General features: G+C 37.5%; 3 protein-coding genes and 1 pseudogene across 3 annotated transcripts in view; 3 read left to right on the top strand and 1 right to left on the bottom strand.

The window, feature by feature from the left end:
- LOC141846132 (putative protein phosphatase 2C 3) overlaps positions 1 to 4,815 on the top strand; it is a 5,461-nt gene extending 646 nt beyond the window's left edge. The window contains exons 2-8 of the mRNA XM_074734127.1: positions 2,214 to 2,385; positions 2,481 to 2,634; positions 2,720 to 2,783; positions 2,872 to 2,979; positions 3,218 to 3,343; positions 3,496 to 3,728; positions 4,355 to 4,815. Of these exons, the coding sequence (XP_074590228.1) occupies positions 2,214 to 2,385; positions 2,481 to 2,634; positions 2,720 to 2,783; positions 2,872 to 2,979; positions 3,218 to 3,343; positions 3,496 to 3,728; positions 4,355 to 4,571 (1,074 nt within the window). The 3' untranslated portion in view covers positions 4,572 to 4,815. The remainder of the gene's footprint in view (positions 1 to 2,213; positions 2,386 to 2,480; positions 2,635 to 2,719; positions 2,784 to 2,871; positions 2,980 to 3,217; positions 3,344 to 3,495; positions 3,729 to 4,354) is intronic.
- A 909-nt stretch (positions 4,816 to 5,724) lies between these two features.
- Positions 5,725 to 7,089, bottom strand: LOC141846007 (zinc finger BED domain-containing protein RICESLEEPER 1-like; annotated as a pseudogene).
- A 10,544-nt stretch (positions 7,090 to 17,633) lies between these two features.
- Positions 17,634 to 66,828, top strand: LOC141845950 (uncharacterized; the record flags this gene model as incomplete). The annotated part of the gene is made up of 5 exons (XM_074733940.1): positions 17,634 to 17,792; positions 17,910 to 17,970; positions 18,038 to 18,147; positions 18,433 to 18,485; positions 66,550 to 66,828. Coding segments are annotated over 5 exons (426 nt in total), but the record flags the coding sequence as incomplete, so codon positions are not given.
- Positions 35,912 to 41,562, top strand: LOC141846741 (eukaryotic translation initiation factor 3 subunit C-like). Its single transcript, XM_074734781.1, has 4 exons — positions 35,912 to 36,000; positions 37,146 to 37,204; positions 37,285 to 39,114; positions 40,431 to 41,562. Exons 2-4 carry the CDS (start codon positions 37,181 to 37,183, stop codon positions 41,352 to 41,354), a joined length of 2,778 nt encoding a protein of 925 aa, XP_074590882.1. The 5' UTR covers positions 35,912 to 36,000; positions 37,146 to 37,180; the 3' UTR covers positions 41,355 to 41,562.
- Positions 66,829 to 72,089: the final 5,261 nt, after the last annotated feature.

Genomic DNA, 72,089 nt, shown 5'->3' with positions numbered 1-72,089 from the left:
TTTAAGCTAATAAATTAAACGATATAGGTGTGTTGTCTTAATCAAACAAGATTAAGACCTCGCTCGATCCACAATGACCTTGCTTAAATGTTAGTGAGTGAGAGAAATACAGGTGATCGTGGAGTCTAACTAGTGATAGTATGGCTGAATAAATGATCCTTGATCTTGTGCTAAATCTCAAAATACGGCAAGATTAAGAAATTTAAGAGAGCAACGAAGACTCTCTCTCCTTCCCATGTGAGTTTTCTAGGAATCAAGCTCAATGAAGACTCTCTTTCCTTCCCGTGTGTGTTTTCTGGGAATCAAATTGGATTAAAGGGGAAGTTAAATGGGTCAAGTTTTTAGAGTCATCTCAATTTGATCAAATTTTAGTTCTATTTAATCCACTTACATCTTAATTTGACCATATCAATTTGACCAAATTTTAATGAATTTCATAAATTATATAATGTGATCTAACTAATGTCTTTAAATCTATATTTTCCTAAACTTCTCCTTAATCTTTATGTTACCGATTTCTCAAAAAAAAAAAAAAAGATTGGTCATTGTCAATAGTAATCCGACTCTGGTGATGTATATCGCTATCAGTTGATTTCGCCTACTATGATCAGCCACACGTGATAATGCTCAGAGATTTTTTTTTCCACAGGAACATCCTAAAATGGTTATTTAGAAAGAAAAAAAGAAGCCATCATGAGATAGTTATCACTATTATTCTCAGATAAGTTTAACATGATGATGTATATACGTCTCCTCATTTTCTCTCAAAGAACACCTAATAAGTAACCCAAAGAACAAACTTGATGCAAATATTGTTGATTGGTCTGTATTATGAGTTTATATGAGTACTGAGTACTCTTATGGATTTAGAAAAAGAACTCAAATGTCTAAAATGTGCATTAACTCTGTTCTTTTATCACAGTCACCAGAAAAATCATTTGGAGATGTTATGTATACAAATTTGATTAAGATCTTATTCACAAACACATTATATATGACTTGTGTTATTTATGAATCTCTCATTTTATCATTTGGAGATGTTATGTATACAAATTTGATTAAGATCTTATTCACAAACACATTATATATGACTTGTGTTATTTATGAGTCTCTCATTTTCTCTAGTGTTTTTCCTTTGGTGGAATGAGAAGTTCAGTGAAGATTGAAAAGATAGTTTAAGCATGGAGGCAAAGATCTTTATCTTCATTTTATTGAGTCATGAGACATCTTTCTTTATCAGTTTTTTTTTTTCAAAAGTTTGAAGCTTTAACTATTTGGCCATTTAATCTTTTGATTGTAAGTTTTCAACTAGTTCAATCTGACTTCATGATGATGCCACAGATGTTCCATTAACAAATAGAAAAATATATATTTAAATATATATCAATGCTACATGAAAATCTATGACAATATTATATATACACATATATCGTGTGAGCAACAACCAATATACATACAATCAAACACATGTTTGAATCAAAGCTATGTTCATTGGAGTTTCTTATGGTATCATTTTGCTCAGAACCATTGTAGCCTAAAAGCTAAAATTTCAACTTCAAATAGATTCATTCTCAAAGCATGAGCCAAATTCCTCTAAAAATATTCTAGTGTTGAAGGAAGAACCAATTGAGAAACAAATCACACTAAAGGAGATGTTGAGAGATAAGAGTTTTTTTTCTACCCTTAAGGCAACGTAATTCATCGCATGATGCTGATGACTTTGTCCATTATGCTAGAGCCAGTTTATTAACTTTCTCATCAGATAATCATATGCTTCAGTTGTAAAATCTCAACATTGATCTCATGAAAGTTGCACTATTGTTTTATTTAGAAGGTGAATGATATCAAAAGTTAAAAGGTGATTTGATTCAAAGAGAAAGGAGGTTGTTGATATCTTTAACCTAGGATTTTTCAGTTTCTCTTATTCTTGAGGGCATTGCTGTTTTTGTTTGTTTTAAATTTATTGTATATATGTGTGATATACATATGCATGTGTTGAAGGATTGTTCATTTGGCCACACTTATCGGAACAGGGTTTTTACTAAGTTATTCTCTGCATTATGAAACAGGAAATCAGACAAGGTCAATGAGTATATTTTTTTTGCCAATTATTTGGAAATAAAACTTTTTATATTTTGTATAAGTCAGATGCCTCATGCAGATTAGTCAAACTATATATTTCAATAAACTGATCTATAATCATTTTATTTCAGGTCCTCGATGGGCATAATGGTAATGCTGCAGCAATATATACAAGAGATAACTTGTTGAATCACGTTATGTGTGCAATTCCTCATGGGCTTGGTCGGGAAGAATGGCTTCAAGCTCTACCTCGTGCTTTGGTAGCTGGTTTTGTTAAGACTGATAAAGAATTCCAGAGAAAAGGCCTGCTTCATTTCCCTTTTCTAGAGATTTGCTTTTTTAGGTTCTTCACATACATACGAATTTCTTATTTCTATTTGTTCTTTTTTGTTTTTCAGGACAAACATCTGGAACCACAGTGACATTTGTAATAATTCATGGATGGACAATTACTGTTGCTTCAGTAGGAGACTCTCGATGCATCTTAGATGCACAAGGAGGGGTGATTTCTGCACTTACTGTTGATCATAGGCTTGAAGAAAATGTTGAAGAGTGTGTATTGATGCTGTTTATTTTTTCATAAGCAGCAATTAGATAGTGTTTCCTATATTTCATAGAAAATGATGTTCCTTGACAGGCGGGAACGGGTTACTGCCAGCGGAGGTGAAGTAGGGAGACTCAACATTGTTGGTGGTGCTGAGGTGGGGTTTATTTGATTTTCATGAAAAGAATCACATTGAATGACAAAATTAACATTTCATTTTGCTTTGGTGGCCATGGACACTCTAGATTGGCCCCCTTCGTTGTTGGCCAGGAGGGTTATGCTTATCCAGATCAATAGGAGATATGGATGTCGGGGAATTTATTGTCCCCATTCCTTATGTCAAGCAAGTCAAGGTATTATCTTGCTTCTAGCTTCTTTTTCCATTCATAAAGTTCAAATAGACTGAAGACATCAATGCGTGAAAGATGGTTCCATGGGTTTAAACATTCAACTAAGTTATCATGCCTGAATTCACCGAGCATGCGACCTAGTGGATGCGTGCTATTGCTGCTTCTTTTTGGTTCTTCTGGATTTAGATCCTTAGTCATTTCATTATTTAACTTGACCTAAAGATCTTTAGTTTTATGTCAGCTGACAAATGCCGGAGGAAGACTTATAATTGCTTCAGATGGTATATGGGATGCTCTCACTTCTGAAATGGCTGCAAACTCATGCCGAGGTTTACCTGCAGAGCTTGCTGCCAGACAAGTTGTAAAAGTAACTAGTTGTAAAATTTTGCCATTTGTATCTCAGATTTATTCCATCATTCTCTCAAATTAATTATGATCGATCTTTTTATAATCAATGATTTCTATATAATCTTAATTAACTAATTTTCTACCTGTTTATTTTGGGTGATAACCAAGCAGGAAGCACTTAGGACAAGGGGTTTGAAGGATGATACAACTTGCATTGTCGTCGACATTACTCAACCTGATCATTCAGAGCCACCTCAATCTCCACCAAAAAAGATGAACAAATTCAAGTCTTTCATCTTCAGAAAAAAGTCAAAAGATTCTGCTAATAAGCTACCTAAGAAATTATCTGCTGTTAGTATAGTTGAAGAAATATTTGAAGAAGGATCAGCAATGCTTTCTGAAAGGTAAGTGTTCAATGAACCATATAGAGTAGTTTAATAAGCTTCATGTCCAATGTGAGCTTATTCTATTATCCAGTTAATAATTCTCTTATAATAAAGCTATGTATAAACAAAGGAGGTTAATTGTTTCTAAAATATATCTACCCCTATCATGTCCTTATGTTTAGCGTGTTTAAGATTTAAGAACTTTTTTATATTAAATTTATAGTGTCTAGTAACTGGCTGACTATTGATTATGCACCATGCTATATTGATTCACATATAATAACTTAAATTTGGAGGAAAATATTTGTGTCTCTCTTGGTTGAAAACTCACTTTTTGAAAATCACTCCATTTTTCTTTTTGCAAGTTTCTTTCAAATTGTATAAGGTACTAAATCAGACCTCGTATTACTGTATGGAGACACCAACTTGGTTTCTGAAGCATCCTTTGTCAGTGTATTAGTTCTTTCGACCATTTTGCTGTCGTCCTGAACATATTATTTGATTGTGACAATACTGCAACCTAATACTACTGTTGGACTTCTTGGTCTATAGTTTATACACAATCGTACTGTTGCAGCATGATTTTCTTTTCAAAATTCATCTCCATGCAAGTCTTGATTCCACACTTTAATCGTGCTTTTCAGGCTAGGGAATGACCCATCTGCAGAAAAAACATCCAATATGTTCACATGTGCTATATGCCAGGCAGAACTTGCTCCAAGTGAAGGTGCATCAGCTCACGCTGGCTCCATCTTCTCCACCAGCTCAAAGCCATGGGAAGGACCCTTCCTCTGCACGGATTGCCGCAACAAAAAGGATGCTATGGAAGGCAAACGCCCAAGTGGAGTTAAAGTGTTGTGACTCCCACCTTCATCTCAGTTATTTTTAGTTATTGTGTATTCATTTGCTGCCATTTTTTTCGGCTGGCTGCATCATTATTTCATTCAGGGGGTCGAAGAGGCATCCATGTATCTACAAAGCGATGCGTTGTTTTGATCTATGAAGGTGGCTATTCTGTTTTTAAACTTTTGTCTGTGAACCAGGAGTATTGTAGTGGCTGTTAATGCGTATTGCAATTAATACTGCATATAGTTTGATTTTCTTATTGTCCCCAAAATGTCCGAGAGTTTCAGTAGCCGAAATGCTTTTCAAAAAAATTATTCTTGATGATATCTTCAATTTTTTGTTAATTGGATTGTTCCAATATTGTTGTAACTTGAAGGTAGGAATTGTCAATGCTGCGAGTTATGTACCACTTGGCAATGCAACATGTGGATAATAAAAAAAAAAAAATCACATTTACAATAAAACACGCCCACACGACTTAACGAGTACACTCACCAAACTGAAAATTACTGAGGAAAAAGTCGACTATCTTGGTCCAGCTTTCGTCATTGCCATAGATCTTCTAACGAATGGTTCGATATAAACCAATTCTACATGACCTCTACGGGCAAACACACTCTTTAAATCTTAAAATCACCCTAGGCGTGAAGACCTAAAATATTCCTCCATTTATATTAGAGCTGTCAAATAGGCCGATCCATGGCGGAACGGGTCAATCTATAAAAAATTCAACACCGACGAAGCAGGGCGAGCCGACTCACCATCTCAAGGGATTATAAAATTTCCAACTGAATCCAATTCAAGACAAGTTGTGGGTTAAACGGATCAACCCATGGGCTTAAAAACATATATACATAATAAAATAATTATTTAGTCAGAATCTCTATTTTTTGCAATTTAATTTTGTGACTTACCATTGTAGACCCGTAGAGTTCACAAGTTCATGCATATGAAGGAGAATATAAATATATATAATCAAATATATTTAACTAAGACTTCACAAAGACTCCAAGACTCATATTTAACCAACAGTGCAAATTTAATCAAAAGGAATAACCTAAAACTTCACCACAAAGAGGATCTATCCACACAACACACATCATGCATCATTTACATAATCAAATAGTTCAATAAAGTCTATGAAACTAAACAAATAATATAATATTTTTTAAATTTTATCAATCATGGCATCATTCATATCAAGTTCTTTTAATTCTCCTCCATCTCCTTTCTCTTCATCAATATCCTCTTCTAGAGTATTTGATCCCTATTTGAACAATGTTATCTGATGCTTGCATTGTCTTCATTACCTTTATCTACATATAAAATACACAAAGATAAAATAATTAAAAATAAAATCATAATGAACTAATTATCAACTAAGTCAAGAACATAACTAAAGTAAACAAAATTACCAATAGTATAACTATGTAACCAATTATGAGTGCAAATAAGAACTGACACTTTTTCATGAAGGGTGCAACTTCTATACTTAGTAAGCGCACGAGCACCAATGGAAAAAGTTGATTTTATGCAACCGTAGTTATAGAAATAGCTAAAACATCACATGCCATTAGTGCAAGGGTTGGGTACCGATGCTTTTGATTCTTCCAATGCTCTAAAACATCCAAATATTGATAATATACAAATTCGAGTTTTGGCTCCTCCAAATAGATATCCAATTGAGATTTTCCAGCACTTGTAATTATTTGACTTTCATATGCTATCATTTCCTATATTAGTTGGAATAGTAATAACAAGAAATATAAATCAATTAGAGAATACAAGAAAAAAATATTAAAGTATTTAAATCAAAGATTCTTTTGTTCTTTCCTTTAACTCCTCCACTTTGAGGATGTGTATGTATGGTAGAAGAAGAATGTGGTTGTGAAGAACTTGTTTTGTTAGTATTAGAATACTGGTCAAAATGCTTATATAATTTTGTCTTCACAAGTTCCATCTTCTTTTGGCATTTAAGAAAATCACTTTCAACCTTCGAATAAAAAAACTCCAACATCAAAAGCTTTATTCATGGGTCAAGAATAGCCCCAAATGCAAGCACCATGCTATACTGAGTCCAACACTTATCAAGCTTCTCCATCATTCTTTTACACATATAACTTATCACTTCATTTTCATTCGATAAGTTTTCCCTTAACAGAACTTCAATCTTCCAAACTTACATAAAATATAAATTTGATGTAGGATAAGAAGAACTAGAGATCAAATTGGTAGTGTCATAAAATGGCTCAAGGAACTCACAAAATTTCTCTCCTCTTTTCCACTCTTCACTTGAAGGCCAATATTTATAATTCTTATCATTAAATTAAAGAGAAGCAAAAGCTTTTTTATATTTGATGACATTATCCAGCATTAAATATGTTGAGTTTCAACGAGTAGGCATATCCAATCGTAAGCCAATATTGATATCAATGTTACCAATTGCTTGTACACATTCTCCAAACTTCTTCATCCTAGTCTTTGAACCTTTAACATACTTGATCGACTCTCTAATTTTATTCAAAGCTATAGCAGTAACTTTCAAACCTTCTTGGACAATGAAATTTAATATATGAGCAGAACAACAAATATGAAAAAACTCACCATCACACAATAAGTTATCATACAAAGAGAGTTGCTCTTTCAAATGAACTTGCATGTTGTCATTACTAGATGTATTATTCAATGTCAAAGAGAAAACTTTTTTCTCAACCCCCCATTCCTTCAAAAATTCAAACAATTTTGTAGCTAATTCAACTCCTGAGTGTGGAGGAGACATATGAGAAAAATTAAGTATTTAACTATTCAATTTTCAATCATTATCAACAAAATGAACAGTCAAGCAAATGTAACCCTCACTAGTGCACACCGTCCACAAATCTAAAGTTAAACAAACTTTATTATGTATAGTAGCCAAAACATACTTGAGTTCTCTTTCTCCCTCAAGTAGATTCAGTTAATATCAGAAATAAGACTATTTCTAGAAATACAAACAACATCAGGATTTATGTACTTCATCCATGCTCTAATATCTTCATATTCAACAAATGAAAATGATAAATCATGTCTTATGATTGCACAAGCCAATAACTCATGTGAAATCTTTTGGTCTATTTTCTTAAATCTCATCTTCCCATCCTGATCAAGAATCATTTGCCCTACATCATAGAACTTTAATTTGTTACAAATTTTAAAATGATGCCATAACGTAGAAGTTCCATAATGTTTACCCCCACATTTATACTATTTTTACACCCATTACATTCATCTTGATGTATGTTATCAATCCCTATGATTTTCTTAAAATACACTCAAATATCAGAAGTTTCTCTAGACTTTTTAGGTGACCCCTTATCCTGTTTAGTACTTTCCAATTCATCAACATCTAAACTAATAGTTTGCTTTTGAGAAGTAGAACCCATTTGAAAATCAATCTGTAATAAAAAAAATATAAAATCAATCAAACACAAAAAATGTCAATAGCGGAACAATAAAAACTTATTTTTGTGTTACCCCTCTGTATCTCAATAAAAACAAATCAAAACTTGGCTCTTCTAAAACCATGTCTTCTCAAAGATATGTTGAGTGCCAAAAGAGAGAACTAGATGAAATATTATTGCAGAATAAATGTTAAAACATTCTATATTTTCAGATTGAGAGTATAGTAAATCTTAATTGACATTTAAAAGGCAAAAATCTAATTTGCATAGTTTATACAAATACAAATTCCTATAAAAAAATTCAGACTTCACAGTTCACATAATTACACTCAAAATACCAACAGTTTTAAGCATCAAATCAATTGGTCAAATTCTACAAGCAAACAAGTTTTGCTCATCATTGGGGAAAAGATTGATGCTAATTGCAAGGATTCCAAACTTGATAATCAAGCAAATAGTGAAACAGAAGGAAACCAGAGTTTATGTGTACATGAGGAGAGAAAGAAACAACAAGTACAGTAGTTTGTCTAATGTCTTGCCAGGCTTAGCGCACAGATCATGCAGGACATGGGAAGAAAACGAGGGGCAAAAGGCCATGAGAACCACAAACGTAGAAAAAAATAAGGGAAATAAAAGGAAACTAGTAAAGAAAGTAAAAAAATTTCACCTCAAATAGGAGATCAAGAGCTGCCAGACTGGTGGGATTTGTTATTGGAGATTAAGGGATTGTCGGATTGGGGGGGGGGGGGGGGGGGGGGGGAATGAGATTTGTGCTTGGAGATCAGAGACAGGACTGTCGTTCTCTCAATTTTTGTGATTCACGAGAAGGCACGAAGGGCGTGGAGGCAAGTGAGGACTAGCAAGGTGGATGGGAGGGGATGATTGAATGGGATAGGGATGGTCGGAGCTAGGGCTTTAATGTATTAGTTGGATAGGCGAAGAGAAACAAAGAGTAAGGGTGCGTTTGGTTGGGGGTCATCCATGATTACCTTGGTTATGTGATTACCAAGTAATCACATAACCAAGGTTATAGGGAATAAAACATAAACTAATGTTGTTTGGTTTAATCCTAGGTAATAAGATAAAACCTTGTTTGTTTGAAGGTTTTAACATATTACTTACTTTAACATTTACTATATTACACCTAGTTCAATTATAATCAAATTTTACAACTAAATTAATTTAATATTTAATTATTTTTAAAATTAAATTAAATTATTAATTATAATATTAATTATAATATATATATATATTATATATTACCCCTAGTTTTTTTTGTTTCTTTTCGGTTTTTGAAAGAAAAAAATGGAAAACCAACAACAAATTTTTTAACCCCATTCTTAATTTTGTACTTTTAGTCTAAAGACTCCCCAATTCCTTAATCATTTTCTTCATACTACACACATTATATAGCAAATAGATAAGGCTATTCATGATAAAATTCCAGCAGAGGAACTTGAGTGGTTCCATACATCCATAGCATTGGTTTCATGTTTTACTGATTTATGAGTTTCCTCTGTCGAAAATCGAGCAAGATTCAATTGATCAAACAGAATAGCAAGATTCAATGGTATAAACATCAAATCCAAGTCTGCAATTTTATCTAAACAAGGTGAAGATGAATATAAGCAAGTATCCTTCCTAGCTCAAAAGCCACCAAAAATCAATTTAGATTATCCATACATGACACTCGTGTAAGAACAGTTTGTCACTTCATTGCGGAAGAACAGTTTGTCACTTTTTTTCTCAAACAAAAACAAATCAGATACATACATGACACTCGTGTAAGATTATCTGACGAGAAGAAAAAAGAGAGAAAGAGATTAAAATGAAAAGAGTGAACTTTAATGAAACAAGGCATCATAACTGAAATCAAATGCAAACTTCATTTAATTGTGAATGAAAGAAAAAGAAATCATGAAGTACCTCAAAAAAAAATATTCGAAAGGGCGTAAAAAAAAGGTATCGAAAAATGTCGACGGAATGATGAATATAGAAAGCAAAGAGATGTGGGCAGCATAGCGAGCCCAAAACCCACAAGAAGAGCAGTGGCTTTCTGTGATGCCGCTTTTGATCTGCGATCTTCTACTTTTAACAGGATTTGGAGTGGATACGAGTTGTCTCGTCTCTAGAAACCCCAAAGCAGCGGAAAAACGAAGGCAGAAGAAGAAGAAGAAATCTCCTGGAGCCGCCTCTCAATCTGCCGAGAGAGAAAGATCGGAATCTTTCCAGGGAAGTAGAGGAGGGCGTAGGAGTACATGAGGTTGGAGGCGGAGATGAGCAGGCCGAGGGAGAGGTAGATGAGGGCGAGGTCACGGCGGATGGGAGTCGGGTTTCACTTGCGGAGGATTTCACCATAGGCAAGGGTAATTTTGTAAAGAAAATTACCTTAACCCCGGAATCAAGAAAAACCTAAGTTTTCTTTGGTTTTCCGATTCCGGATTGGATGCCGTCTTTTGCTGACGTGTCGGACATGAAGCATTACTTGGGAATCGCTGATTACCTAAACCAAACAAGGTTTTCGTTGATAACTTTGGATGGATAACCAAGGTAATCATGGATGACCCCCAACCAAACGTACCCTAAGGGTTTTTCAGTTATGTTTATCTTAGCCGTTGGATCTGGGTTTAGGATTTGACTTATAAGCTATAGCCTGTAAGTTGTAATTTATTAGTTATTTTAATTTTTTTATTAATTTTTTCTATGCCCGTGGGCCAACCCGAGCCCTCCATGGGTTGGCCCGCCTGAACCCACGATCCACTTGGGTTGACCCGTTTAGGCCCGCCAGATGATGGGTTGATAAATTTTCAACCCAACCTGCTTAAATTATTTAGCGGGGTGGGTCAACCCAGCGGATCCAACCCAAATTGACGATTATAATTTGTACACATGCTTGTTTAACTCTTTGACTCACTGAAGCACATTTAAAAACTAAAAAAAACAGTCATGTTTTATAGGATTTTGAAATTATCATTTATCTCCTTCTAAAAAATTATCTTAAAAAACTCACAACAGTCTAAATAAGGTGTAGAATCAAAATTCGAGAGCATAGTTATACTCAAGAGAGAGTCCAAATTTAAGAATACATTGGTCTTGGTTTGGATTGAATCTAATAAACCTAAAACCATTGATAAGTTTGGGCCAAAATTCATTGATGTTTGTATAGTATCCAAATTCAGAAATTATGAATCTAGTCAGAGTCGCAAAAGTCCCAGAAATACATATGTGTTATTATTGAGTAAATATGATAAGTCGAGTTCATTAATAACTTTGTAATAAAATTACATAAGAATGGAATTCAAAAACTCATAACATCCTAAATAAAATGTAGAACAAAGGTTGAAGAGTATGATTACACTCAAGAGAGTTCCAATAATGCATAGGTCTTGATTTGGATTGAACCTAATAAGCTAAGTCTATTAGTGAGTTTTGTCCAAAACTCATTAATAGTTATATAATTTTTAGAATCTAAAATTTTTAACATGGTCAAAGTCAGGGAGTTCCAGAAACCTAGTGGTGTTGTTATTAAATAAGTTTGATAGGGCTAAGTCCAACAATGAGCTTATGACAACTTTATTTAAAGTTATATAAATTATAAAAACTTATAGCAACCAATCTAGAGTGTGACACCAAGGTTGGAGGGCATGATTGCACTAAAAGACTCCTAGGAATGCATTAGTTATTGTTTGGACTGAACTTAATAAGCCTAAGTTCATAAGTAAGTTTTGGACAAAACTCATTAATGAAGTATTAGTAAAGTGTGTTCAAAACTCACTAATAAGTCACTCACTGATGATCATATAATATCTAAAATCTAAAATTTTTAACATGGTCAGAGTCAAGAGAGTCCTAGGAACACATTGGTATTGTTACTAATTGAATATAATAGGTTCAAGTCTAATAGTGATTTTGTGAAAAATTTACTTAAAGTTGTATAAATTTTAGAAACTTGCAACAACCCATCTAGAGTATGAAACAAATCTTGGAGGGCATTTTACACTCAATAGATCCTCGTAGGAATGCATTAGTCTTGATTTAGATTGAATTTGATAAATCTAACTTTATTTAGTTTTGGTCAAAACTTACTAATAGACTCAACAATGAGTTTTGGTCAAAACTTACCAATAGTTTCATAAGATTAAAATACAAAAATTAAATATGGTTAGAGTCATAAGAGTCCTAGGAATACATATGTATTGTTGAAGGAGTTTTGGACAAAACTCACTGATGGATTTAGGTTTATAAGATCCAATCTCAACCAAGACCATTGTATTCTTGGGACTCCCTTGAGTGTAAATGTGTTCTCCAATATTGGTTCCATATCCTATTTAGCTTGTTGTGATTTTTGGAAAAAACTTAAACTTTTTTTAGAGAGAAATAGTAGTTTATGTTGGTGCAATAGACCTATGGTCAAGGTTGATCAGGTTGACTAAGTTCATTTTGACTCGAGTTAGATTTCAATATTTGATCAATATGTTAGTTAGACGATAAGTATGTTAAGTTTGACTGGATACTTGATGGCGAGAAGAGTTAAGTAGGTCAAGGTTGATTGAATACTTGACGGTGAAGAAGAGTCAAGTAGGTCACGGTTAACTGAATACTTGACAGTGAAGAAGAGTCAAACAGGTCAAGGTTGACTAGATACTTGACGGTGAAAAAGTCTAAATGGATCATGGTGGACAGGACACTTGATATGAGATCAAAGGTCTAAGTGTGGGTCATTGAGAACCATACACTTTACAAGAGACAAGAAGTCCAAGTGGGTCACATTTGATCAGACACTTAACATGCAAGAGGAAGTCTAAGTGGGTTATGGAGGACCAGATACTTGACACGAGACAGAAAATCCAAGTGGATCATGGAGGACTAGACACTTGACACAAGACATAAAGTTTAAGTGAGTCACAGTTGACCCGATACTTAGCGACGAGAGAAGTCTTAACAAGTCATAACCGGATATTAAGCATAAAATGAGAAGTCCAAATAGGTCAAGGAAGATCGGATATTTGGCATTGGTGAAGTCCCAATAGATCAAGGTTGATCGGATATTGGACAACGGAAAGTCTTGACAAATCAAGGGTGATCAAATGTTGAGCAAAAGGAGTCTTAGTAGAGTGAGGTCAACCGGATGTTGAGCAAAATACGATTTCAGTCTTGAAAAGGTTGAAATTAGGGTTAGCAATCAATTTTCAAGAAGTAGCAATCAATTAATAAACTCTAAACTCCGAAAAAGGGGTTTGTTGCATGATCAATCGATCGATGAAGCTCATAAATCAATTAGTAAACCCTAATTTTAGAATTCAGAATTTAAAGGGGGTTTGCTGTTTGAACAATCAATTGTTATGTGATAGAAATCGATTGGTGCCAAGCAACCAATTAGTGCAATCGATTGGCAGAAGGTGATCAGCGAACAGAATACTATGGAATTGATTGGCCAGTTCGACTAGGGGATGCCAATCGATTGGTTAAGTAAAAAGAGATGTTTTGCAAGTTTAAATGGTAAGATCCGATGTAACAATCAGTTGATGAAGGTAATCAATCGATTGCTAGGCAGAAATCATTCTGATGCAACCCTATAAAAGAGGATTTTGAGGCAAATCGAAGATGTCAGTTCTTGAGAGTTTGGGACGAAGTGATGTTGTATTTCCCACCATCAAGAGGCAATCCAAAGCAATAATAAAGCACTTAAAATAAGATTCATGTAAAATAGTTTACTTTCTTTGTATTTGCTTTTATCTTTTGTATTTGCTTATATTGTTGTGAAAATATAATGTCTCCATCTCTAGAAGGTATTCGAGAAGGATAAAGAAAAGGATAGTGGGATAGTTATTAAGACTAGACCTTGGATGTATCCACCTCGAGAGGTGGTGAACCAAGTAAAATTGTTGTGTTTGTGTCGTGTTGTCGAGTTTGTTTCAATTTTCCACTGCGTATTCAAACGACAAGTACGAAATCAAAACAAAGCGATGGAAACAATTCACCTAACTCACAAGGCCCTAACAAGTGGTATCAGAGAGATGCTAATTTTCATCGGATTAACCTCCATTGGAGCACACAAGCTAGAGGTAGAAGATAAAGTCTCAAATTTTAAAGGGGTCAAATGAAGTTCAAAGACAGACTTGGATACAACATTTAAGTTCCACTGCCTTTCAGTTAGGAGGGTTTGCTCCATGAAAGACAATGATGAAAATTCCTTATGATGGCCATAGAGCAATGATTTGCTCTAAAAGAAGGATTTGAAACTCCTAAAGACAAAAAGAGAAAACTTCTTTGGAAGAGCAACTGGACCAAGGAGCAAGTCAAGAGATCTGAGGCACATGATAAGTGATGAGTGTATGTATTAATATGTTTTATTTATATTTTATTTTCACAGACACCATTCAAAATTTACATTTATTAAGTAACTACAACCCCTAATTTTTACTCAAATAGTATAGTAGAGGTTCAAAAATTAACATTTATTAAGTAACCACAACCCCTAATTTTCACTCAAATAGTATGGTAGAGGTCCGGGTTGTCATCTCTCTCGTGAAATTAATGATAAAGATTTATATTAGACATTATGACAATGGATTTTTATTATTAACCTTACTTAATAACTCATTCTGATTATTCATAATATTATATTATTAACAATTCAAGATTACAATTCACTAAGAAATTTAACATACAAGTATTCAACTATACAAAATTAGTTAATGAACATCAATTATACATAGTTCACAAATCAATACACATCGTACATTCTAATTACAAATTCATGCAAACAACAACCAAATTTACACTCTCATTTCCAATTAACACAATTACAATTAAATCCAAACAATTGACACAATTACATTAAAGTATAACATTTTCACAAATTCATAATTTATTCAACTAACCATTTAAAACTAAATCAAAATTATCCAACCTTCCAATTCACTTAAACCAAATTCACATTCAATTACTACAATTACTAACCAACTAACAAAATTCATTCCAAAGTAGTAACTTCACAGTATTAGGGTTTCACTTCAACTCCAAGCTCACATTCAAACTCAAATTCCCATTGCAAACATTATAGCTCAAACAAACAAAGGTTTGTTCCAATTCTCACAGTTCAATCAACCACAATTCAATTCCATTTCTCCTAGCTTCAAAACAAGAAACAAATATATTCAATTATCAAACAACCTCAAACATCACAACTTCAATTCATTTTCAAACCACTTAGGATATGAACCGGTTCAATTACCAACAATATTCAAAACAAAACACAAATGATGTTCAATTCAACAACATTCTAAACAAACAAACATGTGCAATTACCACAACATCAACCAAACAAACATGTTCAATTCAACAACATTCTAAATAAACAAACATGTTCAGTTACCACAACATCAAGAAATACAGCTTAAATTTCATAATTCAATTCCATGTCTTATAGCTTCAATCCAAACAAGAATCCATTTCATTCTCACAGATGCAAAACAAGAATAACTTCAGTTATCAAAGCTCAAATAAACAAGTTATGTTTAGTTCCAAACAATCTCAAATCAAGAAGCAAAATGCAAGAACATGGGGGTTTTGATTCAATCATTCAATCAGAACAAAAACAATAGAAAATTAGTCTTCAATGCAACTTCCAAAGATTACGGCTACGGCTGCCCAAATCGAGGAATCAGAAGAGTAAACCCGAGCAGAGAACCGATGTTGCTCTGGTGGAATCGCGCAAGGTCAATCCTTCGGTCGAGTGCACGCCAACGGGGATGGAGAACCTTCGCCGAAGCTGGATCACTTCGGCGAGATCTAATCGGAGAAGACGAGAGTCGAACGCCGGTCTTCTGCCCTAATCCACTGTCGCAACCACGGAAAGAAGATCAGAACAAGAAACTGGAAATCCTTACCTAGCGTTCTCCAGTGGCTGAAGGGCGGTCGGAGATGAACAGAGCATCCCTCATGTTCGCAAACCACGTCGGCGAGGTCAGCTGATGCGGAGCTCCGATGGATGCGAGAAAGGAGGAGAGCTCACCGGAGCTGGACCACTCCGGAAGAGTCCCTATTTGGTGAGATACAGCTGGCCACCACTCGCCGGAGCTGAACCACTCTCAGCGGTCGACACACGGCCGGAGGGGGTAAAGAAGTTGTTCGCCGGAATGGACCACTCTGGCGAGAGTTCCTGCGGATGCGTCGGTGTTCGTCAACCTCTGGAAGTCGTCGCTGCTCTGACGTCGATCAAGAAGCCGAGGAACTCAACAATGAGAAAATTGCGAGGAAGAAGGAAGAAAAGAATCGCGATTTGGGAAAACCTAACTCTGGCCGAGTTCCTCGCAAACTGAACCGGAATAAGCTTTTAAACCCCTTGAACCAGATCAGGGTTGAACCAAACCGTAGATTCGATTTTTTTTTTTTTCAAATTAAGCTTTTTCTTGAATTTTTTTGAATTGATTCTTTTGACTTGATTTCAAATCTTTATAATTAGACTTCTCCCATGAAATTGAGTTCTATAATTTATTATCTTTATCCTAATTTTCTATAAAACCAAATATAACAAATTAATAATCAATAATTATCTCAAATCAATAGAAATTAAGATAAAGATCTTAAATAAATCCAAACTAATAAAATATATTAGAAACCCAATTTAGGATTAAAAAAAGATCAAAACACCATGATATAACCTTAAATCAGCCTGTCCTAAATTCAATTATCAATATATAACCAAGATTTTTAATTAATTTGATGTTTAATAATATTTTGTGTAAGTTAGGTAAATACCAAGATGTTAAATAGCTACAAAGCAAGTTGGCCAAATTCTATAAAGATCTATCATCAACACAAAATGAAGATGAATCTAAAGAAGGAGATTCATTGACATTAGAGTATGATGACTCAAAAATTGAGAGATGCTCAACATTCGAGATGAAAGACAAAGAAACATCCGTCTCAAATATTGAGGGGAAGAGCTCATTAACATTTGGACGAGAGGAACCCTCAATATTCGGAGCCAATGAAGATGAAGCATGTGCTACCTTAAATCATGAAAGTATATCAATTTTAATTTCTAAAAATAAAGATCGTATCATATATTTTGAGTTTAAGAAGAAAGAATACTATAAGAGTAAGTATACCAAATTGAAAAAAAAAAGAGACTCCAGTGATACAAAGGTAAAGGAGAAGTTAAAAGACGCTAAAGTTATGATACATGAAGGCAACTAGCATATTATATACTTCCTATGCAATTAAAATAGAAAGATAATTTTAAAATATTAATTACAAAATAATATATAATTTATACTTCTTAATTTATCTTAATTATCAATAGAAAATTTTTATAAAATTATGATCTTCAAAATTAATTTATTCAAAAAATTAGATAATTACTTATTAAAAAAAAGTCTAGCGTTCATTGATTATTGTCGTGCGTTTGTTGGTAGGTATAGTGAAAAGTTATTTCTCGGGCTTGAGAATTTTTTATACCATTTACTTTTTTTTTTTTTTTAGATTTCCATGTGCCATATGATAGCTAAAGATTTTTTTATCAATCATTTTTCAAAAAATAGGAGGCAAATCGTAATCTAGCGAAACTTTGAGGGTCAAAAAGGGAAAAGTGTTTTTTTGTTCCGCTGGATAAAAAGTCGTGTGATGCTTTATCGGCTTTTCCATCTTGTCCGGCGGCATGGCGGGCGGCGAGGATGCATTGGCCGAGGCGGAGGATGCGAGGAGGGAGACCGCCTTAGCATCGACACTTCTCTTCCAACCCAACTTCAAGCCTTCTAAGGTTACCCAAGCACAACTCGACAAGCTCAAGGTATTCTGATCCTCTCATCGTTTGGGTCGGAGGCCCTAATCTTAATCCCATTTAGATCTCTCTCTCTCTCCCCCTCTCTCTGTGTTTCTCTCGAGATTGGAAAATATCGTATGACAGGAACTGCACAGGAAGCGTTTGAAACTCAAAGAAAAAGCAAAGGGGAACCCAAGATCGGAAGGTGCTTTTTCTTCTTTGTTTTTCTTCTAGCATTGTCTGACTGTTGACTTATGCTTTCCTTCCTTCAGAAATCGCACAAAGGAGCGTGAGCACATGCGTGGAGGATAGTGATTTCAAGTATACTACGAGTCCTGCAGCATGTAATTCTGAGGGGAGCTCGAAGATAAACGCATGTTTGGTATGGCCAAATAAGATTTCAAAGAGGCTCTGCTTACTGATTTTATTATACTCATTTCCTTATAATTCAGAGATCAAATTTTAGTTATGACCAGGAAGACATTATGCTTCCTATGTCTTTTCCCATGCATAATTGCAGTGGAATTCTTGAATCAGAATAGAAATGTAGCATATCTTTCTAACTGTAATTACCTTTTTAAAAAAAATGACATCAAGAACTTTGCTTCTCTCTAATAGCTCTCGTTGGAAAACCATTCGAAAGTAAATTTTCTCTCCATGTCATCAGGATCAGAATGCTCCATGTTTAATCCCCAACAAGAGAAGAAAGCTACGCTGGGGGTATCAGTTTCCTACACCCTCCTCCTTTATGTTCCTATGTATAATGTTTATTCATACTTGTCATGTTTGGTAATCTCTCAAATTGGTATAACATTTCATGATTGATAACATCTTTGTGTTGATATACACAATATAGGATTCTATGAACTATGAAGTTCTTTTTTTATTTACTTATCATTTATTTTCTTCATTTGCTGCAGTATCATATCCATGCATTTTACCCTATTCCCAAATGCTTTAGTTTTATCTCTTCATCCTTCAACAAAAGTACTAAACTTTTGTTCCAAAATGCTTCTGCTGTGTTTTTTCCATTCCTTGAGGATAAGTGTGCCACGCCCTACCTGAGCTAGGTCTGCCTAAAAGCAAGCTTCACTCACAGTGCATGCATGATCTGTAATAGTCTTTGAGCAAACTATGACACAAAATCTAATTAAAATATATATCATGAAAGGAAACATGATTGATGGCTTGATTACCATAATGATACTTGCACTTGGAAGCCAAAGACTCTAGAAAATGAGCACAAATTTGCAAAGTGGGCAGTTAAGAGAGATGTGTAGAAAAGATGAGCAAGAATTTCATATCTTAAATTAAGAGATAAAGGGAATACCAACAATCAAAGCTCATATTAAAGTAATTCCATCCCGCTTACACCTTTAGTTAACTCATTATAAGTATTGTCATTCTTTAGGAAACTGCCAATATTTATTAACCCTAAAAAATCAACATCAGCCTCACCTCTCAAACGTGAACTCTTCTCTCGCCTACAACATCAACATCAATCTTCTAGATTTGGCTACACTTTTTGCTTCAAATTTTGGTAGTTTTTCTCCTTTTGTTTCGTCGTGACTGCAGTATGTTTTTTTCCTCACAGATTTAAATTGTAAATTAGTTTAGATTTTTTATTATTGATTCTGTTTTTTTTCTGTCACTAGTTGAAATTGTAAATTAGTTCTGAATTTTTCTTCTAATGGTTTTGTTTTATTTTGCATCACAAATTCAAATTATAAATTAATTTAGAAATTAATTTGAATTATGCGTATAATGTATTTATTTGCTAGTGAATTTATATTTACATTATTGTTTAATATTTTATGGATTATAATTTTGTTAGTGAAATATTTTGGTAGGAATTTCCTATATATATTTGAATTGTAAAAATTTATATCCAGAGTGCCTTACTTCGGTAAGTGGTGCGTCTCACCTTGAGCCGTGCGGCCCCACAACACTTCACTTTTGGGTGCCTCGTGCCTTAAATAACTGTGCCCTCAATAGTCTAGCTCTTTTAGAATCCATTTCGTTAATTTAGTGTTGTTTTAATCCTCTTTTCAAAATAGTTGTAGTAGCATAAATAATTTTTTTACACATTTAATTCATGTATACAAATTAATTAAATGAGTCCAAAGATAAATTTACCCACCTTACAAGGTCCATGTGCTTTCCTTGAATGAGTATCTACAAATACAAAATACATGAACAACTTATAAAGACTTATCATAAATTAAACACAACCATAATGTAACATGTAAGAATTACTTAAGATTCTTACATAAAATTCAAGTTGAATCTACTCTTTGTCCAATTATCCCAATGCAATCTAAACAAAGGAACTCAACTTTCATATCTTATGAACATTTATTAATCTTCCTTTCTAATATAATATATATTAGTATGACTAGTAAAACAACCCCCAACTAAAAATATAATAAGACCAAATTCTTACCTCATAACTCTTCTCAATCAAAGAAGATCAAAGAAGATAGAGTAGGCATTTTGATCATACGAAACACTTGGGTCAATCTAACCTAAATATCAAGTAATGATTTGTTTAAAATAGGTGATCATTCAACAACACTTGTAGGCAAAAGTCATCGAATTCTTAGCCCCCAACTTGATTATGATTGGTGTGTCTCTAATTTCAGATGACTAATGGTTGGCCTAAATCTAGAAATTGTTGTTGGCATGAGAAATGGATAGTGGTGTCGGCTAGTTCCCAACATGCAATGGTTGGTGCTTTATGCGAGGATAGTGGTAGTAGCAACACTCCGCATGAAGGGAGCAGGTGGTGTGGCGACAGAGTTGTAAATTGCACGGTACATGGAGGAGCTAGGGTTGGTAGCAGTAGGTTCTTAAATACACACAAGCAGTGGACCATTAGTGGTGCCGAGGTGTGCATGTTTTCAAGCGTAGGAGGTAGGGTCAACAAAGCCAAGTTGTGTGACGTCTGGCCTAGGAAGCTCGTGGCATGGTGGCCCGCCTTGACTTTAGGCATAAGTGATGCTCTAAAATAGATCCAGAGGGAGGGAGGGAGAGAGGAAGATAGAGAGATTGAGGGAGAGATAGACCACTAAAGATAAGGGAGGAGGGAATCAACGAAGGTGGCTTGCCGGAGGTTGGTATGGTGGTGACCTACCTTGGCTTTGGGCATCGATGGTATGTCAAGATAGATCAAGAGGGAAGGAGGAAGCGAGATTGAGGGAGAGAGAACTACTGAAGATGAAAGAGGGAATCAATGAAGGTGGCTCGACGACTATTGTTAAGGGTGAGTAGGGGACGTACATGAAGGTGAGAGGGGATGGTATCATTGTTAGAAGAAGAGGGTAGAAATTTAGAGAATTGATAAGTACGAGAGTGGAGGCTTATATAGCCTTCTGAAAATTCTACACACCTAACCCAACCCAAAACTCTACAAATGTAACCCAACACAAGTAAATTGCACTATAACCTCTCAGAATCTCCATAAACCGAACCTAACATAGTTAAATTGGACTATCCTATATGAAAAATTACTTTACTCCTAAATTAGCCAAAATGAGCCCCAATCGAGTCCGATTGGAACCTATATGACCCTACTCGCCATGACTAATTGATGGGCTCAATATAATTTAAAATATGAAAATTTAAATACGATATTTTAAATTACTTTGGTATCTAACAAAGTGTCACAACTCAAATCATAGTTCGAAATTTCATACTGTGTTGAGTGAAACAATCAAAATGTATCGTTTTAGTAAATTATCGAAACTTATATCACTCGGAATAGACAATGTCTCCTTCATATGTTTCATTTTCTTCTTCCTTCAACCTCCAATCCATCACTGACACCATACATTGAAACATCATCACGATACAAATTTCAATTAAAGATTGAAACTTTAGCATGACTTGAGATTTTGAACCTTGACTCAAATGATCCTCCTCACCTAAATGGGATTGGACTCATTTATTGCATCAGCATAACCAATATTGATTAGTGGTCAACGTGACAAATGCATTGTCAAACACATTCACATGAACAATCAGTAGCTACTCATCAATATAAAACATATAATAGAACAAATCGACAAGCATATTTATTCAAAAACATTTATATACATGCTGAAATACATCAATTAGTAAAATGCTAAAAAAAATTAAATTGAGAGGTTTTTAAAGATTTGTATGATAAATCTCCTTGAAGTGTAATAGCTAAGTATGTCTTAGGGCAACACCTAATTTCCTTAGTTAACATTGTTGGGGGTGGGGGTGGAATACATCCACTCACGCTTGATAGAATAGGTATACTTTGTTGGTGATGCAACACCAAAATTGAATTAAAACACATAGAGAATTGAGACAAAATCGATGCGACATGAGAGACAACTAGAGAAATAAACAAATTCATATATAGTTGAGACCTGCATACAAAAATATAATTTGGCAAAATATCGATTCACATGGGGGAGAGCAGCACCCTTTTAAAGACATTTCAACCCAACCAACATTAGAAAATAAAATAAATTAATCAAGGAAAGAAATAGCCCTTAGTAAAAAAAAGTTCAATCAAACTTAGAAATAGATAAAATTACAAATTAAGAAACTAACCAAATTAGGTAAAACTTCTAACAACTCTTCCACATAATTCTAACTAGGACAATTATTAATTTGAAGGCTTCCTTTAAAGGATTGTTTCCCTAAAGATAACCTATCAAATATCTTCTTGCAAAAAAAAATTATTTCCTTTCATCCATCCTTCACTAGGGACAGCTCTATTCTAGATGAGTTGTCACTAATTTTTTTGGCTAGATGTTTCCAAAGATAGAGAACAATTTCATCACTAATTCTATTGAATGAATTTTTCATTATCTTTCTTTGGTCATCCCTTCTAATGAGTAAGGAGCTTGTGTTTTTATTTTCTTTTCAATATAATCCCGAGGATAATTTGTAGTTACATAATTGTGATAAAGTTAACTTACAAGGATGGAGACTTGAATCTCTCCTTATCCTCTAACCTGAAAATTCAATCAATATTTATATAAGTTAGTAAGTTAAATAAGCATACATTATAACTAATTTCCTTACAATGTGGCTCATAACCAACAAAATATGCACTTAAGGTCCTCGGGTCCAACTTCCTTTCATGTGGATTATAAATCCTCACCTCGGTCGGGCAACCCCAAACGCGTAGATGTCACAAACTCGGTTTCCAACCTTTAAACAATTCAAAAAATGTCTTTTGGACAACTTTGGTTGGAACTCGATTTAATATGTACGTCGTCGTCTTTAAAGCTTCAGTCCATAAGGACCTAGGAAGTTTGGAGCTAGCAAGCATGCTCCTGACCATGCCCATTAAAGTTCGATTTCTTCTCTCAGCTACACCATTTTGATCTGGAGAACCAGGTAAGGTGTATTGAGTAACAATCCCACAATCTTGAAGAAACTTTGCAAATGGACCGATAGCTTGTCCACTCTCAGTGTATCTACCATAGTACTCTCCTCCTCTATCAGATCTTACGATCTTAATTTGTTTGTCACACTGTTTCTCTACTTCAGCCTTAAAATTTTTAAAAGCATCAAGTGCTTCACTTTTGCTGTTTAATAAGTAGAGATACATGTAACGAGAATAATCATCAATAAAGGAGATGAAGTACTTATCACGGTATGATTCTATATCAGGACTACAAATGTCTGTATGAATTATTTCTAACAATTGAGAACTCCTCATGGCATCTTTCTTTGACTTGTTAGTCTGCTTACCTTTAATGCAGTCTATACAAGTACTAAAGTCGGTCCAATCAAGAGCACTAAGTACTCCATCATGTACCAACCTCTTAATTCTATCAATGGAGATATGACCCAATCTCCTATGCCACAAATTAGAAGGAACTCTCATTAATGACACATCGTTTAACACCAACATGCATAGAGGAATAGTGATTATCATTTTCTAAATTAAGACGAAAAAGACCATCAGACAATGTACCATATCCAATAATTTCAAATCCATTAGAAATATTAAAAGATGAATTTGAAAAATTAAAGGAATATCCAACAGATACAAGTCTTGAAACTGAAATTAAATTCCTAGCAAAACCAGGAATATAAAATGTCTTTTCCAAACTTAAAATAAAATCACTATCTAAAATAAGCTTGCAAATGCCAATGACTTCCACATGTAAGGACATTTTGTTTCCAGAATAAATGTAACACTCACTTTCCACTGATTTTCGTAGGTCTTGCAAGCCCTGCAAAGAGTTGGTAACATGGATTGAAGAACCAGAGTCAATCCACCATGTGTCATGAGTAACATCAATCATGTTAGATTCATAACAGACAAAAGAGAGTTGAGTATCTTTCTTATCAAGCCACTGTTTGAACTTGGTGCAATTTTTCCTTAAATGTCCTTTCTTCTTGTAGAAGAAACATTTGGAACTTTTCTGAATGTCCCCTTTAGTAGGAATCTTGCCCTTGTCCTTGGCTTGAAATGTCTTCTTCTTTCCAGGTGTAGTCAAATTCACCTTCTCACCCTCTTCCACAGCAAGTCTACCCTCCTCTTGAACACACATGGTCATAAGTTCATTAATTGATCATTTCTCTTTATGTGTGTTATAAGAGATTTTAAATGGGGCATATTGCGGTGGTAGAGTGTTGAGAATGTAATGCACTAGGAAAGAGTTGGGCAATTCAACCTCAAGAATGTGAATTTCAAAAAGTTATTATATATTAACGAGCCAAGCTCGAACTAAGCTCGTTTAACTCTTCAATTGAGCCACAATGTCTCTCATCCTCATAAACCTCAAGCCTCTTCAATTGTGGTCACGTATACCACGTATCCCACTTAGCTTCATGGATGAGAACTGGTGATTAGGGTACTAGCTAAAGCCTTGTCTGAAGACATAAATTGATCATCTATTGTTTTCAACAAGTCACGAACATTGTCATAATGCTCAAGGGAACCCCTGATGTCATCTAAGATTTTGGTCTTTATGAACATTATTGAGAGGCGATTAAATCACTCCCATTTTTCATAAAGAGCAATATTTTCAGGAGGCGGTTCATCCTTCTTTATGGCGTAATTAATGTCCTTGCATCCTAGATGAAGAAGAGTTCTCTTCTTCCAAATTTTATAATTGTCCCCTCGGAGCTCAGGAACATCACATATCATATCAGAGAAATTAACAGGCTGACAAACTACAAAAATAAATAACCATACTCATGTTATGAAATTTGAAGTTAATTAAACAACATGACATATCTACCAATGTAAAATATGTCAAAAATTATGAATCTACTGACATAAAACTTGTCTGTGGGTCGAAGCATTAATTCAATTAGATTCATAAAATAATATAATAAAATTATCAAATTATTCTAATCCCTGTGGGTAAATTAGAAAACATAAAGTTGATATTTTATCCAAATTAATCATATAAAATATAATAAATTTTTTCTACAGGAAAAAATTTATTACATCTTATATAATTAATTAATATTTTAATATGATCCTATAATTAAATATAATTTTTAAATTTTCTAAGGATACTACAGCTACTCCTTGAAATTAAAATTATTAGGATCAAAATTTGAAATATTCAATATTATATTAACAAACTTCATCCAATAATTTTAACATCAATAATAATTTTATTAATAATTGACATTTGATAAATAAATATTTAATATTTTGACCAAATCTTTAATAAATTGAACTAATACCTTTATAATTGGACCTATGCCCAATTAATAAGCCTAATTTTAATGCAAATCATCAAATTCACATTCAAAATTAATTTGCATATAAAACCCCAAAACAAAAAGGAGCTTTCGGCAGCCATGTAGCCTTTTTTTTTTTAATCAAATTGTTTTTTTTCTTCGACAATTTTCTTCCTCAACCCATTATCCCCAATCTGCGCTTCCCAAACTCGACCTTGCCACTCGCCTCGTCATAGCCAATCGCTCGCCTCGCCAGAGTGCTGCTGCGCATACTTCTTGGGATGCTCATGGCGTCGTCTCGTGATGGCGGATCCAGACAACGTCGGATTTGTCACCGGTGACGCTCCCACAACTGACTTTGCTCCTCCACGAGCGTCACCAGCACCCCGTGCCAGCAGTGATTGGTTCAACAATCACAAAGTTTTAGGGATTTGTGGCGAGGAATTGATCAAAGAAGAAAACAGGTAAGTTTGTAGAAACGATTTTAATTCCTATGTCTTCTTCGTTTTGTAAGCAAGGATAATTAATTCGTTCTGTAATAATTGACAAAAAGAATCCAAAAATAAAAGGATTCGACCACGAAAATTGGAGGCAGATGCATTTTGTGGCTATGATACCAAATGTTAAATCCAAAACAACATGAGACATCTAATTACAAAGCAAATGCAACGGAAAAGGATCAAGCTTTTACCTCCTGCCATCGAGTTCGTAGAGGATTACAAGGCTACGAAAATCTGATGTTTCTTCTGGCCCTTTGCTCCACAAAAGTTAGATGGTGTAATTTCGCTCTCAATTAATTAAAACAAACATTAATTAAAATAGAAGAAGCCCTTGGAGCATGTACCAGGGATCAAATTTATAACATAAAAAATACTCTCCAAAAATTCTGTCATCGTCAAGTATTTTGGAAGAGATAAGTCATGGATGACATAGAGTCATGGGTGGTGATAGTTTTTGAAACTTCCAAATACATGAACCATTTGGTTGCTCGATGGCCAATGAAATCAAAATAACCAACAGATCGAGCACTCGATGATGGAGGCAGGGGACGATTGATTATATTTTGGCGACTGCGATTTGGGTGGTTAACAAAGATGTGAATAACTTCTAAAGAGTTAGGAGTCAAACTGTCTCCACGAATGAGGGTATTTTAGTGAAGCTAGTTTGTATAATTCAAGCACCTTACTTCAACCAATAAGAATTAATTTCAACTTCCCCTAAAGTAGCTGAAATAATCTTAAAAGCTTGGCAAAATATTAAAGTTAGGAATTTAGATAATGTTGCAATAACAATCAAGTTTTATCCTATTAAACGAGATCAGTTATATGGATTTTTTTTATGTCGTTGAATTTTATATTTTATTTTATTATCATATTATTTATTATTTTTAATTAAATTTTTTTATTTTTTATTTTTTATTTGATATGTATATTTATTATAATTTTATATCATTTAATTAGAATATTTATTATTAATTAATTAAATTTATTATCGATACTTTTTAAATATGATGTGTAAGTCTTGCTTCACTAACAAATGAAATTAGCAGTTCTATTGGTAGTGCATTAACATTATTTTATGCTGTTAAAAAATATATTTCCTAGAAAATCTCACTAGTAAATTAGTTTTCAAAGAGAGAGAGACAGAGAGAGTAGGAAGCATTTCAACATTAGGGTAATGGTCAACTCCTTAAAATTTTATTGGGTATCGAAGGAATATAGATTGGTCCACCTATGATGGGTTAAATTGAATCCTTATGCATTGATTAGAATAACTATTTACAAAATTTAGGAGAGGATATAAATTATACAAGCTAAGATATTAGATAATAATGAATAATCCATGATGCAGTAAAAATCTACCGTCTCATTAGAGATCATTGACAAAAGAGATTGCTAAAGAGGCCCTCTTCTTCTGACATGATAAATTCTACGAGGAATAATACTTGTCAAAGAGTTCACTAGGAGTTATGTTGATGAGACTCTTTCAATACTTTAACAATCATGATACCTTAACTAATAGAATGAAAAGAGAGAAAATAAAGAGAGAGAGACTTGAGAGAGCCAACCACCTTTCACAGAGTATATATCTAATATTTATGGGTGCGAGAGAATAAGATACTTTAAAAAAAAAATAATCTCAGTTAGCCTCATTGACTATCTTTAGGGTGACCGGTCCGGTCCTACGGAAGTTTTTCATCGGCCATCATGATAAATCGGGAAGTACACGCAGCGACCAACTCAGACGCCCAACATCTTTTGATTGCGCTCTCCATTTGGAGGAAAATTTCTGCTAATACGTCATAGCTGGGGATCGAACCGCAGGTGCCTGAGTGACAACCTGAATGTCCTACCGCGGGACCATTGCCTCGGGAACAAATAAGATACCATAAAGATCATAAGAAAGTGAGGAGCACATCATAGTGTGTCTATGTAGCTTGCTAAGTCCTACTAAACAAACTCAGTTGAGCTTGACAATTTTAGCTCGACTCGGACCGACTCAAATCAATTCGGACTAGATCGGCAGCTCGATAGCTTGGATCAACTCAATTGTGCTTGACAACTTTGGCTCAACTCGGACTGACTCGAATCACCCCGGACTAGGCAGCTCAATAGCTCAGATCAACTCAGACTAGGTCTCAACTTTATTTGGCTCAACTCAACTTGGCAGCTTGACCAAGTGTGACTCAGATAATAGTGATTCAACAAGATGACTGGACTAGCTCGGGTTAGCGCCACTTAAGCGCGTTCTGCTGACCTGAAGCAGGTCAGATACAAACGGCATCAATCCATTTATAGAAATATTTATAGAAAATATTTGATCAATTCTACTCATACTAGTCTCAAAAGTGAAATGGAAATCTCAAAACCTTTTAGTAATTATCATAGTCAAATAATTTCACCATATGTGAACAACATAGCACTTAGTCAATACTAAATCCTTTTAACTATAACTTAGAATCTTTATAATAAAATGTTAGGATATGTGTGAATTAGAAAAGGATGAATAGCTCTGATTACTTTTCGTCTTAATTAGGAGTTTAGCGTTTGAATGCGCAGCAGAAATCTTAACTCAAACTTGCGGTCATATGCACAACTTCGATATTTACTTGTTATTCACCTTTTATGTGACTAATCTAAGACCTACAGCTAGTGATCTCCCTCCATTATAAGTTTTTCCTTTTAGGATACTTTTCGAAGACGGAAAAATTTCTTACAGTAAGCTTTTACAAGAAACACAATAAGAACAACAAATACAAATACAAATACAAATGAAATTAAAAATGACTTTACAATGCATAACTTACTTTGGATGTTTTTTTTTCTTAGAATAATATCTGGAAATGCACCAACACTTTACTTCAGAATCTTCAAGAATTGACTCCTTCAATTTGCTTCAAAACCCTCAATTCTAGGGTTGCTTTTGGGTTGATTTTCACATGGCAATTGATTGATAACCATCACCAATGATTGTTGTCGAATTCGATCGTTTAAACTTGCAAAACGGCTCTTTATACTTGACCAATCGATTGATAAGTTACATCAATTGATTGCTTGCTTGCTTCCAGTCTAACCAGCTAGTTGATTTGGGAGTGATCTATTAATTGCTACAGTGCCACCAATCGATTACTAGAACTCACCAATCGATTGACTATTGTAGCAGTTGAATCAGTCAGTTTAACCAGCCAGTTTAACCAGCTAGGTCAAGTAGCTCACCTTCGTTCTCACCACAAATCTCGAATTTGGGGTTTAGGATTAGCAATTGATTGCTACTGCGATGACAATCAATTGCTACCTCTATTTTAGGCTTTTAAAGGCTAAACTCTCACCTCGTCTAATATTCAATTGACCTCAATTTATTAAGGCTTCTTTTACTTAATATCTAGTCACCATTGATCCGTTGAGACTTTTCATTATCCAATATCCAATCAATATTGACCTGTTGGGAGTTCGTCATTACCTAGTATCCAATTGACCTCAACCTACAATAACTTCATCTATATACCATGTGTCTGATCCTTCCCAATCTACTTAGACTTCATCCATTCATATCAAGTGTCTGATCAACATTGATCGACTTGGATTTTGCTTCTCATACTAAATGTTCGGTCCTTCATAACCTACCTAGATTTTCCTCTTGCCAATTCCCTGTTGGACTTCCGATTATCAAGTGTCCGAGCAACAGTGATCCACTTGAATTTTCCTTTTACCAACTCTCTATTAAACTTTCGATCACAAAGTGTCCGGTCAACTGTGATCCACTTAGATTTTTTTTTGACATGTCAAGTGTCCAGTCAACGGTGACTCACTTGAATTTTCCTTATCTCCAATCACTAAGTGTACAATCAACCTTAATCTACTTGGACTTTTCTCTTCGTATTAAGTATTCGATCAACTTGATCTACTTGACCATTTAATATATTAATTAAATATCAAAATTTAACTCGAGTCAATTCAAATTTTAATTAACCTGGTCAACATTCCTCCGAAATCGATTGCACCAATATAAAAGAGTCATGATTGGAGTACGGCAAAGATACCAAATAACGCAATGGGCAATAGTCAAATGTAATAATAAATGAAGGTTAGGGTTAGAGATAAAATTATTTAATAAATTATATACAGTACATGAGCTATGTTTGAACATGTATCGATAAGGTAGACTACATTGCTTACGACACAAAAGATATAGATAGAGTGGATCCATGAAAAGAAGACAAAAGAGCTGAGCGAGTGTAATATAGAAGAAGGGTAGTTTAGAGCTCTATTATAAGAGTGGATCTATGAACATATATAATAGCCAATGGTGAGTTTGGTAGATAGCTATTGGTGTTCAAATGTGGTAATAATTGAGGCATAATAGGCGAATCTTCAATTTGTGAGTCATTAAAAATTAATACAAAAGAAAAGTATATATCAAAATTGGAAAACAATGTTAAGAGTGAGAATTTTAATAAAACAATAGAAGAAGATGAAAATATGTTATAAGAAAAAAAAATTGTGTACCTTCAAAGAAAATTATACTTTTACTCTTTTTGATCAAAGCATTAATACCTTTCTATATCTTAAAGTAATCCAAAAATATACCTCATTTGATTTGGCTTCAACTTTGCCCTCAGAACATAGTTGAGTTGGTTATGACAGAGCAGAATTACTGAAGTAGATAAGAATCGAATCTCGACGAAACCGAGACAATGTCTGTTAGGTGGAAGTGTTGAGGAAGATGAACAAGAACTTGAATAATGTGATTTCAAGGCACGAAATCAATCACTATTTGTAGAGAGATATTCGCCCCCACACGTAGTTGCTATGGGTTGATGACGATACTCCCCCAGGATACAATGAAACCTTTATGAATTTCTTGTCTATCAATAACAAGAAATTCTCACACTCTTGAACATTTAAAGAACTCTTTAGAACTCACACAATACACTAAGTCGAAGATAAATTCATTGTCTTATAATGGAGAATATTTATAGATACAATGGTATGTATCCTTTCATGAAACATGAAGAGTTGTATCTTTTCATTGTTCACCATTTCATTATGCACTCTTTCTATGAAATATGAAGAGTTTATATCTTCATCATGCACCCTTTCCTTATTCAAAAGAAATAAATAAATAATAATATTTATTTATTCAATTTAATATATATTGTAAAATATACTTCAATGCTGTTGGTGCCCCGGTTAGTTTTGATGTGATCAACTAGATTAAGTTAGGTCCTGTGTTGTTCTAATCCCTCTGCTAAGTGTGCAGGAACTTAGGTACGGAGGAAGTCGAGCGTAAGACGTAGCGGACGAGAAGGGTTGCGCGGGGAAGTGAGCCGACGGGCTCGGTGCAATCCGAGGGACGCGGAAGCTACGGAAGAGTACGCCGGTGGAGCGAGAAGGACGTGCGCGAAGTCCGAGGGACGAGAATCCGGGAGGAAGCACGCTCGAGGGGCAAAAGGCCGGAGTCGGGTTCGGGTGAGCCTAACTCCGGTTGGCCAGAAATCACCCAATCGAAGATTCCACAAAAAGTCAACAAAAGTCAAAACTGTTGACTTTGACTTTGACTTTGACTTTGACCGTTGACTTTGCCCAGAGAAGAAGACTTGGACTTGGACCGTTTGGACGTGACGGTTGCAAAAAAAAAAGAAGAAGAAAAAATAATAAGATTTATCTTTTATCATATAAAAGATAAATACTTATTTTTTATTAAAGATAATTCTCTTTATCTTTTATTAAAGATAAAGTTTATCTTTATTTACTCAACGGCTACGATCAAGCCTATCTCTGATCAACGGTTAGGATCGCATCAACGGATCAACGACCAAGAGAAAGTTTATCTACGATCAACGATCTAGATCTATTCTCTTGGGCTATAAATAGACTTAGAGTTTTAGAGTTAAATCATCAATTACTTTTGTCATTCTCTCTAAGTCTCTGTGCTACAAGTGTAAAGGCTTCTCCGCCTAAAGGAGTTTTGTTTGAGCGCCAATTGCCTTGGAAGCAACGACCGAGTTGCAACCAAGTTTTTTTTTAAAGGAGTGTCTATTCTGCGACTTTGCTTAAACCGTCTATTCACCCCCCTCTAGCCGGTCCAACCCGATCCAACAAGTGGTATCAGAGCGAGGTTCGCTTTTGAAGGACTAACCGCCCGATAAAGCAACAGGACGATGGCCGGAGCGCATATCCATCCACCCAAATTCGAAGGGGATTTCACCGTCTGGAAAAAGAAAATGGAGGTATTTTTTCGTACCGATTTTGATATATTATTATCTATTAAATATGGTTTTGCAGTTCCAAAAGATACGAACGGGGATGAAAAAGAAGAATGTTTATGGAATAAGAAGGAGCAATCTGAGTCCGTCGCCAATGGTAAGGCTGAGTTCCATCTACTAACGGTTTTACCTACTCAAGAAGTAAATCGAATCGGCACCTACCACTCCGCGAAAGAACTGTGGGAGAAGTTCTTAGAACTTCATGAGGGTACCTCAGAAGCCAAGTCAGCAAGGAAGGACCTTCTACGGAATCAACTGACAAATCTACGAATGATGGAAGGAGAAACGGTGGCAGAACTTCACGCCAAAATTAAGGAGCTAATCTCCGGACTCACCCAACTCGGCGAATCGGTAAGTAATCGTGATTCTATTCGATACGCCCTCAACGCCTTCCCGAGAACCCAGGAGTGGAGTACAATCGTCGACGCCTATTATATTTCCAAGGATTTAGAGGTAAGTACGCTAGATGAAATGTTTTCTATTTTTGAATTACATGAGTCTCGGTGTGCAGGATCTAGAAAAATAGGCAATATTGCCCTAAACACAAGGAGAACGGAAAAGGGATCAGAATCCTCGACGGACGACGAAGAGACAACACAAATGGTAAGAAACTTTAAAAGTTTTTTTAAAGCTAACAAGTTTTCGAGAATGCAGAAAGCAAGGCGATCTCCGAAGAAACGTACTGTCCGATGCTATAACTGCAACGAAGAGGGACATGTAAAAGACCAGTGCCCCAAACTCAAGAACCAGCCAAAAAAGAAGAAGGCATTGAAAGCCACCTGGGATGAGACCTCGTCTGACGAATCAGAAACTCAGGAGTACGCCGGACTTGCGCTGATGGCAAGTCATCAAGAAGAGAGCACTGATGAAGGGGGAGCAACATCAGAAGAAAGTAACGATGAAGGGGGAGCCTCTCTTTTCGAAAGCGACCCGGTAAGTGAGGTATGTTTTCTCCCTCACGATCAATTATACGCTGGAATAAAAGCAATGCTCAAGGCTAACTGTAAATTAGAAAAAGAAAATTCACAATTAAAAAATGAACTAGCGCTTGCATCTTCGTCTGATAACTCTAATGTTTTGAAGAATGAGAATGATAACTTGAAAAACTTAGTTAAAAAATTAGAACTTGATATTTCATGCTTACGCCAAAAGAAAAATAGTTATCCTGATAATTTGAACTGGTATATTAAAAATCACAGGGGGCAACTTAGAAAAGTGCCCAAAAACTATATTCCTCCAAGATTTTTAATCAATCCAGTAGATAGGAACTTATTTTGGGTTCCCAAATCTGTTTTAAATTGATCTCTTTTGTGTTATTACATATGAATGCACTGATTAATATTTTTTTCTTTTTACTTAATTAACATTATTTTCTTGTTATCTTAGAAAATTCAGTTTGATTAATTTTTTAGTGATAAAAAATTGTGTTTCTATTTTTACTCGATGCATAATTATGTTGTTCATCCACTGAGAATTTTACAAAATTTTTTAAATATTGTTTCAAATTTTCATAATTTTTTAATTCAAAATTCAAATTTAAATTTTAAAAATAGATAAAAATATTATTTTCATAGATCCGATTTTTCAGGATTCAAATACAGTCATTAGAACTCAGTATAATTTATATACGAATTTTTGAAGTGTTTTTGAATTTTAAAATATTATTTTTCTAAAGATTTCTCTCTGTGAGTATTTATTTTATCTTCGGACTTAAAGAATAAATTTAAAGTTGAAAATTTTTGTACAATCTCAAATCTCTATTCTCGATTTCTACAAAAAATTTTAGATTTTTCTAACAGTATTTTAATTTTCCATGAATTTAAAAATAAAATCTTATTTTTAATTTTGAAAATTTGATAACAAAATATTTTGACCAGATCCTGATTTTTTCGGATCTATATATCATATGTTGACTTTGTCAAAAATTATTTTTCAAATTTTTTCAATCAATTTTGAATTTAAAAAAAAAATTCTTAACTTTCACAAAAACTTTCAAAATTTTCTCTTAATGAAATTATTTTTCTATTTTTTAAGTAAAAATGTCATTTTAAATTTTTTTTGAAATCCTTAGCAATGCTAATTTTTGAAGACCAAATTTTTTGTGATCTACTGTGTATTAATTGAACACTTAAAAAAAAAATTTTTGACTTTCTATTGCATTTACACAAATATTTTTTTTCTTTCCTAAATTTTATATACCCCATTTTTGCTGTGATCAAAGGGGGAGAGTAGGCTGAGGTTCAGGGGGAGGTTATAGTTTTAACATGAAATATTTTTTTTGCTTAACCTGTTTATTTTGTTTTATTTATTTTCCTTATTTTTTTGGTTTAACCCTAACTAAACCTGGGTTGATGCACATCAAAAAGGGGGAGATTGTTGGTGCCCCGGTTAGTTTTGATGTGATCAACTAGATTAAGTTAGGTCCTGTGTTGTTCTAATCCCTCTGCTAAGTGTGCAGGAACTTAGGTACGGAGGAAGTCGAGCGTAAGACGTAGCGGACGAGAAGGGTTGCGCGGGGAAGTGAGCCGACGGGCTCGGTGCAATCCGAGGGACGCGGAAGCTACGGAAGAGTACGCCGGTGGAGCGAGAAGGACGTGCGCGAAGTCCGAGGGACGAGAATCCGGGAGGAAGCACGCTCGAGGGGCAAAAGGCCGGAGTCGGGTTCGGGTGAGCCTAACTCCGGTTGGCCAGAAATCACCCAATCGAAGATTCCACAAAAAGTCAACAAAAGTCAAAATTGTTGACTTTGACTTTGACTTTGACTTTGACCGTTGACTTTGCCCAGAGAAAGAAGACTTAGACTTGGACCGTTTGGACGTGGCGGTTGCAAAAAAAAAAAAAGAAGAAAAAATAATAAGATTTATCTTTTATCATATAAAAGATAAATACTTATTTTTTATTAAAGATAATTCTCTTTATCTTTTATTAAAGATAAAGTTTATCTTTATTTACTCAACGGCTACGATCAAGCCTATCTCTGATCAACGGTTAGGATCGCATCAACGGATCAACGACCAAGAGAAAGTTTATCTACGATCAACGATCTAGATCTATTCTCTTGGGCTATAAATAGACTTAGAGTTTTAGAGTTAAATCATCAATTACTTTTGTCATTCTCTCTAAGTCTCTGTGCTACAAGTGTAAAGGCTTCTCCGCCTAAAGGAGTTTTGTTTGAGCGTCAATTGCCTTGGAAGCAACGACCGAGTTGCAACCAAGTTTTTTTTTAAAGGAGTGTCTATTCTGCGACTTTGCTTAAACCGTCTATTCACCCCCCTCTAGCCGGTCCAACCCGATCCAACATAAGTTTGAACCGTATCATGGAAATAATAATAATAATAATTATTATTATTATTATTATGGCCACGAAAATGCATTAATAAAAAAGTTTCTAGTTACCATCGATCACTTAAGGCAATGCAAATTTGTAACTTTTTATTTATTTATTTTTACCCCATATATGAAGTATGATAGTGGCAAAATGAATTACGTGATTAACTAAAATAAAAAAAATTATTTTTATTTTTATTGTTATTTTTGGAATTTATGAAGGTAAATCTCCGCTGTCGGGTCTTCATATCGGATTCGGATTTTGCATAATGGATGTTTTCGGTTTTTCTCGGAAGGTCAAGCGAAGCAAACCCTAATTTAAGGATCCGCCCGCACACCGTTTCGTTATCTACCGGATCGACGCCTCTGCCGTCGACCCCGCCGGAGCACTGCCTCCATAGCTTACGCCGGACCGCAGCCAACACAAGCCATCTGCTTGATTTTATCTTTGTAAGTTTTTCTTGTCGATGTTCTAGTTCCTTTGTTCCGATGATCCTCTACTTTACGGTGTATGTGCAGTGAAAGCGTCTGATTTGTATTTATTTTTCTCTTTTCCTTTTGGATCTTGCCTATTTAGCTAGATTAGTGTTCGGATCAATAATTTGAATTCTTAAACTTGAGTTGCAGTAAACATGATGGTTATACTGCTAAACTACATGTGGAAGGTAAACTATGGTCTTATTTTGTATATGTTGATAGTTCCTTTTTCCCTGTAACTAATTATTCTTTAAATGCTGTATTTGACCCTTATCGTGTTGTTGATCTTTAGGACTACTGTTGGTTGTTATAGTAGAGAAGCTTCATGAAGAACAGAAGGGAGGACGAGAAGCGTTCTAGGGATTTACTATTGTGCTACATGTTTCTGTTTGGATTTTATCATTTTTTTTCACTTTTATATTTTTTAGGTGGTAGAATGTATTAGGAGACTCACAAGTGGACTTGTTAGATTTGAGATTTTTGTTGATGAGTAATTGCCGTGTTAAAATATACAATGCCAAAATTAGTTTTTAACTGGTGTTTTTAGTGGTACTAGATGATCTAGGCACAAAAGGTCTAGGGCTGGGCGCACAGTGCAAGGTGTTCCTATGTTACATCTGGCACACACTTTTAAAATTTGATTATATATTATACATCTCCATTTTATACTAGTGCATAGGCGTGTGCCTTCCTTGCACCTTAATAGAGTTGCCTCACTTTAACTACTAGAGGTACCTAGTTTGTGCCATCTAGTGCTTTTGAGAATATTTCACTATTTTGTTCTAAAATCTTTGATACCGATTACATTTCCTCTTGTACCCTGATGTTCCCTTCTGATACTTTCATGGACAACGGTTGCTTATTTAAATTTTTTTTATCAACATGAGTATTGACCCCAAGTAGTTCAGCCTCAGAAACTTCTGTTGTATATCTTCTGTTTGCTTCACTTTCTTCTAAAGATAGGTAGATATTCTCATAATTTGTTTTTTTAACAGAGATATTGATTTCAAGCATTAATTTATATAATTTAGCATTATATTGGCTTTTTCTAATTTATCTTTCTATGTTTGCTCATTGAATTGGGTAGTGTTCTTATTGCTGAAAAACTTTTTATTTAGAATTTCAAGGTTTTGAGCTAGGAGTCAACAGGAAAATGGCTTCACGTTTCTGGACACAGGTGTGCTTTGTTGCAATATATATATATTTGGTACGAGTTCCTTTTTGAGTTTGATTTGTTATTGAAATTCTGGGCTTCAGGGTGGCGATAGTGATACTGAGGAAGAGGAAGAGGAAAACAGTGAATATGATGGAAGTGATGCAGAACAACCTGCAGGTGATAATACTGGGGCTACAGCCGGGAGTAGGTACCTCCGAGATCAAGCCAGTGATAGTGATGATTCAGATGGCCAACACCGAGTGGTCAAGTCAGCTCGTGACAAAAGATTTGATGAGATGGCTGCTACTGTCGATCAGATGAAGAATGCTATGAAGATAAATGACTGGGTTAGTTTGCAGGAGAGCTTTGAGAAGATAAATAAGCAGCTTGAGAAGATTGTCCGTGTCACAGAGTCTGTGAAGGTCCCAAATCTTTATATTAAAGCCTTGGTGATGCTGGAGGATTTCTTGGCTCAGGCCTTAGCTAATAAAGATGCTAAGAAGAAGATGAGCAGCAGCAATGCTAAGGCCCTTAACTCAATGAAGCAGAAGCTGAAGAAAAATAATAAGCAGTATGAGGAGCTAATAGCAAAGCATCGTGAAATGCCCGAAAGTGAGGATGATGGAACTGCAGATGAAGATGAGGATGAGGATGAGGAATCAGATTCAGAGGTGGAGGAAGATCCATCAAAGATTGTCATGTCTGATGAAGAGAATGAGGATGATGACGACGAGGATGGGCATGATGAGGCAACTGAGGGTGGTGGAGGCTGGGAGAGGAAGATGAGCAAGAAGGATAAACTTATGGACAAGCAGTTCATGAAGGACCCAAGTGAAATCACATGGGATATTGTCAACCAGAAGCTCAAAGAGATTGTAGCCGCTAGAGGCAAAAAAGGAACAGGGAGAGTAGAGCAGGTTGAGCAGCTTACTTTTTTGACTCGTGTTGCCAAAACACCTGCCCAGAAACTTGAGATTCTATTTAGTGTCATATCTTCGCAGTTTGACATCAATCCAAGCTTACTTGGGCATATGCCTATCAATGTCTGGAAGAAGTGTGTTGGTAACATGCTTCTTGCACTTGATATCCTTGAGCAATATCCCAACATTGTGGTTGATGATACAGTTGAGCCTGAGGAGAATGAGACTCAGAAGGGCGCAGATCATAATGGAACTATTCGTGTATGGGGTAATTTGGTTGCATTCCTTGATCGACTTGATTCAGAATTTTTTAAGAGCTTGCAGTGTATTGATCCACATACTCGAGAGTATGTTGAGAGGCTTAGGGATGAGCCCCTATTTTTTGTGATTGCACAGAATGTGCAGGACTATTTGGAGAGGATTGGAGACTTCAAAGCAGCTTCAAAGGTAGCACTGCGCCGACTTGAGCTTATATATTATAAACCTCAGGAAGTTTATGATGCAATGGGGAAGTTGGCAGAGCAGACTGGAACAGAAGATGGTCTGGAGGATGGTGATGAGAGTGATAAAAATCTGTCTATGGAGGAAAACAGGGGACCTCCTGTTTTTGTCTCAATTCCTGAACTTGTGCCCAGGAAGCCCACATTTCCAGAAAGCAGTAGGGCATTAGTGGATGCGTTGGTATCTCTAATCTACAGTTATGGTGATGAAAGAACAAAGGCTAGGGCTATGCTGTGTGACATATACCACCATGCTATTTTTGATGAGTTCCCTATTGCTCGGGATCTCCTATTAATGAGTCATCTGCAGGATGGTATTCAACTCATGGATATATCTTCTCAGATCTTGTTTAATAGAGTAATGGCACAGCTGGGACTCTGTGCCTTCAGGGCAGGGTTGATTCAGGAAGCCCATGGTTGTCTCTTTGAATTGTATCAAGGTGGTAGAGTAAAAGAATTACTGGCTCAAGGCTTATCCCAAAACCGATACCATGAGAAAACTCCTGAGCAGGTAACTATCATTCAACAAAGATCCTTTCATACTGTTGATGTTGCTTATTGATTAAGGAAGTGACTGACTTTATAAGATAGGAACAGTGTCTCCAGTTGCACTGCTGGTCAATTTGAATTATGCACTTTATGTATTTATTTTGGCTATATCTGTATTGTGACTGTATTTATCTAAATTCTGTTTGATTGTGCCTTACTGAATGCAGAAGTGGCTGACTTTATAAGTTAGGATCTTTGAATCCTATGCTGATCAATTTGGATTATGTATTTTATATAACTTAGTAATTTTCTTGCTCATATTACTGAACTCATTCATTCTATTGTCACCTGTTTTGAATCTTCCTCTTTCCATGTTTTAGCCCATTTTAGACTATCTTTAAATTGATAGTTTCAACAAACTGATTATTAGTTGCTCAAACTTTTTAACTAGTTTTTCTCTTGTCACATGAATATTACACCAATATTATCCAGTTTTCCTACTACATGCAAAATTTGTATCATTGAATAGTTAGATAATATTGATATCTTGGCTTAGTGTGTTATATGAAATTTGTCTTTTGACCTAGTATTTTATAAGTCAGCTTGTTTGTTTGTCTTGTACTGCTTAATCCATGTAAAGTTGAACTGGCACTTTGAGTTCCATAATTGTTTTGATGAATAAATCTGCCATGGTTGACCTTATTTTTTAATTAAAAAATCTTTGGAAAGGCTTGATATTTCCATGTAGAATAAATCATGAGCTACTGATTAACCGATCAAATACACTGTCAGAATCTTATTGTGGTTGTAGTTGGATGGTGTAAGTTCTAGTTTGGTTTGGGTTTTTGGTTAGGTCGGTAGGTTTCTTAAGAATATCTTTTTTTGTTTTTCTCTAAACTTTTTTCTGTGCATAAAAATCTGCTATAATGTATATTTTTTTGTTTGCCTCTCTTTACTATCTATTATTATGATATATTATTAGTGCATTTAGATGATCACAGAGAAATCTGGTTTTCTATTGGCATTCTAGGTGAGCAACTGGTGGTTGCATGTACTTGTGTTGTAGATATAATTCTACTTTTACACATTGTACAATATTTCTTGTGCTGTTCCACTACAATGCTTTCCTCTCATTGTACAAATCCTCCACGCAACATTCTTTCGTGGTATTTGGTGACTAAGTGATATGGTCTAACTATTTGCGTTGTGTGTCAGCTCGAAGATTTTCTTTTTCCACTCAAGAAATATAGCTTTCTCTATTATTTGACTTATCCTGTTTGTATTCAACTGCTATGCAATGAAAATAATATATTTATGTATATATTTTTATTTCATCAGGAAAAGGCTGAGAGGAGAAGGCAGATGCCATACCACATGCACATTAATCTTGAGCTCCTTGAAGCTACTCACCTGATCTCTGCAATGCTTCTGGAGGTCCCTAACATAGCAGCTACCGCATATGACCCTAAGCGCAAGCCTATTAGCAAGACATTCAGGAGACTTCTTGAAGTGAGTGAGCGGCAAACGTTCATGGGTCCTCCAGAGAGTGTAAGGGACCATGTCATGGCTGCCACAAGAGCCCTTAGCAAGGGAGACTACCAGAAAGCTTTGGATGTAATCAGTTCTCTTGAGATCTGGAAGCTTCTCAGAAACCGGGATAGTGTGCTGCAGATGGTGAAGTCCAAGATCAAGGAAGAGGCTCTCCGGACTTACCTCTTTGCATTCTCGCCCTGCTATGATTCTCTCAGCTTAGAGCAGCTTACCTCTATGTTTGACCTTTCTAAGGCTCATGCCCACAGCATTGTTAGTAAGATGATTGTTATGGAGGAGCTGCAAGCAAGCTGGGATCAGCCTACAAAGTGCCTTGTCTTCCACAATTTGGAACAAACCAGGCTTCAGAGCCTACTCTTCCAGATGGCAGATAAGCTTGTAATTCTAGCTGAAAACAATGAGAGGGCTTTCGAGGCGAGGACTGGTGGGGGCCTTGAGGGACTTCCGCCAAAGCACAGAGAGGGACAGGACTATGCTGCCTATGGAGCAAACAGGTGGCAGGATAATTCTGCTTCAGGATTCTCACAAGGTAGGCAGGGTGGCGGTTATGGAGGCCGCCTCGGATATAATGGGAGGGCTGGTGGCTCTGCACAAGCCGGTGGAGGTTCACGGGGTGCCGGACGGACATCGTACCGAGCAACAGCTCTGAGAGCCTCACAAGTGGAGGGTTCTGCAGGAATGGTAAACTTAAGCAGGGTTGGTAGAATTTAAGACTCTCATCTTGCTCAACGGCATATCATCCCTTTGCGATTCAGAAGAGCTATTTATTTGTCATTTTTGTTTGTCTCTTGATCTGTTTGCACCAGATTCGAATGAGGACTTAGCACCCTTTTGTTTTCACTTACAAATTTGTTATTCCATATAGTTGAGCGACATTCATAACTTAGTTGTATGGAAATTTTATAAAATATTGAAATCAAGTGGGAATGATGATATGGCATGATTAAGACAGCACACTCAATGATTTAGAGGTTTGATACAGCAGGAAGAAAGTTGCGTGAGGCATTCGAAGGATTGTATGATAAGAAGCTTTAAGATCATATTGGAATAACTCATAAAGCATGGTTTGAAATGACCAAATTGACTGGCACAGTGTCTTGAGTTTTGTGGAGATGGGAGAAGATAAGATATTCAATTTTGCAAAAGATGATTTTGATCGTCTTAAACGTCCTTCATCATTGGCCTCCAATGAGACGAAGGAAAATAAATCAGATATAGAATGGCCCTCTAGTTGGAAGAGCATTCTTCATGGTTGAATTGATCAGTATGGAATAGATTTATTGAAATGGATAAGAGTTGAATCTCGATGAACTTAAGATAATGCCCTTCTCCATATTGATCAACTATATCTTTCTGATTTACCTTCTCATAGATGGTCGTGGGACTGCTGAGGTGGTAAATTTCATCGTTTGCTGAAGAAAAGGAAAATAAATCAGGTATAGAATGACCCTCTAGATGGAAGAGCATTCTTCGTGGCTCTTAACCCCGCGAATCAATTTTTGTCAATTCTATAAATCTGTCATCTGAGTACTAATTCAGCTACGTCTTGAGGCCAATAATATAAGATATTCAAGGGGTTGTAGGACAATGAACATTAAGGTGTAACATTGATGGTAGTTGAAAGAAGGTAAATTATATAGGTGAAAAGTGAAAGATAACACGTGGAATGAGTCGTAAGCTAGGTACATCCAAGAGACTTGAGGATCTAGCAAGAGATGGTTTTAATGGCGAAGTCGAGTTGCAAAAGGCAACTTCAAGCGTGAGTTGTGAGAATTGAGTGACTTATATCCTCAGGAGGATAAAATTCAACTTAGGCAAACACTGAATCACTAGGATGACCATACTTGGAGTTCTAGTTGATCAAAGGTGATTTGAGTTAATTGTTGAGTTGAGTTAATTAAGGATATGACTCAAGCTAGGAGTTGTTGATTTCACAAAGCTGCACTACAATGATTTGATGACATAGGATCTATAAGAGATCAATCAATTAATGGTGGAATTCAATTAACTAAGGTAATTATTTGTAGATTGTAGACTTCATTGGTGTACTGCAACTTGAAACAATTGGTAGTATTGATGATGGATCTAGTCAAGGTGGCGGATTGCAGAAGATGATGGATCTAGTCGATTGATCGGTGATAGAGTAGTAAAATAATAAGTGAAATTGAAGGATATTGAAAGTTATATAAGACCGAGTGTTTTAAGGTTGGCAAAATGCTAATTGTGTGAATCTATTGAACCATAATCTCTTATACTTTTTATCTGTCCTCTTAGCTCATAATGTAAAACTAGTTATGAGAGGTTTCTCTACTTTTGAAGGTTATCCATAAATGAGAAAGATAATAGACTCTGACTCACTGATGAGTTATGTCATGAAGTAAGGAAAAAGTGATGGTTAATTAGAATTGTTTTTGAAGTTTCACCATATTAAAGAGAATTTTGATTATGAAAATGAGGATGCAAATATGGTTCAGGATAAACTTGTAGTGGTTCTTTTTTAGGAAATATGCATTTGAACTCCAAGAGATAGAAAGGAAGGATCCTCAAGAAGAAGAAAAAATGGAGAGAGAAGAAAGGAATAGAACCTACTATTTACAAGATAGGAGAATAAAAGAATGTCAAGGAACATCAATAAAAAATTGTCCATTTTCATGAGAACCCCATACAAGAAGAGGATGCTCAAGTACAAAAGAAAATTAAAGAGGAAGTGGAAGAGGTACAAAAAGAATTGAAACATCTAAAAGATAGAGGAGGAAATTCAAGTTCCAACCATTGAGGAAATCGAAGGACATAAGACCCTCTTTATCAAAATGAGTCAAATAGAGAACTATCCACATCTTTAAGGAATGAGAAAGGATCCAAGTGAATAGAGGAAGAAATGTTGGAAGGTGAATCCTTAAGTGATTCCATTCAAAATCAAATCAAAAGAGTACATCATTTGCTTTGGATGCAATGAGAAGGGACCCTACATGGAACGAGTGTCCACAAGAAAGGAAAGAGATAAAAAAAAAAAGCAAATCTCAAACTTAGTGAATTTAATAAATTTACTAATCTAAGTTGTAGGAGGAAGTAAAGACAAAGGATCGCATCATTCGATTCTCATGCCGTGAGAAGGGTCACTACAACACCAAGTGCTTGAACAAGAAAGTGGTGAAGAGAAAGAAGCCCAAGAGAGAGTGGATGAAAGTTGGAAACTCAAATCAAGGGGGAACTCCAAAGGTAAAAGAGAAGATATCAACTCCTAACTTGAATTTAAATCAAATTTCATGTCTTCCATGTATAATTAAAATGTTCCATTACCTATGCGTAAGGAAACTTTTAGGTATAATATTCTATTGGGCTTAATGCTAAGAGAGTAGATAAAAAGCCAAGAAAACGACTTGAAAAGGATAGACATATGTCTAGATTAAGAATTCTAAAATTGAAAAATCAAGTTGAGGTTAAGGTTTGATTATTTAGAAAATGCCCTAGAAAAGTTTACAGCAAAAGGGTCTAAGACCTTTGATATGGTTGCATAGAAGCAAAGGCCTAAACATGATAGATTGAGTTTGGAATACAAACCTTCATCATCAAAGACCAATGTACCATCTATTGGGATCGGGAGGTGTGCTAGAGAGAGGGGGTCGAATAACAAGGGCACATTCAATTAACACAACAAGAATAAAATAATCATTCAATTAAATATTTATTGTTCCGGTTGAGAACTGCTCCGGGACACGTCACCGGACCTCCTCGTAAGTGACTATGAACAGTGGCTGATGTTGGGGAGTAGAAACAGCTTCCACGTCGCCTGAGGCTCTGCGAGGGACGACGATGACCCGCAGCAGCTTCTGAGAATAGCCTGCGATCACAATGAACGTTAGTAGGAAGGCCAGGGGGTGCCCTGGCATGACCACTCCGACGATCAAGTTAGGGCAAGGGGAGGAGGAAGATGAACAGTAGAAAGTAGAGAAGAGTAGAGAATGTGAGAGTTGCGAGAGAGATACCTGTCGTCGGGAGTGGTCTTTTTAAGAGGAGATGGGCGTGCATACCTGTCACGTCATCATTTAAGGAATGTCTCATCATGATTAATGAAGTGGCAGAAATAATCGAGCTCCTTGTCCCATCGCCGGTAAAGCGTCATGTTGTCACCATCTGAAAATGCAGCGGGGCATGCCGTAGAAGGATATCATTAAATATAGGGGGCGTGGGCTTGTCAGAAAATCATGATGAGGTGGGCCAGGACACTGTGAGGAGTGTGGTCAAACCAGGCTGATGACAAGCTCAAATATAAGCCACGCGAGGTGACTCGACGATGCGGCGAGTGAATAGTAGAGGGGGTATTTGGCCAGTGAGTAGCCGTGGGAAGAGAGTTGACCAGTGCACGTCCGGACGGGAGGAGTCGGCGAGATAACTGCCGAATGGAAGGATCCGGCCAGGCTCCTGCCGAATGGAAGGATTCGGCCAGGCTCCTGCCGGATGGAAGGATCCGGCCAGGCTCCTGCTGGATGGAAGGATCCGGCCAGGCTCCTACAGGATGGAAGGATCAGGCTCCTGCTCCTCCTGCCGAATGGAAGGATTCGGTTAACGGGTGGGGCCCCCTAAGACGGGACCAACTTAAGACTCAAGTCTGATCATGGTTAGTCCCTTGGTTTATCCCCAGAACATAAGCCTCCCCACTAGTCTAGTTGAAGGGAGCGGGAGGCGGACTGACTAGACTGAGTCAGACTTGAGTTTGAGTTGGGCCCGGGGCTTAATTTAGTCAAATGAGAAGAAAAGAGAGAGAGATGCAATCGAGCCAATGCACAGTCCGAAGGAAGGATAATCGACAGAAACACGTGTCAGTGCGGGGTTGGTAGCATTGATGGGAAGAAAGGCGGCGAGCATGCGCAGAGTGGGCGGCTGTCTTGTCCGAGGCAGGCATTTAATGAGACGTGCGAACCGACGGGATTACCGAATCGCTTTTCTGACATCAGCGGATCGCTTCGGGAAGTTGCGATCATCCAACGGTGGCAATCGGATCCCGCCTTTCCTTTATTACTGATCGGACGGTTCCGAAGAACTAGGGTTCCGATATATAGCCGGTGAGAGTCTGCGGAGGGATCATTTCGCTATCTTCGCTCTCGCGCATCCCTACTATCGCTCGTGTTCCTGTTGCGTACTCTGGTGCTCCCCGCTTTTCCTCTTCCGGCGAACTTTCCGGCGTAAGCTTCACTCCCTCTTTCTCGATTTTCATTTGCGTTTTGCTTTGCTTCCTGCTCTAGGTTTAGGAATATGTCTGAGTCAAGTCAGATATGGTATGAGTCCGTAGTTTCAGTGTTTGATAAGGAGTCTAGGTCGGCGGTGAGGGTCCGATTCGGGATCCCCCGTCAATATAAGATTAAGGTTCCTAAGAGCCATCATCGACCGCACCTCCCTCCTCCTGGTTACCAGACCTTTTTCCTTGATCAACTAGAGGGAGGTCTGCGGTTCCCTATCCCCGACTTCTACATTAGGATAGTCGCGTATTTTGGTGTCCCTGTCAACCAGTTTGCTCCTAACACCTTTCGTACGTTAGCCTGTGCATGTATAGTTTTCCAAGTGTATGACATTCCGTTGAACCCCACTGTCTTCCACTACTTCTTCTATCCGAAGAAGGGAGAGGAAGGAGTCTTCTACCTAAACGCCCGTCCCCGTATTAAGTTTTTAGACGAGTGCCCATCCTCTCTTAAATTTTGGAAGACGAAATTCTTCTTCGTCCGTCCCCCGTGTCCTCTTCGCGCCGCTGACTGGCAGGATGATCTGCCGCTTCCTCCGTGGCTAATTGGCTATAAGGCGGATGCCGCCTTCCAATCTGCGTCCCAAGTGATAGACGGCCTGAAGTTCCATGCGGGCCGACTGCTCGGTGAGGAGGGCTTGTTGTTTCGAGCGGGTTTAAGCCCGATTGCTGCGGAGTTATCTCAGCCACTCGGTAAGTACGTATTTCTTCCTTAGTTCGTTGATTTCTAATTTCATACATTTCTTGTCTGTTTGCAGAGGATCTTTGGATGGCGGCTTCGTTGAACAAGTTCATCAAATGGGACCGTGCGTCCTTTAAGAAATTGGCGACTCCAACTCCTTCTGAAGGGAGTCCGGCACTGGTCGCCTCGGCTGGTAGTCAGGCAGCAGCAGCCGGGTCCGAAACGAGGTCCCAGTCGGCGACGCCTTCTGACCGAGTCAGTCAGCGACAGCCTCGAGAGGAGTCTCGGGGGAGGTCGGCTAAGGAAAAGAGACCACGACCAGAGGAGTCAAGGGAAAAGAAGACCAAGTCCAAGAAGCCTCGGGCAGAGAAACTTAGCGGCAAGGCTCCTCAGGGCTCGAAGTCCCGAGCCAAAGAAACATCAGAAAAGGCACCTCCTCAAGCGAAGGCACTGACAATCAACGAGCCGCGTGACGACCAGGCGTCTCGGCCGCGCCCCCTACCTTCGAACCGGGGAAATTGAAGCAGAAGGCTCGGCCAGAACCGCAGGCTAAACCCAAGCCAAAGAAGAAGAAACCAAGTCCGGAGAAAGTTCCAACACCTACTCCCGGGACCGAATCGAGTCGCCAGGCGGAGCAGCGAGTGGAAAGGCTGGACGATTCGGCGGGAGTGGAACCGACAGCGCCGCCTGTGCAGTCGACAGGAGACCCTGCAGAGGAGTCGATGGTTGTATTGCCCGCGGCTTCAGACATGGAGCCGGAGGTTGACGTGGGGGACGACCAAGTTCCTCTCTCCCAGTCCTTAACCCTGGCACCTTCCACCACTCCAGCTTCGGGTGTAGGGGAGGCTGAGGTGAGGGAGACTACGGCGCAGACGGGCCAGCCGCCAGAACCGGCATCCGAAGAGCTTCCTCCGCTGTCAGTGGGGATGTCGGCGGATTTGCCAGTGGAGGGGATGGTGGCATCGCCGACCGAGGCGAATGCAGAGGCTGAGGAACTACCGGCGGCCAAATCAACAAGGGAGCCGGCGGCCGAATCGACAAGGGAGCCGACAGCGGCGATGGTGCCTTTGAGGGAGTTAGCGGCAGCTGCCAAGGCGACTGCGCAGGCTGCTAGGCCAGCTTCCACACAGGAGGTTCAGCCGGGACGTCAAAGTGAGGCGGCCCCGACTGCTACTTCGTCTGCTGCAGGCCCCTCTACCTCGGCGAGACCTCTTCGAGTGCCTCCTTCACGCTTCCCTCCGGGCTCAGCGGGGATATTCCCTGGAGGAGTCTTCCCTCTGCAGAACGCACGCACGCCGTATGTAGCGCCCGACGTAAATTTCACCCCAGCGGAGATCAACAGAATCATGGAGGTGGTGCGGTCCGTCAGGAGCCACGATCAATACATGCCTCTGCTACTGTCAGACGTGACTAGTCGGGGTATTTACGCCACAGTTAGGGTAAGTCTTATCTTTAGACAACCAGAGGCAGATAATATCAGGAACTAATATTAACTTTTCATCGCAGGCGTTAAGCGAGCTATTGGAGGTGCACAACCGCTTGCCCCAGGTTTGCCTGCAGTTCCGAGCCCTGGAGGAGCAAGTCGCAGAGTTACGGGCTCGTGAAGCGGTGCGGACCGGTGAGCTGCAAGCTCGGGAGGCAACAAGGGTCGGCGAGCTTCAGGCGGCTCAGAGCGAGGCGGCGCGGCAGAGGCATGAAGCCAGCCTTGCCCTTGCCCGACAGCAGACGGCCGAAGACAGGGCCGAGAACTTGGAAGCCGAACTGCGAGAGGCTGTGACCCAAGTGCAGGATCTTAAGGAGGATCTACTGCAGAAAGAAGATCAACTCTCTAAGGCAGAAGAGAAGCTCAAGAAGCAAGATGACGAGCTCTATTATTTGGAGGAGCAAATAGACAACCAGAAGGCCGACTTGGACTTTGTCTGCGAGGAATCCACCGAACGGCAGGCTCGAATCAAGGAGTTGGAGGCTGAAGTGGAAGGCTTGAAGAAGCAAGTGGCCGAATTGACCGAGGCGGCCAAGGTAGTTGAAGGGGTGTCAACCGATGCCCGTGGAGAGCTGGCTGCCTACAAGCTAAGTGAGGAAGACCGGCTCGAGGAGGCCAAGGAGGCTTGGCTGAAGTCCCCAGAGTTCACTGACCAGTTCCTGGAAAGGACAGCCGGCATGCTTCAGGCCGGCTTCGAGGGGGCACTGCGACAACTTCACGCAGCAGGGATGACTATTCCGGACGAGATCATAGACAAGCTGGACCCTCAGGAGGTTTGGAAGGAACTGCCTGCTTCTGCCCGAACGGCTTCAGCCGTGGTTAAGAAGCCTCCTGCGGGCAAGGGGAAAGGAAAGGGAAAAAAGTAGATGTAATGGGTTGCAGCCTTTCCTTTGTAATCTTTTGGAAATTAATGAAAAATTTTGCTGTCCCTTTCGTCCTTTTGTTATCTTCACTCTTCTGTCTAGTTGCAATGCCTGTACTCTAAATTATAGGAGAGACGGATAAGCCGAATTGAGAGAAGATGGTGAGACGCCTCAGTCTTTGTTGAGTATAAAGAAGAGGGTAATGGGGAGACCGTGCGTAGTTATCTTGAGTAAACAACGCGAGGTCTAGGGACTGATAGGTGTCGGGTGCATGCTGATAAGGTGCCGGGTCATGCGGATAAGCCTCGGAAAATAAGTGTGTCCGGGCATGCGGACGATTCGGGAAAATAAGTGTGTCCGGGCATGCGGACGAGTTGGATGTGTAGAGTGTCCGTGCTTGCAGACGATTCGGCAGTGAAGAGTGTCCGTGCTTGCGGACGATTCGGAAGTGAAGAGTGTCCGTGCTTGCGGACGATTCGGAAGTGAACAGTGTCCGTGCTTGCGGACGATTTGGCAGTGAAGAGTGTTCGTGCTTGCGGACGCTTCGGATGTGAAGAGTGTCCGTGCTTGCGGACGATTCGGAAGTGAAGAGTGTCCGTGCTTGCGGACGATTTGGTAGTGAAGAGTGTCCGTGCTTGCGGACGCTTCGGATGTGAAGAGTGTCCGTGCTTGCGGACGATTCGGAAGTGAAGAGTGTCCGTGCTTGCGGACGATTCGTAAGTGAAGAGTGTCCGTGCTTGCGGACGATTCGTAAGTGAAGAGTGTCCGTGCTTGCGGACGATTCGTAAGTGAAGAGTGTCCGTGCTTGCGGACGATTCGTAGCATCTGTCAAAGCCAACACCTGTATCAACCCAAGGCAGTCGCCAACACAAACACAGTTTCCGAATCGTCCACAAGCACGAACACTCTTCACTTATCGAATCGTCCGTAAGCACGGGTACTCTTCACTTACCGAATCGTCCGCAAGTACGGACACTCTTCACTTCCGAATCGTCCGCAAGCACGGACACTCTTCACTTACGAATCGTCCGCAAGCACGGACACTCTTCACTTACCGAATCGTCCGCAAGCACGGACACTCTTCACTTACGAATCGTCCGCAAGCACGGACACTCTTCACTTACCGAATCATCCGCAAGCACGGACACTCTTCACTTACGAATCGTCCGCAAGCACGGACACTCTTTACTTACCGAATCGTCCGCAAGCACAGACACTCTTCACTTACCGAATCGTCCGCAAGCACGGACACTCTTCACTTACCGAATCGAACACTCTTCACTTACGTCCGCAAGCACGGACACTCTTCACTTACTGAATCGTCCGCAAGCACAGACACTCTTCACTTACGAATCGTCCGCAAGCACGGACACTCTTCACTTACCGAATCGTCTGCAAGCACGGACACTCTTCACTACCGAATCGTTCGCAAGCACGGACACTCTACACATCCAAATCGTCCGCATGCCCGGACACACTTATTTTCCGAATCGTCCGCATGCCCGGACACACTTATTTTCCGAATCATCCGCATGCTCGGGCACACTTAAGACTGAGGTGTCTCACCATCTTCTCTCAATTCGGCTTATCCGTCTCTCCTATAATTTAGAGTACAGGCATTGCAACTAGACAGAAGAGTGAAGATAACAAAAGGATGAAAGGGATCGCAAAATTTTTCATTAATTGTCAAAAGATTACAAAGGAAAGGCTGCAACCCATTACATCTACTTTTTTCCCTTTCCTTTCCCCTTGCCCGCAGGAGGCTTCTTAACCACGGCTGAAGCCGTTCGGCAGATGCAGGCAGCTCCTTCCAGACTTCCTGGGGATCCAGCTTGTCTATTACTTCATCTGGAAGGGCTACCCCCGCTGCTTGAATTTGTCGCAGTGCCCCCTCGAAGCCGGACTGAAGCATGCCGGCTGTCCGTTCCAGGAATTGATCAGTGAACTCCTTAGACTTCAGCCACGCCTCCTTAGCTGACTCGAGTCGGTCCTCCTCGCTGAGCTTGTAGGCAGCCAGTTCACCACGCACGTCGGCTGATACGCCCTCAACTACTTTGGCCGCTTCAGTCAGCTCGGACACCTGTTTCTTCAAGCTCTCCAGCTCTGCTTCCAACTCCTTGACTCGAGCCTGCCGGCTGTTGGATTCATCGCAGACAAAGTCGAAGTCAACCTGCTGATTGATTGCCTGCTCCTCCAGATAGTATAACTCATCACTCTTCTTTTTGAACCGCTCTTCTAATTTGGAGAGCTGATCTTCTTTCTGCAGCAGCTCCTTCTTGAGGTCCTGCACTTGGGTCGAGGCCTCTTGCAGTTCGGCTTCCAAGTTCTCGGCCCTGTCTTCGGCCGTCTGCTGCCGGGCAAGGGCAAGGCTGGCTTCATGCCTCTGCCGCGCCACCTCGCTCTGAGCCGCCTGAAGCTCGCCGACCCTTGTTGCCTCCCGAGCTTGCAGCTCACCGGTCCGCGACGCTTCACGAGCCCGTAACTCTGCGACTTGCTCCTCCAGGGCTCGGAACTGCAGGCAAACCTGGGGCAAGCGGTTGTGCACCTCCAATAGCTCGCCTAACGCCTGCGATGAAAAGTTAATATTAGTTCCTGATATTATCTGCCTCTAGTTGTCTAAAGACAAGACTTACCCTAACTGTGGCGTAAATACCCCGACTAGTCACGTCTGACAGCAGCAGAGACATGTATTGATCGTGGCTCCTAACGGACCGCACCACCTCCATGATTCTGTTGATCTCCGCTGGGGTGAAATTTGCGTCGGCGGCTACATACGGCGAGCGTGCGTTCTGCGGAGGGAAGACTCCTCCGGGGAATATCCCCGCTAAGCCCTGGGGAAAGCGTGAAGGAGGCACTCGAAGAGGTCTCGCCGAGGTAGAGGGGCCTACAGCAGACGAAGTAGCAGTCGGGGCCGCCTCACTTTGACGTCCCGGCTGAACCTCCTGCGTTGAAGCTGGCCTAGTAGCCTGCGTAGTCGCCTCGACAGCTGCCGCTAACTCCCTCAAGGGCACCATCGCCGCCGCAGGCTCCCTTGTCGATTCGGCCGCCGGCTCCCTTGTTGATTCGGCCACCGGCTCCCTTGTCGATTCGGCTGCCAGCTCCCTTGTCGATTCGGCCGCCGGCTCCCTTGTTGATTTGGCCACCGGCTCCCTTGTCGATTCGGCTGCCAGCTCCCTTGTTGATTCGGCCGCCGGTAGTTCCTCAGCCTTGCAGTCGCCTCGGTCGGCGACACCGCTACCCCCTCCACTGGCAAATCTGCCGGAATCTCCACTGACGGTGGAGGAAGTTCTTCGGACGCCGGTTCTGGCAGCTGGCCCGTCTGCGCTGTAGCCTCCCTCGCCTCAGCCTCCCCGGCACCCGAAGCTGAAGTGGTGGAAGGTGCTCGGGTTAAGGACTGGGAGAGAGGAAGGTGGTCGTCCCCCGCGTCAACTTCCGGCTCCATGCTCGAAGTCGCTGGCAATGCGGCCGCAGACTCCTTTGCATGAGCCACTGTCGGCGGCTCAGACGGTGTCGGTGATTCCAGTCCCGCTGAATCACTCGGCTGCTCCGTACATCGCTCCGCTTGACGACTCGACTCAGTCCTCGGAATGAGCTGCAGCTCCCTAGAGGGACTCGGTTTCTTCTTCTTCGACTTAGGTTTAGCTGGCGGCTCGGGTCGAGCCTTCTGCTTCAGTTTGCCCGGTTCGAATGTAGGCTTACGCGGTCGGGACGCAGGATCATCACTGGGCTCGTTGATAGTTAAGGCCTTCGCCTGGGAAGCCTTCTCTCGCGACTCTTCAGACCTAGCCTTCACGGCTTTCGGAGCCTTCTCGCTAGGTTTGTCCGCTCGGGGCTTCTTGGACTTAGGCTCTTTCTCTCTGGGCTCCTCCTGTCGCGACCGTTTTTCCTTCGCAAGCTTCCCGCGAGACTCCTCTAACGGCTGTTGCTGGCTGACTTGTCTAGAGGGCATGGACGAATGGGATCCCGTCACGGACTCGGCCGCTACCGCGTGGCTGCCCATCGAAGCAGCTGCTGCAGGGCTCCCTTCGGGAGGAGTCGGGGTTTTCAACTTCTTAAAGGACGCACGGTCCCACTTGATAAACTTGTTCATAGAGGCTGCCATCCACAGATCCTCTGAAAGACACAAGAGATGCCTGAGATTAGATATCAATGAACTAAATGAATATCACGCACTTACCGAGCGGCTGCGATAGCTCTGCAGCAATCGGACTTAAGCTTGCCCGAAACAATAAGCCCTCCTCGCTCAGCAGCCGGCCCACATGAAACTGCAAACCGTCTACCACCCCCGAAGCCATCGTATAGGCAGCATCCTTCTTGTAGCTACTCAATCGAGGAGGAAGAGGCAGTTCGTCCTGCCACTCGGCAACTCGAAAAGAACTCGGAAGACGAACAAAGAAGAACTTCGTCTTCCAAAACTTAAGGGACGATGGGTACTCAGCTAAAAAGTTTAGACGGGGTCATGCATTAAGGTAAAAGACTCCCTCCTCCTTCCTCTTCGGGTAAAAGAAGTAATGGAAGACGGTTGGGTTCAAGGGTATGTCGTATACTTGGAACACTATGCTAACACAAGCGAGAAGGCGGAAGGAGTTGGGTGCTAACTGATTGACAGGAACTCCGAAGTATCCCGCTATCCGAATGTAGAAGTCCGGGATGGGAAACCTAAGACCTCCCTCTAGCTGGTCTAGGAAAAACGTCTGGTAACCGGGGGGAGGCATGTGCGGCCGGTGGTGACTCTTTGGGACTTTAATCTTATATTGGCGGGGAACTCCATATCGGGCCCTCACCTCCGACCTAGACTCTTGATTAAACACAAAAACCGCGGACTCATACCAGACATTATCGGACTCAGACATACTTATAAACCTAGGACTGGACGAGAAGTAAACCGAAAAAGGGAATCAAGAAGGAAAAAGAAATAGGGCTTACACCGGAAAGATCGCCGGAGAAGGAGTAGGGAACAGAGACACCGAGCAGCAGCAAACGCACGCGAAGACGATGACAGCGGAGTGGTCCCACCGCGGACTCTCATCAGATATATATCGGAACCCTAGCTCACTGAAACCGTCCGATCGAGCATTGTCAAAATGGCGGGATTCAATAAGAGCCGTTAGATCGATCCCGTCTCCTTGCGCAGATATGCTGACGCCATGAGGTGATACGAAAGGACGGACGAAAAGCACGCCGCCTTAATTACCTGTCTTGGAAAAGACAGTGGCTCCCTTTCCGCGCACGCACGCCGCCATTCCCCTCATTAAGGCGACCAGTTGCATAGCAACACGCGTCTCTCGACGATTAGCCTTCCTTCGAACAGCGTAACGGCATGATCGCTTTTCTCTCTCTCTTTCTCTCTTTCCTTCATGTGACTCAACTGAGTCTACAAACCTGACCCAGACTCGAATCTGACTCGGTCTAGTCAGTCCGACTTACGCTCCCTTCGACTAGACTAGTGGGGAGGCTTATGTTCCGGGGATTAACCAAGAGGCTAGCCATGGTCAGACTCGAGTCTGAAGAGGGTCCCATGGTAAAGGTCCACATCCGCTAAGTCAATTCCATCGAATAGTTCGAGCCTGTACCGTCGAAGCATGTCCATTCGGCAGGACCTTCGCCAAATCGTCCATTCGGCTACGCACCTGCCGAATCAGTCCATTCGACAAGACCTTCGCCGAATCAGTCCATTCGGCAGGACCTTCGCCACATCGTCCATTCGGCTACGCACCTGCTGAATCAGTCCATTCGGCGAGACCTTCGCCGAATCAGTCCATTCGGTAGGACCTTCGCCACATCGTCCATTCGGCTACGCACCTGCCGAATCAGTCCATTCGGCAAGACCTTCGCCGAATCAGTCCATTCGGCAGGACCTTCGCCGCATCATCTATTCGGCTACACATTAGCCGAATCCTTCCATTCGGTTGCACATTAGCCGAGTCCTTCTATTCGACCACGAAACAGCCGAATCCTTCCGCTTAGTTAACTACACACCGAATCCTTCCGTTCGGCAGACAACTTGGCCGAAGCGGACAGTAAAGACACTTAGACACTGGCACGTGAGATCTATCAGACCACTTACATTGCCCTGGCCCACCTCATCATGATCTGCTGACAAGCCCACGCCCCATATATTTAATGCTATATCTCTGCGGCATGCCCCGCTGCATTTTCAGACAGTGACAACATAACACTTTACCGGCGATGTGACAAGGAACTCGATTATTCCTGCCACTTCATTAATCCCGACAATACATTCCTTAAATGATGACGTGACAGGTATGCACGCTCATCCCTCCTTAAACAGACCACTCCGCTCCACAGGTAGAGCTCTCTCGAACTCCCAATTCTTACTCCTTTTACGCTCAATTTCTCCTGCTACTGTGGATCTTCTTCTTCCACCGTCCCTAACTTGATCGTCGGAGTGGTCGCGCCAGGGCACCCCCTGGCCTTCCTACTGACGGTCCCTGTGATTGCAGGCTGCCTCTGAAGCTGGTGCTGCTCATCATCGACTCCGGCGAGGTTTCCGGCGCTCGAGAAGCTGTCATCGTCTCTATCATCATCTACTGCTCAAAGCCAGCAGCGAGGAGGTCCAATGACGTGTCCTGAAGCAGCTCTCAACTGGAACAATATGTTTTGAGTGTAAAAGGAAAGGATACTATAAGAGTAAGTATTCCAAATTGCAGAAGAAGAAGAAAGCTCAAGTGATATCAAAGATTAAAGTTATGATACATGAAAGCAAGGAGCATATTATATACTTCCTCTACCATCATAACGGAAAGATAATCTTAAAATATTTATTATAGAATAACGTATAATTTATACTTTTTAATTTATCTTAATTATTGATATTTTTTTTTATAAAATCAAATCGATCGTCTTTTAAAATTAATCTGTTCAAAAAATTAGATAACTCTTTGTTAAAAAAAAAAAGTCTAGCGTTTGATTATTGTCGTGCGTTCTTTGGTAGGTATACTGAAAAGTTATTTCTCCGGCTTGAGAATTTTTTATACCATTTAATTTTTATTTTTTTTAGATTTCCATATGCCATATGATACTCAAAGATTTTTTATTAATCATTTTTCAAAAAATAGGAGGCAAATCGTAATCTAGCGAAACTTTGAGGGTCAAAAAGGGAAAAGTGTTTTTTTTCCGCTGGATAAAAGTCGTGTGATACTTTATCGGCTTTTCCATCTTGTCCGGCGGCATGGCGGGAGGCGAGGATGCATTGGCCGAGGCGGAGGATGCGAGGAGGGAGACCGCCTTAGCATCGACACTTCTCTTCCAACCCAACTTCAAGCCTTCTAAGGTTACCCAAGCACAACTCGACAAGCTCAAGGTATTCTGATCCTCTCATCATTTGGGTCGGAGGCCCTAATCTTAATCCCATTTAGATCTCTCTCTCTCTCCCTCTCTCTGTTTCTCTCGAGATTGGAAAATATCGTATGACAGGAACTGCACAGGAAGCGTTTGAAACTCAAAGAAAAAGCAAAGGGGAACCCAAGATCGGAAGGTGCTTTTTCTTCTTTGTTTTTCTTCTAGCATTATCTGACTGTTGACTCATGCTTTCCTTCCTTCAGAAATCGCACAAAGGAGCGTGAGCACATGCGTGGAGGATAGTGATTTCAAGTATACTACGAGTCCTGCAGCATGTAATTCTGAGGGGAGCTCGAAGATTCCTGTATTCGATCTAAACGCATGTTTGGTATGGCCAAATAAGATTTCAAAGAGGCTCTGCTTACTGATTTTATTATACTCATTTCCTTATAATTTAAAGAGCAAAATTTAGTTATGACCAGGAAGACATTATGCTTCCTATGTCTTTTCCCATACATAATTGTAGTGGAATTCTTGAATCAGAATAGAAATGTAGCATATCTTTCTAACAGTAATTACCTTTTAAAAAAAATGACATCAAGAACTTCGCTTCTCTCTAATAGCTCTCGTTGGAAAACCATTCGAAAGTAAATTTTCTCTCCATGTCATCAGGATCAGAATGCGCCATGTTTAATCCCCAACAAGAGAAGAAAGCTACGCTGGGGGTATCAGTTTCCTACACCCTCCTCCTTTATGTTCCTATGTATAATGTTTATTCATATTTGTCATGTTTGGTAATCTCTCAAATTGGTATAATGTTTCATGATTGACAACATCTGTGTGTTGATATACACAATATAGGATTCTATGAGCTATGAAGTTCTTTTTTTATTTACTTATCATTTATTTTCTTCATTTGCTGCAGTATCATATCCATGCATTTTACCCTATTCCCAAATGCTTTAGTTTTATCTCTTCATCCTTCAACAAAAAGTACTAAACTTGTCCCAAAATGCTTCTGCTGTGTTTTTTCCATTCCTTGAGGATAAGTGTGCCACGCCCTACCTGAGCTAGGTCTGCCTAAAAGCAAGCTTCACTCACAGTGCATGCATGATCTGTAATAGTCTTTGAGCAAACTATGACACAAAATCTAATTAAAATATATATCATGAAAGGAAACATGATTGATGGCTTGATTACCATATTGATACTTGCACTTGGAAGCCAAAGACTCTAGAAAATGAGCACAAATTTGCAAAGTGGGCAGTTAAGAGAGATGTGTAGAAAAGATGAGCAAGAATTTCATATCTTAAATTAAGAGATAAAGGGAATACCAACAATCAAAGCTCATATTAAAGTAATTCCATCCTGCTTACACCTTTAGTTAACTCATTATAAGTATTGTCATTCTTTAGGAAACTGCCAATATTTATTAACCCTAAAAAATCAACATCAGCCTCACCTCTCAAACGTGAACTCTTCTCTTGCCTACAACATCAACATCAATCTTCTAGATTTGGCTACACTTTTTGCTTCAAATTTTGGTAGTTTTTCTCCTTTTGTTTCGTCGTGACTGCAGTATGTTTTTTTCCTCACAGATTTAAATTGTAAATTAGTTTAGATTTTTTATTATTGATTCTGTTTTTTTTCTGTCACTAGTTGAAGTTGTAAATTAGTTCTGAATTTTTCTTCTAATGGTTTTGTTTTATTTTGCATCACAAATTCAAATTATAAATTAATTTAGAAATTAATTTGAATTATGCGTATAATGTATTTATTTGCTAGTGAATTTATATTTACATTATTGTTTAATATTTTATGGATTATAATTTTGTTAGTGAAATATTTTGATAGGAATTTCCTATATATATTTGAATTGTAAAAATTTATATCCAGAGTGCCTTACTTCGGTAAGTGGTGCGTCTCACCTTGAGCCGTGCGGCCCCACAACACTTCACTTTTGGGTGCCTCGTGCCTTAAATAACTGTGCCCTCAATAGTCTAGCTCTTTTAGAATCCATTTCGTTAATTTAGTGTTGTTTTAATCCTCTTTTCAAAATAGTTGTAGTAGCATAAATAATTTTTTTACACATTTAATTCATGTATACAAATTAATTAAATGAGTCCAAAGATAAATTTACCCACCTTACAAGGTCCATGTGCTTTCCTTGAATGAGTATCTACAAATACAAAATACATGAACAACTTATAAAGACTTATCATAAATTAAACACAACCATAATGTAACATGTAAGAATTACTTAAGATTCTTACATAAAATTCAAGTTGAATCTACTCTTTGTCCAATTATCCCAATGCAATCTAAACAAAGGAACTCAACTTTCATATCTTATGAACATTTATTAATCTTCCTTTCTAATATAATATATATTAGTATGACTAGTAAAACAACCCCCAACTAAAAATATAATAAGACCAAATTCTTACCTCATAACTCTTCTCAATCAAAGAAGATAGAGTAGGCATTTTGATCATACGAAACACTTGGGTCAATCTAACCTAAATATCAAGTAATGATTTGTTTAAAATAGGTGATCATTCAACAACACTTGTAGGCAAAAGTCATCGAATTCTTAGCCCCCAACTTGATTATGATTGGTGTGTCTCTAATTTCAGATGACTAATGGTTGGCCTAAATCTAGAAATTGTTGTTGGCATGAGAAATGGATAGTGGTGTCGGCTAGTTCCCAACATGCAATGGTTGGTGCTTTATGCGAGGATAGTGGTAGTAGCGACACTCCGCATGAAGGGAGCAGGTGGTGTGGCGACAGAGTTGTAAATTGCACGGTACATGGAGGAGCTAGGGTTGGTAGCAGTAGGTTCTTAAATACACACAAGCAGTGGACCATTAGTGGTGCCGAGGTGTGCATGTTTTCAAGCGTAGGAGGTAGGGTCAACAAAGCCAAGTTGTGTGACGTCTGGCCTAGGAAGCTCGTGGCATGGTGGCCCGCCTTGACTTTAGGCATAAGTGATGCTCTAAAATAGATCCAGAGGGAGGGAGGGAGAGAGGAAGATAGAGAGATTGAGGGAGAGATAGACCACTAAAGATAAGGGAGGAGGGAATCAACGAAGGTGGCTTGCCGGAGGTTGGTATGGTGGTGACCTACCTTGGCTTTGGGCATCGATGGTATGTCAAGATAGATCAAGAGGGAAGGAGGAAGCGAGATTGAGGGAGAGAGAACTACTGAAGATGAAAGAGGGAATCAATGAAGGTGGCTCGACGACTATTGTTAAGGGTGAGTAGGGGACGTACATGAAGGTGAGAGGGGATGGTATCATTGTTAGAAGAAGAGGGTAGAAATTTAGAGAATTGATAAGTACGAGAGTGGAGGCTTATATAGCCTTCTGAAAATTCTACACACCTAACCCAACCCAAAACTCTACAAATGTAACCCAACACAAGTAAATTGCACTATAACCTCTCAGAATCTCCATAAACCGAACCTAACATAGTTAAATTGGACTATCCTATATGAAAAATTACTTTACTCCTAAATTAGCCAAAATGAGCCCCAATCGAGTCCGATTGGAACCTATATGACCCTACTCGCCATGACTAATTGATGGGCTCAATATAATTTAAAATATGAAAATTTAAATACGATATTTTAAATTACTTTGGTATCTAACAAAGTGTCACAACTCAAATCATAGTTCGAAATTTCATACTGTGTTGAGTGAAACAATCAAAATGTATCGTTTTAGTAAATTATCGAAACTTATATCACTCGGAATAGACAATGTCTCCTTCATATGTTTCATTTTCTTCTTCCTTCAACCTCCAATCCATCACTGACACCATACATTGAAACATCATCACGATACAAATTTCAATTAAAGATTGAAACTTTAGCATGACTTGAGATTTTGAACCTTGACTCAAATGATCCTCCTCACCTAAATGGGATTGGACTCATTTATTGCATCAGCATAACCAATATTGATTAGTGGTCAACGTGACAAATGCATTGTCAAACACATTCACATGAACAATCAGTAGCTACTCATCAATATAAAACATATAATAGAACAAATCGACAAGCATATTTATTCAAAAACATTTATATACATGCTGAAATACATCAATTAGTAAAATGCTAAAAAAAATTAAATTGAGAGGTTTTTAAAGATTTGTATGATAAATCTCCTTGAAGTGTAATAGCTAAGTATGTCTTAGGGCAACACCTAATTTCCTTAGTTAACATTGTTGGGGGTGGGGGTGGAATACATCCACTCACGCTTGATAGAATAGGTATACTTTGTTGGTGATGCAACACCAAAATTGAATTAAAACACATAGAGAATTGAGACAAAATCGATGCGACATGAGAGACAACTAGAGAAATAAACAAATTCATATATAGTTGAGACCTGCATACAAAAATATAATTTGGCAAAATATCGATTCACATGGGGGAGAGCAGCACCCTTTTAAAGACATTTCAACCCAACCAACATTAGAAAATAAAATAAATTAATCAAGGAAAGAAATAGCCCTTAGTAAAAAAAAGTTCAATCAAACTTAGAAATAGATAAAATTACAAATTAAGAAACTAACCAAATTAGGTAAAACTTCTAACAACTCTTCCACATAATTCTAACTAGGACAATTATTAATTTGAAGGCTTCCTTTAAAGGATTGTTTCCCTAAAGATAACCTATCAAATATCTTCTTGCAAAAAAAAATTATTTCCTTTCATCCATCCTTCACTAGGGACAGCTCTATTCTAGATGAGTTGTCACTAATTTTTTTGGCTAGATGTTTCCAAAGATAGAGAACAATTTCATCACTAATTCTATTGAATGAATTTTTCATTATCTTTCTTTGGTCATCCCTTCTAATGAGTAAGGAGCTTGTGTTTTTATTTTCTTTTCAATATAATCCCGAGGATAATTTGTAGTTACATAATTGTGATAAAGTTAACTTACAAGGATGGAGACTTGAATCTCTCCTTATCCTCTAACCTGAAAATTCAATCAATATTTATATAAGTTAGTAAGTTAAATAAGCATACATTATAACTAATTTCCTTACAATGTGGCTAAAGTAGTGATGTGAGAATTTGAGAGGATAATTTTCCGTATCACTAGATAGCAATTTCTTATCATGTGTCTCGTTTAGCATCTCAATGGACAAGGAAATTGTCTCTAGGATGACAAATGTTAAAGTCACAAGCAAGGTTTAAAATCTTGTTCCGTGCTGAGGTTTCGATCCCAGATTGGAACGATACAGTTTTAGTATCGTATCTTGCCGCGTTCAATATGACTTCGATACTTATTTATTTATATATATAGTAATTACTATATAAATATATTTATTGTGTATAATTTAAAAATAAATAGGAGATCTAATCCAATACTATATGAGGATACATATGGTTGACCCCACTTAGTGGGATGATAGTTATTAAGCCAAATGAAATGAGATTGCGTATGCAATAGTCGATCTTCCTTTTAGTCAACTGGAGCATGATAGTTGACTTGGATGTAGATTTTGAGTGAACAAAATATTTTGATTCCGAGTGTAATCGATTGGTGCAATTGATTAGGTAGTTGATTGGTTAGACGGTCGTTGGTTTTCTAGTTGACTTGTGATATATTTTTTAATTTTTTAAATAATTAAAAATTTTAGAATTATTTATAGGAGGCGTCACTATGTTGGTTTTGGTTTGTGGGTGGAACGAGATGTTTAGCCCGTATCGGACAAAACGGCTCGAGATCAAGGATTGAAATTTCGAGCCGTATTGCGCGATACGAGCGAAATTTTTCATTTTGCCGACGGATCGGCACCGACACAACAGTTTGACTGGGAGACGCCTCCGGAGGCGTCGCCTGAGTCCGACGACGCCACCGGAGGTGCCGCCTCGGCCCAATGACGCCACCAAAGGTGCCACGCGGGCCCGACGACGCCTCCGCGGCCGACCGAGGTGAGCAGTCGTGATTTCGGATTTTTTTTTGGTTTTTTAACTTAAGGTTTAATTAAGATTTTAATAATCAATTTCTAACTATAGTTGGGGATAATTTAAATAGGCTTTATTAAAATCCATAAAATTATCTTATTATTTTTTAAAAATATTTTTTTTTTATTTTTAAATATTTAGATTAAATTTTTTATTTTAGTTAATATATTTTATATTTTAAAAATATCGAAACTATATCGACACGGTACGATACGGTACCGAAATTGTATCGTTCCAGTCCGGGATCGAAACCTCGGCATGGCTCGATATTTTAAACCTTGCTCGAGATTTCATTCCTTGATTACAAGGAACTATAAAAGGAGAAAAGTTTTATGTCCAAGATTTTACAAGTGATGAAAAAGAACAATTGGAGATACAATTGAAGCATTATGAGTATAATGTAGTCAAAGGGCCCGACTACAAAATTTTTTCAACAATTCCAGAATTATGTCAATGGTTGGTGAAGACTAACAAGTCAGTTACATATAACCTCGTTTTTAGAGTGATCATACTTGTGCTTACTCTTCCGGTTTCCACTGCTACTACTGAACGATCATTTTCTGCGATGAATATCGTGAAAACAAGGCTTCGGAGCAAAATGGAGGATACTTTTCTCTCAGATACGTTAATGGTATATATTGAGAGGGAAATTGCTAAAAATGTGAGCATAGAAGCTATCATTGAAGACTTTGAAAATTTAAAAGAACGTCGAATTCCTTTTAGTTAGAGGTAATTGAAGAACATTATTTTGTTCAAGCGAGACCATTTGATATATTTCAGCACTGAAATCTACCATTTTCTTTAGCTTTTCTAGTTCTTTTAGTACATCTTGGTCTATTTTTTTTGTTCAAATATGCTAATCACAGGATTTCTTATGCTAATCACAGGAATGTCTGGAGGGTTTAGTTTTGTGACTTTTACATCTAGTGAAGAAGCTTTAGCTGCTATCAGTGGAATGGATGTGAAGGTAAATATGCATTAATGTTTTTTTTTTTATTTTAGATCTTGTTGCATCATGAAAGTGGCAAATGTTTCATGGGATGTATAGAACAAATTAGTAATATGATTATATGAAATTTTATGGAGTGACTATATTATCAATGGAATGGATGTGAAGGTAAATATGCATTTCTGTTCTTTTTTGTTTATTTTAGATAATGTTAATAGAAGATGTAGATCTTGTTGCATTATTCATTATAAAAAAATGAAAGCGACAAATGTTTTATACTTTCATGAGATGTATAGCACAAAGTAGTAATCTAATTCCATTGCATTTTATGTAATGATTATATTATGCTATGTTAGGTTTTTGTGCTAAGGATTATAAATGTTAATTTAGTTATTCTTTATTTTTTTATATAATTATTTAAGTGATTAAGTTTGTATTTAGGTCCTTGATATGTATCTTTGGGCAATTCTTTTGTTCAAATGAGTATATCGTTTTCATTATATGGCCCCCCCAAATATGAAATCCTGGATCCGCCCCTGGTGTTATCATAGATTTCCTCTATTGAAGCAAACAAAATAGTTTTCAACATTTTATTTCAATATCTGGTCTAGGTCTATAAAGGAAAACGGAAGATGCATATCAAGAACGGAGGAGCAATAAAAAGTGCATTATCTCAAAAAGAAAACAGGAACATGCATATATGGAGTACAAGTGATGCCAACTAAGTGGCAACTATTCCTTTCCACTACATTATTTCACTGTAGCGCGTAAGGCAAGAAGACTCTTGAAGAATACCTAGGTCCAATAGAAATGACTGGAAATGTATATAATACTCCTTTGAATTATCATTGAAAAGAACTTTAACAGGGGCACCAAATTAAATTTTAAAATTAGGAAATCATGCCATTTAAGAATAGTCATGGATAAAACTTACAAAATACTTAAACCAAAGAAACAAAATGACATGACCTTGATGGTAAGAATCAGGAATAATTTGATGGTCATGAATGGTCATTGGCTCTAACTTATGACGAACAGTGTGAAGGAATATGAGGGTGATAACCTTGTTAAGTGATCTAACCTAGGAATATTTTGGTGGTCATGAATAGTCATTACCTCAAACTTAGTACAAATAGATTGAAGGAATATGATGGTAAGGAGCTTGTCAATGATCTTACATGACCTTAGCATCTGAATTGATCTAGAAATATCTCAGAAATCATCAACCACAAACACTTGGAATTTGGTGTCTAGTTGGAGCACCTTTATTTTCTCATTCTTTTAGGCTTACATGAGTCTATGTTTTACTTTGTAGTTGTCTAGATCGAGTAGTATCAGGTCAGATTGACTGAGTTGGATCAATATCTGCAAAGGCCAAACTGATCTTTCATGAGAAATTGGGTAACTCCTAAAGATTGTCGGAGAATAAAAAAGTTATGATTTGAAGAAATTATTTATAAAGGAGTTAGATTCTACTAGAAAAGAGGAAAATGAGTAAAATATTCCCAAATTGAGAGTGAAAATGAATGAGATCTCCAATTTTCACAGTTAGGCTATCTCAAAAACATAGGGATTTAGCAAACTTTTCACATGACTCAGCTTAAATCCTAGTAAACTTGCAGAAGGATGCAAGAGAGCACTCTTTGTTCTCTTGAATTCTAATTTAAATTTTTTAATCTCATCAACAGTTGAGATTAGCATGTGCTCAATAGTTCAACCCTGCTATTGTTCCTAAATAGCTACTAGTTAGTCCAAGCGCCTCTTCTATCTCTGAATGAGAGAAATCCTATATAAATATGGCTCCAATGTGAGTTAGGTACATAATATGAAATATTTAATGGTAAACTAATTTTATCAAATAAACTTAATAATATAATATTATTCATATTATAATAGTTTTTATTTTATTATTTATTCGAATATTTCTTGTTATTTATTCATTTCATATTAATAGATATGATTGATTATTTATTAATGGATTAATGATTCTAAAATATAATTTTATCAAATAATACTAATAATATTATACTATTAACTTGAGAATGATAATAATATCATATTACTAATATTGAGATGATATATTGTACGTCTAACTTTATTAGTTCCAATATTTATTATTTTAAAAATATATCTTAATTATATAATATTTTATGAAATATAAAATATTAATGCACTTTCTTATTGTGATTGAACACAATTTATTATCACACATGTGAAACTATTTTATTGATTTATTTTATTAACAATTTTAACGATACTATTGATTTAATACAACTGATAATTAGGTTCTTTGATCGTTTAATCTCGATACCATTACTGATTTTGACAATCATGTTCCATGTCCCCACCCTCATATTATGTATGAGGCCAGATGCTTTTGAGATAAGTTGCTTAAATGATGGCTCCAATCAACCAACACTTTAAGAATGCTGATTGAATCAATGGACTTTAGGAACTATTGCAACTTATGATTTTTTTTCATAGTTAGGTATTTGTTTTTTTAGGTAGTAAATATTGTTTCTTGAAACTATTTGCTCAGTGGAGTATATAAAACAACATTTTGGATAAAGTTTTATCTAGAATTATTCTAATAGTCTGATCTATTGATATCCTTTTAACTAATCTCTTGTCACAATATTGAACACCATAAACTAAGGTTTTAAAATTTTAAGTCATGTTGGAGTTTCAGTTTTTGATTGGAACGATATAGTTTCAGTATCATATGATGTCATGTCGATAAAGTTTTGGTATATTTTTAAATATATATATATATATTATTTTTCCTAATAATTCATCTCCTACATCTTTAAAGAGGTACTCAATCTCTGTTTATTGGAGAGAAAAAACCTAACGAGGAAGAAAAAGGAATTAATTGTAGCAAAAAATAAACAAATAGAAATAAGAAAAAAAACAAAAATTTGGCACTGTTGATCAGTCTCGTGACTTTGTGGAGGCCTTCGCAAGGTTGCCGCGAGGCTGTCGCACTCATGCTGCTGCCAGTGTTGTGTCAGTGCAGGTCGACGAGCGGAATGATAAATTCCGTCCATGTTGAGTAGCACAACTCTGCATCTGATTCCATGTTATGAACTCTATTTTATCTATAGATACATGATGCTATTATTAATTGTGTCACAACTTAGGTTGTTATTGATTGTTTATAGTTCTTAATAATTTTATGTACATAAACCTGCACTGGGAGGTTTATGTATTGGATGTGTTTGCTTCCGTTCTTTTGGTGAAATAACCTACTCAAATTCTCACTTGCAAGGATCGTTCTTTTGCTAACTTGCATCCCACGGCCCTGTTGTTAAGCATTAGGATTGTTTGGTGGTTAATGTGTTGAATATAGCTACCTTTTGTTTTTTTAGACATGGAAATTACTTTGAAGTGTTTGTTTTTTCTCAATGGCAGGCTTGATGCTAAAGAAAGATGGGAAAGAAAGGCGAACATGTGATGGACTGACTCCAAAACAGGTGTGGTTGATTACTTGAAAAGGCTAGAATTAGAAGATTTGAACATTTGCCAAGGAGTTCCAAGTTTCAACCATGAAAAATAGGCTGCAAATATCTTGTAACTTGAAGCTATATATAAAAAAAAAATTCTCGTTCGGGTTCTTCCACTGGTCTCTTTTATGCATACTTATGTAGCTTGTGGAAGAAAGCCGTCTGAATCAATGACTTAAAAAACTGACTACTGAATAAAAAATCATCAATCTATGAAAAGCATCCTCGCAATTGAATGAGTGTTATTTGTCAAAAGTAAAAATAAAAAAAAGTCCTATACGGATACAAATGAGATTTTTTTGGGGTACTACTGTAGAGTATTGTTCATTGAGATCAAAGAACTATGCAAAGCATATTTTTCCTTCTTGTGAGAAGTTATAGTTGGATTATCAATTTTCTCTTTCAACTACAAGATGTCTCCATCTTTGGATATGAGGGTTAATAAATTCCAATTTTACTTTAACTTTGACCATCTAAATTGTCTTGGCTCTATGGACCATTCTTAATCACCATCAAGTAACAATAGGCTGATCAGGTTATCATTCGATAGCCAACTCCATGATCGAGTCTTCCACCATCGCTGGGCTTGACCAAGAGAGAGTGTTTGGCTTGCAGTGCTTGTAAGCAGTCCAGGAACCTACATATTTTTCCCTTGCTTCCCATAACTTAGGTCAGACATCAGTTGGTTTGAATTCAATCTACTTTGTAAACTGCAGCTATTCAAGTTCCCTCATTGTTTCATTGGAGTCCCTTCTCGTGCCTTTTTTCCCTTCTTTTCTCTCTCTATATATTTTTTAAATTTTAGTCGAAGGATTAAGTCCACACTGGTGGTTTAAATTTTCATAAGATGGGTTTATTCTTATTTAGTTGTAATAAATTTTTGTAATAGAGTTTTAATTTTAAATGAATATAGCACCAATTGAATTTTTATCTTTTCTGTGTGTTAGTAATAAAGAAAAAATAAAAGAAAGATTTTGATTATATTTCTAATATTTTTAATTATAATTTATTTTGGATCTCATGGTTAAATTAGATATTTTGTATGAAATATTAGTGATGTATTATGATCTTTTAATACTATTTTTAAAGATTATTCTTGATCTTACTTTTATTGTATAAAATATTAAAAATAATTTATATGATATTTATAAATATCATAGTTTAAAATATGAATTAAATAGTAATGTAGTTGAAATAGAGAGTATTAGTAGTAACAGTAATTTAAAACTTATGAAAGTACAATTTTTATTATGAGAACAAATAAAATGTCCATAAGAATCCTTAAGTTTAGATATGAATTTGAGAATTATTTTATTGCTTATTTTGATTTCAATAGAATAAATAGCGAGTCAGATTTTGATATTTTATGATTGTGGTCATAAAAGACCCCAAAGTTATTTCATCCTCTCTATCATAGCAAAAAAGATTCTAACTTGTCCGATGTCAACAATTATTGTAGAATAAATATTTAGTCCTAGAGGTATTATTTTGAATAAAAAAATAATCTACTTTGGCTCCTGACTGTTTGGAAGCCCAAGTGATACTTGATGATGGACTAAAATTGCAAATATATATATATATATATAAATAAAAGATGGACTAAAATTGCAAATATATATATATATATATAAATAAAAGGAATGTAACTTTCAAAGGACGGGATAGAATATTTTGATACTGAAGAAACTATCACTGTAGGCATGGGAAATAAAATGAATAAACAATGCTACTTCCTAAGATAATAAGAGTAAAAGGGTAAGCGAATTATATGGGCTCCCCCTTATACCCTGAGAGGATATGTAGATAACTTAAATAAATCCAAACCCTATTTTATTTTTTATTTTCTAAAATTTTTAAAATTAAAATACATCACAAATCATAACCAATGATTTTGAACCATGAACCATAACTACCTTGAAAGTTAAGGTTAAAAGTTGAGATTTTTTACCTATCGAACTGTCAATTCCGAACTATTGAATCATCGATTTCAATTATGGTCGATTTCAAATGTGAGAGTATACTTCCAATTCTTTTGGTAAATAACTTGTTAGCCAAAAATTTTACCTTCTCATGTACTTAATACATGGGCAATAAAATCATATTGACTTACTGAACCACGTACCTAACTTTTATTAATATTCAAATCATGCACCACACTTTCATATATACCAAATTACATATCTCTTTCTTAAAATACCCCTTCCTCTACACACGCACTTATCTGACATGCTTAAGCCACTGAAGCATTTTTTTTAATGATTCACATTGTAGTGAGTTTTAAAAGCAGTATTTTTCTCTCTCTAAAAAGTTTTAAAAAAATTTAAAACCTCACAATAGACTAAATATGAGATGGAATTAAGATTGAAGAGCATAATTACACCCAGAAGAGTCCCAAAAATACAATGATCTAGATTTGAATTTAATATGATAACTCCAAGGTCGTAAGTGAGTTTTGACCAAAATTCACTGATGGTCTTACACACATTCGAATAAATCCAGTCAGAACCAATGCACTTCTAAGAGCTTCTTGAGTCTCAACAAGCCCTCAAACCTTAATTCCATAGCTTCAATAACATATTGTGGGGGGTTTTAAAAATTTAGACAACTTAGTATAATTTGACATAATTACACTTAGATTTATCATATTCACTCAATAACAACACCAATGTATTCTTAGGGCACTTCTGACTTTGACCATGCTCAAAATTTTAAAATTTGGACAGTGTACATCATCAATGAATTTTAGCCAAAACTCATTAATGGCCTTAGCTACATCAGAATCAATCCAAAGTAGGACTAATGTACTCTTAAGAGCTTCTTAAATTTCACCATACCCAAAATTCTAGATTTTAGAGTCTATAAGATCATTATTGAGTTTTGATTAAAACTCACTAATGATTGTACAGTGTCCGATTTAAAAAAATTTAGACATGGCCAGATCAAAACTCATTAATGGTTGTACATTATTCAACTTAAAAATTTTAGGCATGATCAGAGTTAGAAGAGTTCTAAGAATATATTGGTGTTGTTGTTGAGTGAATATAATATGTCTAATTCTAACAGTGACTTTGTGCCAAAATCATATAAAATTGTTAATTTTAAAAATCTACAACATGTTATGTAAATTGTCGAATTAAGATTTGAAGGCATATTAAGACTCAAGAAGCTTCTAGGAGTGCATTGTTCCTAGTTTGGATTTATTTATTTGAATATGGCTAAAGTCATTAGTGAGTTTTGATTAAAATTTGTTAATGGTTATACAATGTTCAAATTTTAAATTTTTGGACATGGTCAGAGTTAAGAAATTTCATTAATTTCATAAATACATTAGTACTATTGTTGAATGAATATAATATGCTTAAGTCCAATAATAAGTGTGTGTTAAATTATATAAATCTGTCTAAATTTTAAAAACTCACAGTATTATACTATCTAAGTTATATAATTATGGTTTGAGGATATAATGAGACTCAAGAGGTCCCTAAGAGTGCATTGATCCTGGTTTGGGTTAATTTTGATGTTCCCAAGAACATCAGTAAATTTTGGTCAAAATTCACTTATGGTCATACAATGTTCATATTTTAAAATTTTAGACATGGGAGTTAAAAGAGGTCCATAAACATATTAGTAATGTTGTTGAGTGAATATGATGTACATAAGTATAATAGTGAGTTTGTGCTAAAATTATATAAAAGTCTTTAAATTTTAAAAATCTACCGCATGTTATTTAAGACGAGGAATTAAGGTTTAAGAGTATAATGAGACTCGAGAGGCTCTTAGGAGTGTATTAGTCTTGATTTGGATTAATTATAATATGGCTAAGGTCAGAGTAAGTTTTGATTGAAACTTACTAATGGTCGTATAGTATCTAGATTTTAAAATTTTAGACATTGTCAAAGTCAGAAGAGCCCTAGGAATACATTAGTACTGTCGTTGAGTAAATATGATAAACCTAAGTTAAATAGTGAATTGTGCCAAAATTACATTAAATTGTCTAAATTTCAAAAACTCATAGTATGTTATCTAGAATATTGAATTAAGGTTTGAGGATATAGTGAGATTTAGGAGGTTTCTTGAAGTGCATTGATTCTTATTTGAATTCATTTAGATGTATCTAAGGTTATCAGTAGGTTTTAATAAAAATTCACTTATGACCTTCGACTTATCGAATTCAATCCAAATCAAGATCATTATTTTTTTAAAACTCTTCTTAGTGTAATCATACTCTCCAATCTCAATTGCACCTCATATTTAACATGTTGTAAGGTTTTAAAAAATTTTAATTTTTTTAAGAGAGAAACAATGTGCTCAGGTTTTTAAAAAAAATTAGTTTTTTTAGAAAGAGAAACAATGCTTTTAAAATTCATTATAACAGGATTTATTTTTTAAAATTTTAAATGTGCTTTAGTAACTCAGGCGTGTTAAATAAGCACGTGTATAGAGGTAGAAGTATTTTTTTTTAAAAAAAGTGATGTGTGATTTACTAAATATGAAGCATAGTACATGATTTATTAGGAAAAGATATGTTGTTTAATAAAATGAGGCATTGATTGCCTTAGTGGAATAGAGGACATCAGTACCCTTCATACGGCTGCTTGCGTTGCATGATACCATGTCAAGTTACATGATTACAACAAACGTTATCTTTCAGGGTATAGTTGAATTGGTTATGATAGAACAGAATTGTTAAAGTGGACAAGGGTCAAATTTTGACAAAGCTGAGACAATGCCTCCTTCGTCGTAGCCAACTGCAACTTCTTGATTTATCTTCTCGCATATGGTCGTGAGACCGGCTGTGTGAGGCCGTTAAGATAGTGGATTCCACTTTTTACTGAAATGATTATGACAAAAATTTGTCATCGATCATCATCACTAGTTGTTCACCCAAACCACCTGAGCTCATCTTTGGCATTTTAGCTTTCTTTCTTCTAGACTTTATTGAGCTAGAGGATCGGAACTTTGAGGTGTTCAAGTCTTCTCGAGTGATGATGCAGAGATGATGATTGGTTTTCATGCTCTAAATGCTTGCCAAGTCTAATAGTCGATATCTACCTCCTTTCTAGTTGATGCTTCTTGTTGAAGTTGCAATAAAGCACACTCATCATCTTAGTCTTCCAAATATGTGACAAAGGAAATTTTCACAATCCCTTGCTTGATAAACATGAAGTTTTCACCTCTTGATCTTTGCTGCAAAAATTAATAATATTTCCCATATTCTTCAATCGATATACATCATACAAACAAATTAAAGGCCAAAATTCTGTAATTGATCATTGCTAGAAGAAAAGTTCCCCAAAATTGGAGGGAAAAAATTATTTTTGATATCTTCATTCCATGTGACACGAATGTGCTCAATAAGTTGGGAGAATTCTCAATGAATCACTCATGGTTTATTCATCTCCCCTTTCCACTGGTCCACCATGTAAAGATATCCAGTTTTGTCTTAAA

The sequence above is a fragment of the Curcuma longa genome, chromosome 15, assembly GCF_044706935.1.
Source record: "Curcuma longa cultivar G26 ecotype Majalengka, Jawa Barat chromosome 15, ITB_CL_G26_1.1, whole genome shotgun sequence".
Classification (NCBI taxonomy): Eukaryota; Viridiplantae; Streptophyta; class Magnoliopsida; order Zingiberales; family Zingiberaceae; genus Curcuma; species Curcuma longa.
The sequence above is the reverse complement of the archived record's forward strand: the minus strand, read 5'-3'. Positions and strand labels throughout refer to the sequence as shown.

Coding starts and splice junctions, on each gene's coding strand:
- LOC141846741 (XM_074734781.1), top strand. CDS start 37,181: ATGGCTTCACGTTTCTGGACACAG. Junction 37,205..37,284: donor CTTCACGTTTCTGGACACAG/GTGTGCTTTGTT, acceptor TCTGGGCTTCAG/GGTGGCGATAGTGATACTGA. Junction 39,115..40,430: donor ATGAGAAAACTCCTGAGCAG/GTAACTATCATT, acceptor TTATTTCATCAG/GAAAAGGCTGAGAGGAGAAG.